Source organism: Prionailurus viverrinus, chromosome B4 (genome assembly GCF_022837055.1).
Source record: "Prionailurus viverrinus isolate Anna chromosome B4, UM_Priviv_1.0, whole genome shotgun sequence".
Lineage (NCBI taxonomy): Eukaryota > Metazoa > Chordata > Mammalia > Carnivora > Felidae > Prionailurus > Prionailurus viverrinus.
In genome coordinates this window covers 40,268,920-40,341,008 of record NC_062567.1, presented here as the reverse complement: position 1 = coordinate 40,341,008, position 72,089 = coordinate 40,268,920, and the positions used below count along the sequence as shown (strand labels likewise).

The following is a 72,089-nucleotide window of genomic DNA, read 5'->3' as shown; positions in this document are numbered from 1 at the left end:
AAAGGACTCTGAATAGCTAAAATGGCTTTGAAAAGAAGAATCAATTTGGAAGATTTGACTTCTTAACTTCAAAAATATTACAAAACTACTACAGTAATCAAAACAGTGTGATACTGGCATGAAGACAGACAAATAGATCGATGGAAGAGAATAGAGAGCCAAAAATCAAATCCTCATGAATGATCTTCAACAACAATGCCAAGACCACTGAAGAGGGAAAAGATAGTCCCTTCAACACATGATGTTAAGAGCTCGATATCCACATGCAAAAGAATGGGGTCAGACCCTCATCAAAAATTAACACAAAAATGGATTTAAGAAAAAATGTAGGACCTACAACTATAAAATTCCCAGAAGAAAACAGAGGGGGGAAGCTTTATGATATTGAACATGCCAATGATAATTGCACTACATCGAATTTAAGAACTTTTGTACATCAAAGACATGATCAACAGAGTGACAACACCTATGGAATGGCAAAAATATTTGCAAATCCTGTATTTGATTAGGGGTTAATATCTATTATATATAAAGAAATTCTACAGCTCAACAATAAGATATCCAATAACAAGCTTTGTTAAATGAGCAAAGAGCTTGAATAGACATTTCTCCAAAGATGATATACAAATGACGAATAAACACACCAAAAAATGGCAGCGTCACTGGCCATCAGAGAAATGCAAATCAAAATCACAGTGATATATTATCTCACACTCATGAGGCTTGCTACTATCAAAAACAAACACACAAACAACCAAAACGAGGATATGGAGAAACTGGAACCCTGTCCACTATTGGTGTCATTGTAAAATAGTGCAGCTGCTACGAAGATCATAGTGGTTCCTCAAACAATTAAAAATAGACCTACCATATGATCCAGCCATCTCACTTTTGGGTTTATATCCAAAACTATGGAAAGGAAGGTCTCAAAGGGATATTCGCACATTCGTGTTCATAGCAGCGCCGTTCACAATAGCCAGAAGGTAGAAGCAACCTAAATGTCCATCAACGAGGGAATGGATAAATGAAATTCTATACAACGGGATATCACTCAGCCTTAAAAAAGAAGGAAATCCTGCCACATGTTACAACCCAAATGAACCTTGAGGACATTGTGCTAAATTAAACAGGGCGATCACAAAAAGCAAATGCAGTGTGATTTCACTTATAGCATTCACTTACAGCATTATTACTGCATTTTATCACCTGTAAGACATCATTGATATAAACTGTCTAAAGTAATCCACAGAAACATAAGGTTGGGTGGTAGTCATCAGAAGCTGGGGGAAGAGGCAAAAAAGACAGTTTGGTGGGTATAGAGTTTCAGATTTGCAAGATTAAAAAGTTCTGGAAATCTGTTTCACAACAACGTGACTATTCTTAATGCTATTAAACTGGAGGTTTAAAAATGGTTGAGATACATAACATATAGAGAAATTGTATCCCTATGCTGTACATCTGAAACTAACGTAACATTGTGTGTCAAATACACTCAAATAAAAAAAAAATAAGTACTATAAAAATGGTTAAAATGGTAAAAAAAATCCATATCTGCAGGTTTATATATTTTATTATTTATAATATTTATAGACTAGAACTATTTGGAGTGGCAGCTCATGTGTTATTTTCTATTTTCCCCATGCCTACATATTTTATAATGAGTGTGCATTCTTTTCATAATCAGAGATATATTTGAAAAAATGGAATAAATTAAAAGTTACTTTCTTCTCAACTCTCTTCTTAAAAAATAGTGACCATTTATTTGTGCTTTCACTGTCACCAATAGAATTTATGATGTTTATTGAATGAATTAGCGAATTTATCATCAACTAATGATGATGATGATGAATAATGCTTTCAACAATCTATTTAGCATCAACTTGAGAATTAAATTTAATATGGTTCTTTAATAAATATACAGTTATTAAATTCCTATGATGTACCAGACTATGTAATTTTCCAGTAACTTAATATTGTTATTTCTTGAAACCATCTTTTAATGAAATCAGAGAAAAAGAAAAAGGGCTGGTAACATTAAAAAGCAAGCCACCTCATGAAATCCTATAATAAGCCAAGATAATACACACCAGCTGTGGAGTTTTCTGGTAGTTTGGTTTTACAAAAGAGCCTAAATATATAGTGAAGTGAAGAGATTTAACATCCTTCAAAAAGTGTAACTAAAAGAGCGAAAAACCTTCTGAAAAATTACCCCAGCCTCTGCCAGAGAAAACTGGTGGGAGAACAACTGTCTCTTCACTTAGAAAATATTGCATTCTGGGGCACCTGGGTGGCTCAGTGAGTTAAGCGTCCAACTTCAGCTCAGGTCATGGTCTCACAGTTCATGAGTTCAAGCTCCGCGTTGGGCTTTGTGCTGACGGCTCAGAGCCTGGTGCTTGTTTTGGATTCTGTGTCTCCCTCTCTCTCTGCACCTCCTCTGCTCACTCTCTCTCTCCTTCAAAAATAAATAAACATACAAAAAAAATGTTGCATTCTTACCAACTGTAAGAATATTCGTGGTAAGTTATGCATTGTTCTGAAGAAATTAAGAAGCCTATGTAAGGACCTGGTTCATGCAAATATGAGCCAGAGGAGAAAAGCAGAGAAAAACCAAAATTTTGTCTCAAAAGGTCCTATGTCACATGAAGAGACATTTCATAGAGTAGATTTTGTCTTAAACATGAAATCTTAATAATTATTATTCCTTTGAAATAAAGCCTCAATGGAATATATTGTTTACCTAACATTTAAATGAATTATAGTAAAAACTTTCTTAACTACACCTCACTTAAAAGATTCACCAGATCACTGGAATCTACTCCTGAAATCATAGCACTATGTGCTAACTTGGATGTAAATTTAAAAAAATGAATTAAAAAAAAATCACCATATAAAATAATATTATCCATTTCAAAAAAATGAAATCAGTGAAATATTGAATGCTTGTAATTAATAATCATCCTTATTATCCCCACATACTTTTATTCCTAATAGTTGAGTTCTGTGCTTCCTCGGAATTTTTGTAGTCCTTGCCAAATCTGTTATGCAGTTGCATTATTATAATTATAAATTTTAGTAATAGGTTACATGATCTGATAAATACAAATGTGAAAAAAGAAAAGAGTTCCAATTTTTATATAAATGCCTACATAATAAAGGAGAAAGATACCAAATAATCTAGCTGTATTACTTCCAGAAGCTAGAAAATAAAGAACAAACTAACCCTAAAATTAGCAGAAGGAAGAATATCATAAAGATTAGAGCAGAAATAAATGAAATAGGCAAAAGAAAAACAATTTCAAAAATCAAAGAAATTATGAGTTTTTAGAAAAGATCAACAAAATTGACACGCCCTTAGCTGAACTACTTAAGAAAAAGAAAAGAGGACCCACATATCAGTAAGAGAAGATATTACAACTATTCTCACAGAAATAAACGATCACAAGAAACTATTATAAACAATTTTATTTTATTTTATTTTTAATTTTTTTAATGTTTATCTATTTTTGAGACAGAGAGAGACAGAGCATGAACGGGGGAGGGGCAGAGAGAGAGGGAGACACAGAATCCGAAGCAGGCTCCGGGCTCTGAGCGGTCAGCACAGAGCCCGACGCGGGGCTCGAACTCACGGACCGTGAGATCATGACCCGAGCCGAAGTCGGACGCTCAACCGACCGAGCCACCCAGGCGCCCCTATTATAAACAATTTTAAACCAACAAATTGGAAAACGTAGGAAAAAAAACCAGAAATTCTTAGAAACCTACAAATTACTCAACACCCAAAAAATGAATAATTCAAATAAAAAAATGGGCAGAAGATATGAATAGACATTTTTCCAAAGAAGACAACCTAAATGTCACCAACAAATGAACTGATAAAGAAAAGCTGATATACATAAACAATGCACTGTTGAGCTATATAAAAGCAGCAAATCCTGCCTTTTCTGAGGACATGAATAAACCTTGAAAGTATTGTGCTAAGTGAAGTGTCGGATAGAGAAAGGCAAACACTGTATAATCTCACTTGTACGTAGAATCTAAAAAAAATCCAAACTCGTAGGAACAGAGAGAATCATTGTCGCCGGAGGCTAGGCGTGGGGGAAACGGGGAGATGTTGGTCAAAGGGAACAAACCTCCAGTTACAGGAGGAACAAGTTGTGCAGATTTAATGTACCGCGTGTGGAGACACTTAACAATATTGTATGGCCCATTGGAAAGTTACCAGGAGAATAAATCTTAAATACTCTCACCACACACACACACACACACACACACACTGGCAATTGTGTGAGGTGATGGAGGTGTTAACAACCACTATGGTGTTAATCGTTTCACTATATATATAGCAAATCATCATGCTATATGCCTTAAACTCACACAATGTTATAGGTTAATTACATCTTGGTAAAGCTAGGGAAAAAAAAGAAAAAGAAAATTGTGGAATAATTATTCCAAAACGTTAAAATATGTTAGCAATCCATACCATACTTTTTAACGACATGGAAAAGCTGCGTCATGATGTCTAACCAATCAATAGAGTTTTGGGCCTCCGGGGTCCGATTTAATAGCCCCAATCGGTCCTACAAGACTGTGCCATTGCTACCCCTTCAGACACCCGTAGCAAGCCAGGCTGTTACCTAGGCTTCTGGCCGCAAATTGGAAGTTCCAATGGCCCCTTCATTGGGTTACATTAATTTTGCTAGAGTAGCTCACAGAATTCAAAGATACGTTTTACCTACTAGATTATCAGTATATAATAAAAGGACATAACTCAGGAACAGCCAAATGGAAAAGATGCATAGGGGCAAGTGATGAGGAAAGAGGCATGGAGCTTCCATGCCCTCTCTGCGTGCACTGTTCTCTTGGCCCCTCCACATGTTCAGAAGCTCTCCAAACTCAGTCCTCTTGGGGTTTTATGGAGGCTTCATTACACAGTCATGATTGATTAAACCATTGGCCGTTGGTGATCGATTCGATCTGCAGCCCCTTTTCCCTCCCTATCACATGGTTAGTTCTCCCGGCAACCAGCCCCCATCCTTAGGGAAGGTATTATGCTAAGTGAAATAAGTCAGTCAGAGAAGGACACATATCATATGTTTTCACTCATTTGTGGATCTTGAGAAACTCAACAGAAGTCCATGGGGGAAGGGAAGGGGAAAAAAAAAGTTGCAGAGAGGGAGGGAGGCAAACCACAAGAGACTCTTAGATACACAGAACAAACTGAGGGTGGATGGAGGGGTGGGAGAGACAGGAAAATGGGTGATGGGCACTGAGGAGGGCACTTGTTGGGATGAGCACTGGGTAGTGTATGTAAGCCAATTTGACCATAAAGTGTCCTAAAAATAAAAATAAAAGTCATCTCATAAGCATAATAAGAAATACATTTGTTCCTCTCAACCCTTAGAAAATTCCAAGGGTTTGGGGAGCTGTGAGTCAGGAACCATGGACAAAGAACAAATATAAATGGGAAATATATATATATATTTGGTCATTAAGATGATTATAAGATATATATTTCTTATAAATCGCAATACTGCAGTTACCAAAAGCTGAAAACTACAATTTTATACACGCACATTTATTAAAGGAATACCATTTTTCACACCCTTTGCTTTGTAAATAGCATGATTTAGTTCCAAATTATACTGAAATACACACTATTTCAAAGTAAGTCAAAGGGGACTACATATTTATAATTTGCCATGAAAGTCTGCCATGAATTATAAGAACAATGACATTGAAAACTTAGCAGCTTTCAGTCATATCTTACAAATATATTCCATTGTTTATTTCTTACAAATTGCTATAGTACTACTAGAAATTGTGGGTTAAACCACGCACAATTCAACCAGTGGCTAACTAATAACCTTTGGGCACGACAAAAAACACACACACACACACACAAGAAAGAAATTAGAACATCTAAAGCTCTCAGAACATTACTCAGCTTGGGTGGCTCAGTCGGTTAAGTGTTTGACGGTTGGTTTTAGCTCAGCTTAATGATCTCACAGCTCATGAGTTCAAGCCCCACATCAGGCTCTGTGCTAACCGTGGGGAGCCCGCTTGGGATTCTCTTTCTGCCTCTCCCCTGCTCACACTTTCCCGGTCTCAAAAATAAATAAATTAACATTAAAAAAAGAACACAAGTATTGTGATTAACATCTAAGTAATTAAATAAAGCTCGATAATCAATTGCATGTTTTCCTATTCTTAAAATCTGATTCCAAGGTTTTCTCCTAGACCAACTATAACTCTCTAAAATGAAGGTTCTGCCACGAAAAAGCTCCACAGTGAACATGAGAGCCACGGAGAACAAAGTGGATTCATATGGCAAAGTGATGAAATAATCCTGTGTGTTTCAGGATGCACACTCACACACACACACACACACACACACACACAGATGCACACATACACACATTTTTTCATTCACCAAAGGAAAATTCATCCTGCAGCGTTATCTCCTACCTTGCTTCGTTATTCAAAAGTAAACTGCATACAGCAAAAGATAAAAATAGAAAATACAAATGCTTAAATTAGGACAACAATATAGCAGAATATTTTTACAACTTGGGGTGCAAAAGGACTTCCTAATCAGAAAATAAAACCCCTACACAAAGTTAATATACAAGCAGCAGTCTTGGTACAAGTGACAATGATGTAGTACATCACTAGTAATAATAAACTTAAAATAATGTACCCTTTTGGGGTGCCTGGGTGGCTCAGTCAGTTGAGCGACCGACTTCAGCTCAGGTCATGATCTCACGGTTTGTGAGTTCGAGCCCCACGTCGGGCTCTGTGCTGACAGCTCAGATTCTGCTTCAGATTCTGTGTCTCCCTCTCTCTGTTCCTCCCCCGCTTGCACTCTCTCTCTCTCAAAAATAAATAAAGATTAAAAATAATAATAATAATAATAATAATTTTAAATAATAATGTACCCTTCCCTATCAGACTGGGAAAATTTGAAAAGATGTGAAAAAGTGGTCTTAAGCATTTCTGGTAGAAGGTAACTGTCAGGGTCATTTTGGAAAGGTGATGTGACAGTACCCTACAAAGTTTTAAAAGTGTATATGCTTTGCCCTAGCAAACTCACTACAGATTCATCATACAAAAATACTTCCTCATGCCCAAAAGTATGTATATGTAAGAACAGCCACTGAATTCTATTATTTGTAATAAGTTGCGTTATTCAGGCACTGATTCCTCTGTATCACAATCTAGTAAAATAGATATTTGTGGATATCAGTACTCTTTAGAAACATAAAGGAGCACCTGGATTTTAATTTAAAAGATAAAACACAAAGGGCACCTGGGTGGCTCAGTTGGTGAAGCCTCTGACTTTGGCTCAGGTGATGATCTCACAGTTTGTGAGTTCAAGCCCCACGTTGGGCTCTGCTCTGGCAGATCAGAGCCTGGAGCTTCCTTTAGATTCTGTCTCCCTCTCTCTCTGCCCCTCCCCTGCTCATACTCTCTCTCTCAAAAAACAAAACAAAACAAAACAAACCTAAAAAACAAATTAGACAAGGTTAATGTGATAGCACAAAGAGAAACACTGATCTTTGAGAACATCTCTGTAGATACATATTATCATAACTTCAAGTTTTCTTCAAGATACTCGTACAAAGATAGGGGCGCCTGGGTGGCGCAGTCGGTTAAGCGTCCGACTTCAGCGGGGTCACGATCTCGCGGTCCGTGAGTTCGAGCCCCGCGTCAGGCTCTGGGCTGATGGCTCAGAGCCTGGAGCCTGTTTCCGATTCTGTGTCTCCCTCTCTCTCTGCCCCTCCCCCGTTCATGCTCTGTCTCTCTCTGTCCCAAAAATAAATAAACGTTGAAAAAAAAATTAAAAAAAAAAAAGATACTCGTACAAAGATAAAGCAAATGCACACTCTGATAGAGTGAACATAGTATGTCATTAATTAAGCTTTCTGACTTTGAAGGTAGTTAACAAGTAACCAGCTGAAGTGTCCTGCATTTTGCTCTCAGAAACTACACTACTCTAAATGTTCTCTTCACTGAGGCAAAATAAAAGAAGTGTAACAATTGTTACTGTTGGAGAAGATACATTCAGTCCCTGGCAAGCTCTGTACGAATACAATGGAGACATTTCTTTTCTATTTATTCGTGTTAAGGGTCATATACTGTACCTCCTAATCCTAGTTCTTCTCAATTCCCAAGTAATCCTCCTTTGTTCTTTTTTTTTTTTTTTTAATATTTGTTTATTTTTGAGAGAGAGAGAGAGAGAGAGTGAGAGAACGATCAGGGGAGGGCCAGAGAGAGACAGACAGAAAATCCCAAGCAGGCTCCCCACTGTCAGCACAGAGCTTGACGCGGGGCTCGAACTCATGAACCCTGAGATCAAGACCTGAGCCGAAATCAAGAGTAGGACACTCAACCCACGGAGCCACCCAGGGGCCCAATCCTCCCTTGTTCTTGCCAGAATGAGTTTTCCTGCACTTTGCTCCCTTCCTTTCTTTTCTGTGCTGCCTTTCTTCTTTCTTTTACTTTCTTGCCTAGCTTATCCCTTTACCCCAGCTTTTTAGCAGTAAATATTTACTAACTCTCTCGAAAATGTATAGCATTTGCTCTCTTTTCTGTCAAGGACTTGTTCCCGAGGTACCCGGACTTGCGGTATTTGGATGCTCTTCTACACCAAAGCCCAGAGCCCTTCTTCGGTCAAGATCCAAAAGACAGCTATTCATTTCCACTGGTTCAGTGAGGTTTACAGGTTAGAAAAAAACTGGGTTCCACCTTGCGTCGTGGGCAAAACTACCCCCACGAAGCGGACAGCACCCATATCACCGTCCCCGTATTTACCGACGAGAAAGCTGAGACTCGGGGAGTCCAGCGAGTTACCCAGGACGGCCCAACCGGGTCAGAACTAGGAGGCAGGGTCCTGACCACGGATCCAGTAACTTTTTCCCCTCCGGCCCGTCTTTCCTCTCCCTAAGGAAAGAAAGCGTCCGACTTCGGCTCAGGTCATGAGCTCCTGGTCCCTGAGTTCGAGCCCCGCGTGGGGCTCTGTGCTGATGGCTCAAAGCCTGGAGCCTGTTTCGGATTCTGTGTCTCCCTCTCTCTCTGCCCCTCCCCTGTTCATGCTCTGCCTCTCCCTGTCTCAAAAATAAATAAACGTTAAAAAAAATTTTTTTTTTTTTTTAAAGAAAGAAAGCTCCGTCTTGGGGGAAGGGAGCATTGTAGAGAAAATGTGCCTCTTTATCTGGGAGTGTAGTAAAGTGGCTCCATTTCTCCCCAGGAAAATTCCTCCATCCACTCGCTTACATCTATCTCACGCATCCTCAGCCGCCTCTCCGGGGGTTAGCACTCCTCACCCCGCAATATCCAACCTCTCCCCTTTCGTTTGACTCTCCCACTCAGCGTGTAGAGAGGCAACATTTCACATAAGCTTGTACAAGGCTCTTGGCTCGTCAAACTCCCTCCCGCCCCACCTGTCTACCCACGACTTCCCTCTCATGCCCTTCCCTTCAGACAAACTCAGTGACGCTGGCCCCTTGTTTTCTCTCACTCCACAAGCTCCCATCAGGCTTCTGACCAACCCAGACTCTGAAACTGCTGGGTCCCGGTGTCCTCCTTGTCCCCAGATCGAGAAAAAACCATCATGTGGTCTGTTAGTTGCCTTTCCTTGAGTTTGTTTATTTTAGGAGAGAGAGCATGTGCAGGTGAGAGGCAGAGAGAGAGAGAGAGAGAGAGGGAAAGAGAGAGCCTCCCAAGCAAGCTCTGCACTCTCAGAGCAGAGCCCCTGATTCGGGCCCAGTCTCACCAACTGCGAGATCATGACCTGAACCAAAGTCAAGAGGAGGATGTTTAACCAACTGAGTCACCCAGGTGTCCCAGTTGTTTCTAGCTCCTTAAAAATGACTTAAGTTTTGGGGCGCCTGGGTGGCTCAAGTCGGTTAAGCGTCTGACTTCAGCTCAGGTCATGATCTCTTGGTCTTGTGAGTTCAAACCTCATATCGGGCTCTGGGCTGACAGCTCGGAGCCTGGAGCCTGCTTCGGATCCTATGTCTCCCTCTCTCTCTGCCCCTCCCCTGCTCCTGCTCTCTCTCTCTCTGTCTTTCAAAAATGATTAAATGCTAAAAAAAAAAAAAAAATTATTTTAAGAACTTAACTTCTGTTATATTTTGAATCAACACATGATAAAACCATGCAAACTTTTGAAATTATTTTTTTTTCTAATTCTGTATGCTATTCACAGATGGCTTGGCATCAAGCCCCAATAACTCAAACTGGTAAAAGTCTTCTCTTGGTTATTCTCTTCTTATAACTGTCCTCAGTGGGCTGCCTGGGTGCCTCAGTTGGTCGAGCATCTGACTCTTGGTCTCAGTTCAAGTCTTGATCTCAGGGTCGTTGAGTTCAAGCCCCAAGTTGAGCTCCGTGCTGGGCGTGAAGCCTGCTCGTTACAAAATTGTCCTCAGAGATCCCACACTCTCCTGTGTTTCTCTCTCCGTCTTAGCCCTTCTTGTCCCATTGGGGGCCCCTGCCCATCACCTAGACACTGGTGTCCCACGGGGCTCTGTCCCGGACTCTTTTCTTCAGCATACCCTACCTGGGTACTATCCCTTTCGAAGGCATCAGCTTTCCCCATTTGCTGCTAAATCTATAATCTGTATAAGTAGGCCAGATCTCAGTAAGCTGGCACTGTTCTGATTTCGACTTTAACCGACACTGACCAATGTTGTCCATTTTCACCAGGCAGTTCACAACGGAACGCTCATCACATTCTCAAGATGAAAGGACACCCAACAGTTAAGAACAGAGATGATCGATCAAGACAGAGATCGTGACTGAAAAAATGATCTAGTTAGGATACAACTTGTGCCGCTCGAGCAAAGAGATCTCAAGATGCAGCGACTTAAATAAGGGAACGCATTTTTCAGTAACACGGAAGTCTAGGCTAGAGTGACCTTCGGATGATTCAGGAATGCTTCTTGCTCTGCCTTCTTTGACACATGGTTTCCGTCTTACGGTCGACAATAGAAGTTCTGAGCGTAGTCATTGTGTCCACATTCCAGCCCGTGGTAAGGAACAAAGGGGGAGCACAGAACCCCACCCTTACTTCTGAAGTCGTAAAAAGCCTCACACATCATGTTCCCCAACACCCCAATCGCCAGAACTTAGTCACAGGCCACACTCAGCTGCGAGGGAGGAGGTGAGAAATGGAAGTTTTTAGCTAGGCAGTTTTTGTCCTCAGCTAAAACCCAGTTGTGTTATTAAAAATAGAATTGGAGAAGGGGTTAATAAAATACAACCAACCGTTTCTGCTGCACGTGAAACAGATGTTTCTGAAGTTAACTATTTTCACTTAGTCTTTTCACTACCTCTATTTCCTATTTTATTATATTCCGTTTCATTGTTTTAAAACTTGCTCATAATTCACCCATCATATTATGACCACTGTAGATGAGGACCCATACTTTGAAAAACATGGTTCTAAGCCTACCGTGTCAAATATGGTACCCAGTAGCCACATGGGCTATTGAGCGCTCAAAATGTGATTAGCCTGAAGTGTTATGTGTTGTTAGCGTACCAGATTTCAAAGACTTGTTACCAGAAAAAGAACATGAAGCATCTTTAGCGATATTTATATTGATTAAATGTTGAAATGATAGGGGCGCCTGGGTGGCTCAGTCGGTTAAGCGTCCGACTTCGGCTCAGGTCATGATCTCGCGGTCCGAGTTCGAGCCCCACGTCGGGCTCTGGGCTGACCGCTCAGAGCCTGGAGCCTGTTGCAGATTCTGTGTCTCCCTCTCTCTCTGCCCCTCCCCCGTTCGTGCTCTGTCTCTCCCTGTCTCAAAAATAAATAAACGTTAAAAAAAAAATGTTGAAATGATAGTACATTGGATATAATGAGTTAAATAAAATATATATTACCAAAATTAATTCAATCTGCTGATTTTTGTATCTTAACGTGGCTACTAGAAAATGCAAAATTACATAGGAGGCTCACAGTCTACATGTCTATGAAACCATACTGTCCTAAACCCTAGATGCAAATGTGAAACTCCCTCTGAATATTAATACTTGAATATTCCACAAGTACTTTCTAAAACTAGACTCTTTCTCTTCCCAGCCCTTAGCCCTCCTGTTTTCTTTGTGTTCCCACTCAGTGCATCCTCAGCTAAAGGCATTCAATCAGTTAAAGGCAACACAATCCACTCAGCGACCTACCCGGAAAACTGAAAGGCATATTTTCCTTTATCTACCACATTCATGTATTCACTGTGTGCTGTCACGTTACCTCTTAAATGTGATATAAATCTATCAGTCATTTTCTAATCTCATCGTGAATGCCCTAGTTCAAAATACCATCATCTGTCACCTAGATAATTGTATCAGTTCCCAAATGGCCTCTCTGCCTCCTGGGTTGTCTCCTTCCAGTCAGTCCTTCAAAGTGACCTTTCTGAGAAACAAAGTTGGAGAAGTCACTTCACACCTGATCACTCCCCTAAACACCTTAATAGTGCCAACAAGCTCCTTTTTTATTTGAAGCCAGCTTGCTTCACTTTTCTGAATGCATGGGCCTCTTCTCTGTACCAACTGCTTTCCTTCTCACTAAATGTGTCATGATTATTCTTACCTCCTGAGCCTTTGTATACAGCATTCCTTATGTGCTTGGAATGCATTTTTTTTTAATCGCCTTCTCCCCTCTGGCTAAACACTACTCATATTTCAGAGCTTCATTAAAATTTTGCTTTCCCATTAGAATTCTTTTCCAAAGCCCAAGACTGGATTATGTGTTCCTCTTCTGCGCTCCCAGAGCATCCTGAACTTCGATAAGAATGTTTGGCCACTAAGAGGATGAGATCGTGCCATTTGAGACAGCACGAATGGACCTTGAGGGTATTATGCTAAGTGAAATAAGTCAGAGTGAGAAAGACAAATACCATATGATTTCACTCATAAGTGGAAACTTAAAAAAAATGAATAAAAAGCAAAAAGAAGAATTGGACCTATAACTACAGACAATAAACTATATTCCCCTCACCCACTGGTAAGCAACTGGGTGAAGGGGAGTGGGAGACACAGGCTTCCAGTTATGGGGTGAATACGTCACGGGAATAAAAGGCACAGCAGAGGAAGATAGTCAATGTATCTGTATAGCAATGTATAGGGACAGATAGTTGCTGCACTTGTAGTGGACATTGCACAATGTGGAATGTATAAACTTGTCACTGTGTGGTATGCCTGAGACAAATGTAACAGTGTGTGTCAACTGTATTCAAATAGATACATAAATAACATTGCATTAAAACGCACGTACAAAAGACGTTTCTAACAGTGCGAGATGCTCGAAAGAATCATTGGAGCACTATGTCGGTGAACACGTTGCTCACCAGTGTGTGCAGTGTGGTACACACTCCTGGAAGAAACAGGCACAAAAATTGTGGGTGACAGTGGTATCTGAGTGAATGAAGCCACACCGTCAATTTTAGTGAAACGCTATATTTAATTAACGCTTTGCACTACATGTTACACGCTGTATATACGAACGTGTTCAAAAAAGGTGACTCTGGCAATGCGGGCTCCATGAATGACTCCGTTTGCTGCTATTTCCAAATAAGAAGGCAGAAAATATTAAGGAAAAAAAATATCACAGTTAAAGAAGACAATAACCGACATAAAAATATGCTAGCGGAAGAGTAGATTAGGAGATGCAAAAACAACAACAACAACAACAACAACAAAAACACAGCAGTGATCTGGAAGACAGGATAATAGAAAGCACCCAAGCTGAAGAGCAAAAAAGGCAAAGAATTTTTAAAAGGAGGATACGTTAAGGAATCTTTTGGACAGAATCAAGCAAATAAATATTCATGTTATAGGGGCCAAAAAATAATAATAATAATGTTTGGCTACTGTATTTTTATTGCTTGTTTATTTGTCTGCTTTCATACCCACAGAACATAAGACCTTTTAGTGCATACCTGTTTCTACATATTTGACCATTCCATCTCCATAATTTGCATGATACTGAGCCCTACTTGGCTCTATAAATACTTATAAAACAACCAGATAGCTGGATGGATGGATGGATGGATGGATGGATGGATGGATGTATAGTTTGAATAGATAGATAGTTGAATACATGATGGATGGATGGATGGATAGATGGATGGATGGATGGATGGATGGATGTATAGTTTGAATAGATAGTTGAATACATGATGGATGGATGGATGGATGGATGGATGAAATAGTTTATATGATTAAAGACTGTTGGGGCGCCTGGGTGGCGCAGTCGGTTGAGCGTCCGACTTCAGCCAGGTCACGATCTCGCGGTCCGTGAGTTCGAGCCCCGCGTCAGGCTCTGGGCTGATGGCTCGGAGCCTGGAGCCTGTTTCCGATTCTGTGTCTCCCTCTCTCTCTGCCCCTCCCTCGTTCATGCTCTGTCTCTCTCTGTCCCAAAAATAAATAAACGTTGAAAAAAAAAAAATTTAAAAAAAAGACTGTTGAAGAGTAGTATATTTAGAAGGCAGTAACAAAACTTGTGTGTACAGTAAATGATAAAGACTATTGTGATTTTTGCCCTGTAGGTCAAAGCTTTCTTCTTGAGGTCCTGCCATTTCTCTTTTCAGCTTCTCACTGTCTCAATACAGGAAAATATTTTCTATTTTCATTCCCCCAGGATCTGGCTCCGCATCCGCCATCCAGTAATATCCCTAAGATCAAAGACCTATTAGCTCAATCCAATATCATTTCCAGAGACAACTACTGAATGCTGAAACTGCTTCAACATGTGAGCAGGCATATCTAATGGAGGACTTGCAGGCACGCTGACCTGCAGTGAAATAGCTATTTTGAGCCTGTCCAGTGTTGCTTAAATTGTAGCTTCCCTTGCCAACTATTCAGGCAAGAGACGTGAGGAAAGCCACAAAAGGAGCTGTGGGGAAGTGGAACGAAGAAGTAAGAGAGAGAAGGGGTTGCAAACCCGATTAGCTGCTTTACAGTAAAAGGCAGAGAAAGCGAGCATGAAGGGGAATGTGGATTTTATCCCTCCAGGAATTCTCTTTAGCCCACAAGGAATTAACCTTGACTGTAATTAGGCCCCTGAGAGCAATGACCCTTCCACAGAAGTTCAGAGACCTCTACTTTGTTTAGACACCCTGTGTGGGTGGAACTTCCTGTTTGCACAGAGAGCAGCATAAAGCCTAGTTGCTCTGAGGAATGTCTGGGACCAGACCAGTTGCAGGGGAGCGGGGTGCAGTACAGTCTGGTCTCCTGGGGGCCCTTCTCCCTGCAGCATGGGGAAGAACAAACTCCTTCATCCAAATCTTATTCTCCTCCTTCTGATCTTCCTGCCTGCAGATGCCTCAGTCCCTGGAAAACTGTGAGTTTCACATAGAACATAAAGAGTCCTTTCCCTAAAAGAGAATCCTCTCTGATTCTCCTTTGTATGATTCATTTGTCTTTCCCATGAAACTGTCACCTTCTTACCCTTAAAGTCTCTTCCCATGATAAGATTTCATAAATCTGGTTTATTCATTCTTTACTTATTCTTAACTAATCTTCTCCAACTCTCCAAATCTCTGAATTTCTAAATTTGCTAGGCATATGCAAAGACTTTCTAAGGGGCTTTGGGAAGTAAGTGATCCTTTCAAAGGAATCGATTTCCAGATCCTCACATTCAGATTGCTTGCTCTCGACCGTGCTATTTATCCTTTATTACTTCGCCTTCCTTCATTGTCCATCTTCCACTTTATAAAAGAAAGAGAGAAAGAAAGAAAGAAAGAAAGAAAGAAAGAAAGAAAAAGGCAAACCTCTCCTTCAATCGTATTCTACCATGGAGCACTGTCCTGGGGTATAAAAATCTGTAGGATGCCAAATCATAAAAACGATTTGAACTATTGATATTGGTGTGGAGAAAGCAAAGCATTCTAACGATGAGGGAGAAAATTCTTTGGCAGATTATGTGATGATGGATGCTTTGTGTCAACAAAGTTGAGGGGGATCCAAACGAAATACCAGCTGACAGGTGATTAGAAGCGATTCTTGATAGTAGATACTTGGTGAATGTTGGTATATAATGCAGAAGGAGTTGCAAAAGCCGGTAACAACGATATACTTGTTTTATCTGTGTTTTATTTACTTTCAGGTAAACAGTTTTTCGTGGCACTCATGTCTATACAGACTAAAAATAGCAACACAATTAATGTTAGGCCTCTTTCAATTCTCGCTATTAAGGAATAGCCATTCGTGGAAACACAAAAACAGCTCATTGTTCTCATTAAATATGTGCTTCGAAAATATTTTGATTTGCTATAGTATGTGTGAATCGTGACTTGTAATACATTCATATTGTTCTGATCAGTTGTATTCTCGTAAGGCTTCTAAAAATAATTCAATCCAGAAGAAAATGCTTAGCGTTTACAACTTTATGGTCGCATAAAGAGTTAAAGTTAAATTAAGCACCCATCCATAGTATCATATGTATGAGCATATGTATATATATATACATATAGAGTTAATAAAGAAGCCAGAGTTATCCATGAACATATTTTGAAGCATTAAAGTCTTAGGATAAACTTCTATGTAGTCAGGGGCATGGTAATTCAAGTTTAAGGAGGAAAAAAGAAAGAAAGATGTTAAATTTCTGATCATCACAGAAAGGACATTTTGACATATTTTTTAAATAGGTCATATTGGGTATGTTGTCGCTATAATATTTAAGAACCCATCAAAAACTTATAAAAGACTGATGTAAGTTTTAACTTTAAAAATGTCATTGGAAATAGTATCTTTTGCTATTACTTAAACTTGTGGCAAAAATATACATGTTTACTTGAAAATATGTAAGGAATGTGTAGTGTCTAAAAATTATTTTAGGAGTTCTGTGAGCAGAAATGTTTGAAAACTACACAGCCAAAAAAACTATGTATGAGGGTATTGTCAAAGTCTGTTCTGCTCATGAGTTACCTCGGCCCCAAATTCAATCACTAGAAGGCCATTTGTGGGCGGAACCACTGTCTAGCCAAGAACTGAAGGGCAAATATTGAAAATGCAAATAGCCAGAGTTAGGTAACAAGAAGATAACATTAGTTGCTCACCACAACTGAGACTTTAAACTAATGACTTTCTTTGAGCGTCAGATTCCATATCTACAAAGTGGAAGCAAGTATTTTCCATACGATTTTCACAGGGTTGTTGGCTATATATATCCAGGGAAAGCACTGCCCGTTGATTGGTTTTTGTAATGTCTCCCCTGAGACCTTGCTTGCTTTTTACAACAGTCCCAGTGTAAAATAGATTTACGACACGGTAAGTGTAATCCGCCTATTTCTGATGTGAATTCGGATGCTTGCATACGGTGTTCCTGAAAGTGAGGTGTCTCAGCAAATTTGCTCACACAAGTCAAATGTTCACTGCAATGGCATCGGTGATGGAACAGGGAATAAGTCTCACACGTGCCGTTCCACAGCAGAGATCAATTTCATGTTCACCAATAGGTCTTCTTGTGGTAGAGAACGAACGACAGTAACAATAACTGTGATGGAAAATAGTGCTGGCGATAACACCAGGGTGATTCCCCTCCTACACTCTCCTCTAACTGGACTCCCCCATTCCCAGGCAGTACATGGCCCTGGTCCCCTCCCTGCTCCACACCGAGACCCCTGAGAAGGGTTGCATCCTTCTGAGCTACCTGGATGAGACAGTGACTGTAAGTGCTTCCTTGGAGTCCCTCAGGGGAAACCAGAGCCTCTTCACTGACCTGGTGGCGGAGAAGGATTTATTCCACTGCGTCTCCTTCACTGTGAGTATGCCCATTGGACTTAATACACTTGATTCTACTGGCTAGGGTCATAGGCATCTAGAATTCAGTCAAGATAAAACTTTGAGAGCCTGGAAAAGACTTCAGAAAGAAATCTAAATGTAGTAATTATGCATAGGAATTAAGAAGCAGTGTGTGTGAATTTCCAGCCATGGGAGCCAAATATTTATAGGCATATTAAAAATCAACTTAATGACCAAAGAAAATTTCTGTTAGCCAGGAGGGGAAAAAGCAGTATGCACTGGACAAAGGGAAAATGTGACTCCTTCTTAAAATGTGACTTCTGTAAAATGGAAAATAGAAAAAAATATTAATAAGGCACACTAGACCAATGCATGACGTACGCCCCCAGTGGTGGCCTGACAGGAACGCATCACCCCATACTGAAGAGTGAAAATTGTAGAAATTTCCATAAGCACATATCCAATCTCTTCAGAGTTGCCCACACATAACATGCTTATAGCCTACGGCCAATAAACTATGGTAGTTTTCTTTCCCATAGCCTTAAAATATATTCCTACCATGCCCTTTAAGCACATAACATCAACTTGGTAAAGTTCAGTATATAATTGGATCAGGACTGTATTGTTTGATCTATAAGGAGATGTGAGTCTCACTTATGACCTCTTGTACTGATATATTTTCCTCCATCTTCTGTTCTGTCTCCCCATTTGTAAAATGACAGAAGTAATTCCTGTCCATGGCAACTTGCCCTACTGACAATCAGGGGGGCGCAGTGAAGCAAAGGGGCCAGATGTCCAGGGAGGAGAGGAACATGGGGTGGCAGGGGAAACTTGGGAGACTGAATGGGTTCTTGGGGTCTGTCTTATGTTTCAGGTCCCAAGATCTCCATCCAATGAGGAGGTCATGTTCCTCACTGTCCAAGTGAAAGGACCAACCCAAGAATTCAAGAAGCGGACCACAGTCGTGGTTAAAAATCAAGAGAGTCTGGTCTTCGTCCAGACAGACAAAGCCATCTACAAACCAGGGCAAACAGGTACAAAGAGGCCCTACAGTTAGAACAGCTCCCAAAAGAAAAGATCTTCCTCCCCTGCATATTCCCCAGTCAAATTCCTTGTAGTCCTGGTTCTTTAAAAGTTTGTCTCACCAGCCCATAGGCCTGACTTAAGGTCTCTGGGACTCATGGAAAATATTTCTGTTTCAGTGAAGTTTCGTGTTGTCTCATTGGATGAAAATTTTCACCCCCTGAGTGAGTTGGTGAGTCTCCAAATGTCTATATGGAATCATTCGTATCTGGATAAATAATCTGGAAGCCTGTTTTTGGTGTTGGAGGAGGACCAGGGAGAGGAAGAATCTGGTATCACTGGTGGTGATTTCTGGCAGTACAACAGTGAGAGGTCCTCATTTAAACCAGAACCCCAGCTCAAGAGAGTGCCTAATTCTTTCCATCTTGGTACTGGTACTTAGTCACCTGTCACACAGCTAAACTTATTCCTTATAAAGTTCTCAATTAGGCAAATTAGAAAGAGATATTACGTAATAGAGCCACCTACACCATCAAACAGCTTAAATTCAAATAAACTATCAAAGAGTTAGAATTTTTCTAAACATACCTACCAAAAACCTCCTCTATAAAGGAAGAGTGTAATCAGTCTTTGTTCCTTGAAACTAACACTACTTGATCGCTTCTCAGCCTTTTGGCTAAGATCAAGTGAAACTAACCCTACTTGATATTGATAAGAAATAACTCTTTCAGCTTTAATGCAGGCATCAAACAAAAAAGTCTTCGTTTTTCTCTCCCAAAGCCACCACCCCACCACATCTTCTTGTCTCAAAGGCGATTCTTTTCTTCTAACGCCTTAAACAAAAGATTCTCACGTAATCCCTGCTTCCTCTCTTTGACACTCGCATCCACTACATCTGAAAGTCATGTTAGCTTGAAATATACCCAGACTATTTCTATTTCTTACCACTTGAATTACTACAATCTCATCCCGGCCAATATCACGGCTTTTGTTTTTTTAAGTTTATTTATTTTGAGAGAGAGAGAGAACGAGCAGGGGAGAGGCAGAGAGTAGAAGGGACAGAGGATCCAAAGCAAGCTCTGTGGTGACAGCAAGCAGAGAGCCCAAGGCAGGGCTCAAACTCATGAACCATGAGATCATGACCTGAGCCAAAGCTGGAAGCTCAACCAACTGAGCCGCTCAGGTGCCCCATGGCCAATATCACTTCTAAAAAAGACTATTTCAGTAACCTTGAAGCTGGTCTCCTGGTTTCTACTTTCACATCTCCGTCTAAAATAAACACCTTATCCATCACTGTAGCAGCCTTACTGTCCCCTGTTTTTTCTTCTTGGCATTTCCCTACCTGATATATAAATCAGGTGTGTGAGTGTGTGTGTGTATATAATATGTTTATCATATATATTCTTTATATTTCAGATACATGACTGATATATCATTGATATATATCTTAAATTCATAAATATTAAATATCAAATAAGTATCAATATAAAATTATAAATATATAAATATTAAGAATATATAAAATATGTATCTTGGGGCAGCTGGGTGGCTCAGTCGGTGAAGGTCCGACTTCAGCTCAGGTCATGATCTCACGGTTGGTGGGTTGGAGCCCTGCATCGGGCTCACTGTCGTCAGCACACAACCCGCTTTGGATCCTTTGTCCCCTTTTCTCTGCCCCACCCCACTTGTGCTCTCTCAAAAATAAATAACGCATTTTTTTAAATGACTAAATATTGATAGCAGAGGAGCTATTCCTCTTCTTTATTCTTCGAACTAAGAATTCTTTGGCCATCTCGATATTTGGATCTGAGTATGGTTACTTATAATTTTGTTGGTGTTTGTTTCTTAATCCGTAAAATTTCATAACAAAGGAGTGAGTATTCCTCACTTGATGCTATAAGCATTGAAGTAATGTCAGTAAATACTATTGCTAATGAAAGGCTGTGCACATACCTATATTTTGCTGATAGCTTAATAAGCTCTTAATATTATTTATTAATTGCTTAAAATAGATTAGTTAAAAGTTTTATAAAACTTAACCTGAATTTTTTTCCTGTTTTACTATAGATAGAGGTATTCTGCATAAAGATGTCTTGCTTATAAATCACAATTAAGAATATTTGAAGATAACTCTACATTCCTTTATTTCTCTTTTGTCTTTCAGATTCCACTTGTATTCATTCAGGTAAGCAACAGGAATCATTCCATAATCAGAATTAAAGTAATACATTTAGAGAAAATGTTCATATTTGAGAGGCTGTTACATTCTACCGGAAGCTTGTCATTAAGGGAGAAATGTCTGAGTTCATACAGCACCAGATAGTTTTGAGTCATCTTCCTTCCCTCCTTCACCACCACCCCATTGGTTGTCTTTGCGGATAACATAGGGGTCTCCATAGATTTCTGTTATTGTCTCTAAGGCTCTAGGCTCTTTTGTAAGTTACAATTACTGTATCCATAGGACCCGAAAGGAAACCGTATCGCACAATGGCAGAAACTCAAGTTAGCGAGTGGTCTCACGCAACTGGCCTTTCCCCTCTCATCAGAGCCCATCCAGGGCTCTTACAAGGTGGTGGTACAGAAGGAATCAGGTGGAAGAACGGAGCACCCCTTCGCCGTGGAGGAATTTGGTATGGATGATGGAAAGTCACGGAGCATTTTCTTCATATCCAAACTTCCAGGGCCTGGAATTTGAGGTTATTTAGAGTCCTTTCATTTCCTACATGTGAGGTTGGGCTTCGAGTAGAGTCAGTTATATCTAACCCCAATGAGACTATCAATAATCTGTGAATAGGACTTTGTATAGCTTGGTTATTTTTGTAATAATTTTTAATCTCAAAAAAAAAGTAAAATACCTTTAAGAGAAGGCTTCCATAATTCATTAGGATTACAGTGTTCCGTCACAGTCCTTCAACCAGAATATCCATTTGATGGTAAGGTGGTTGGAAGGAAGAGTACAGCTAACTTTTCAGGACCCTAAGACACTGTTCGGGAACTGTTACAGAGAAACTGAAAATACTAACTCCCCCAAAGTTGAAAAACAACCACTAACTTCCTTTATCTCCGATGAACAGTGCTCCCCAAGTTTGAAGTCCAAGTAACAATGCCAAAGATAATCACTATCTTGGAAGAAGAGGTGAATGTGTCAGTATGTGGCCTGTGAGTTTATCGTTATTATTTTTTTTAATCGTTTGAGAGAATTATTTAAAGGAGATTCACCATGGGGAAGCTGGGTGGCTAGTCAGTTAAGCGTCTGACTCTTGATTTCAGCTCAGGTCATGATCTCGCATTTCCTGAGTTAGAGCCCCACGTCCAGCTCCGTGTTGACATCAGGGAGGATTCTCTCTCTGTTTCTCTCTCTCTCTCAGCCCTTCCCTCGCTCGTGTGTACTCTCTCTCTCTCTCTCTCTCTCAAAATAAGTAAACTTTAAAAAAAAAAAAAGGAGACTCACCATTTGGGATATTTTCACTCATTTCTTTAAGAACAGTGGGAGGACAAATACTTTAAGTACATGGAATCATCCCATCTCTAGAACCTTCCTCGCCTGTTGCTTCTCTATCTTTCCTTCTTATGTTCTTTCATGTCCTTACCAGCGTCGTCATAACTATCACGGGGCAAGCAACTGTTCCTAGAGAACCTATCTATGAGGACTGATTCTGAAAGTGACAAAGCTATACGCACACACACACACACACACGTACACACACGCACACACAAATGGGACAGTGTTGAAGGATAGTGACTTTCCCATTTCCCAGGTAGAGGAAATTCTGTCATCAACAGATCATTTACGTGACCTTGCACACATAGTGGAAAAATAGCTTTGATTCAGAATTTGTAGAGATAGGCATATTACCAAGATCTCAGCTGAGTCATCGGTCTACCCAGGTCATGTCACATTCCTCTCAGCACTGCCATTTTTCCTGATGAGACTGGACATGATATCTCAGTTTGGTCCTTTCCAACCTTGAAAATTCATGTTTCTAAAATCTAATGTTCCCATCCCCAGTCGTCCATCGATAGCACTAGCAGAAAGAGCAAACAGAGTGAAGAAACCAGCCCTGCCCACGACCGCACACGTAATGCACCCACGATTCCGCAGGGTCCCTGCCCCAGCACTGTCTCAGAGTAATCGCCACCAAATTCCTGATCCTATGTAACTGGTGAGCCAATACTCTTGCAAGTAAAGATTCAGAAGATATTTTAGATAGGGAAGGAAACAAATGCCCTTGAAAACACATCAACCATCAATGACATATCTATATGGCACAAACCCAGTTTCATAAAAAGTAAAGAAGTTAAACTCCATATACATACAGAAGGCAACACATCACAAGAGGATAATGGAAGGAGACACCATCATAGTAATAGTTTGTATTCCTAGGTAGAATTGAGGGCATTTTCTCTCTTCTTTGTTTTGTTGGTATTGTTTTTTTCCCCTCTCTCTTAAGAACAGGGGTAGCTTTGGTAATAAGAGATGTATCTTTTAAAAGATGGGATTAAAAATAAAAAAGTAAGGGGCAAAAAAGACATGATCAAAGAAGACTAGTAAATCTCAGCATGTCGCACTAGAGATTTGTTAAAAAGAAGGGTCATTACTTAACATACTTGCTCTCAGCATTGTGAAGGCCCTGCAGAGATTAGAGGGAAGTACAGAGAGGAAATATACTTCAGCTAAAGGGGGAATATAAATAGGTAGAAAATGGGGATGTTCAATGTCTGCTTTGATTCATTTGGCAATGTTCCTATGACAGATACACATACGGGAAGCCTGTCCAAGGACATCTGACTATGAGCATGTGCAGAAAGTACAGTAACCCTTCTAACTGCTATAGTGGAGAGTCACAGGCCATCTGTGAGAAATTCAGTCAACAGGTAGGTGGAAGACTGTCCCTCCTAAGGAACTAACAATAGAGACATTGTTGATAAGCAGTGAGTTACAACATGGTGCTAACCCAGGAAGAGAACACTCTACAAGAGAATGCTGTGTTAGCCACAGTAATTTACATGTCAGTGATTTAGCACAATAAGAATTACTTCTTTCTTATAATTGGCTACTGGGGGTGTGCTTGGTTCACCAAGCACCCAGAATAGTGGAAGTGGAGAGCAGTCTCCAAACCTGGCATTCAAAGCTGCCTTGGACATCTACTTGTATGAAGGAAGAAGGAGAATCATTATACCTGTTAAGCATTTGGGCTGGGAAGGGTATAGGTTTTGCCTTCTTTCCGTGAGCAAGAACTTGTCACATGGCCCCACCTACGTGCCAGAGAGGTAGGAAACACAGTCTTCAGATGGGCAGCCACTTCCTTGCAACAATTGTGTACTATGGAAGGGGGGCCCGGCTTTGTTGAAAAGTTAGGTCCTCCCTACAGTAAGATTACCCACAAATTTTTAAGGCATGCCTATCCCATTAACTCTAGGGAACATCAGATACTAAGAAATATCTGTCTGTAATAAACCAGATGCTATCAGGAAATGTAATCATAACTAATCCCTAGAGAATATTTATTGTGTTCTTGTCGTTAGAAAACCCCTAGGTTACACGGTCCCCCCAAAAAATCCCACCAGATTAACCGACCACTGACCTGTCCAGTATTACGTTTCTGTATTTTGCTTTATCCCCTCCTAGCTAAACAGCCAGGGCTGCTTTTCTCAACAAATAAAAACCAAGATCTTCCAGATGAAGAGACAAGGGTATGAAATGAAGCTTGAGGTGGAGGCCAAGATCCAAGAAGAAGGAACAGGTCTGTGTACCATGTGGGTACGGGGGGAAAAGCAATGAACACTGATTTATTTCCTTTGCCAAATTATGAATTGGAAGGGAAGTAGTAACATAAGAAGTTCAGGGGGGGATTGGAGCACCTGGGTGGCTCCGTCGGCTGAGCGTCTGACTGGGGCTCAGGTCATGATCCCACAGTTCACAAGTTCGAGTCCCAAGTTGGGCTCTGTGCTGACAGCTCAAAGAGCCTGGAGCCTGCTTCGAATTCTGTGTCTCCCTCTGTCTCTGCCCCTCCCTTGTTTGTGCTCTGTCTCTCTTTCTCTCAAAAATAAGTTAAAAACATTAAAAAAAAAAAAAAAGAAGAAGAAGAAGAAGAAGAAGTTCAGGGGGGATCATCCTTCCAAAAAGCAATTTATTTTCTTTCTTTTTTTTTTTTCCAGAGGTAGAATTAACTGGAAAAGGATCCAGTGAAATAACAAGAACCATAACCAAACTCTCATTTGTGAAAGTGGACCCATACTTTAGACAAGGGATCCCCTTCTTTGGGCAGGTGGAGTATTTTCTAATTCACAAATCAAAATACGTAGCGTCATTTAATAAACACAAATCCTGCTAAAACCAGACCTGCTTAATATTATCTATTGATTAATATAGCCAAAGGTATAAAACCACATAAAAATAAATCTTTCCCTCTATGAACTTGTATATGAAATCTATAAAGTCCTTCTAAAGCACCATCAAAATCAGAAGGGTTGTTTCCCCCCACTTTTTGAACAGCCTTGTGCGATGTCACTCAATCTTTTCATCTTTTCACTACCGGTAGATAGTGTCAGGTTTTTAGATTTCCTCACAAGAATCTCAAAATTCCCCGTGGCCACTTACATGATCCTCTGACACTAACTTTATATGGTAGCGAGTGGTAGGTGGCTTTAATTTTTATTTTGAAGTCTAAAGGATTCTACTGTACCTAGTGTTTCTCCATGGATATTACAGTTAACATTACTTTCTTTTACGCTCGCAAGAATTTATTAAAAACCAGTGCGCATAAGGGTAAAATACTGCTCTGTAAGATTTCCAGATTCTAAAAATACAAATTTTCTCACGTGTCTACGAAAAACCTTGTATTGTTATTTTTCTATTGGAAACAGACATGTGCAAATGGGTCTTTCTGATTCCAAAAGTCTGAGATGACAGTTGTATGCCCACCAATGAGTAATTACCGTGTATCATATTCTTAATGGACATGTTATTGAGGTTTCAGGTGTGGAGACTGTAAAAGACAGAGGGACTAGACCCCATTAAGAAGTGGTGAAGTCTGTTTTAGAATGTCTCGATTATGTTCTGACAGCAAACAATTTCAGAAACTTTAGTCACTTCCTAAAATGCACAGTCTATTTATTTTTAATTTCTCAGAAGTATATTGTGCTTGTATTTTTGTATTTCCTTCCTGCCAAATAACTACCCCATTAGTCATAAGACTCTCTCATCAATTCGAGAGAATCTAACCTTGACTTTGCCCGCGCAGCCAATGTTTCATTGGCGAACTCGGATCTTATTCATTAATTACATACGTTGATCCCAGTCTTTGAACAGTGCTTCCTGCAACCAAAAATGGCTTCTACTGAAAAAAAAATCATCCTCTTTGAAATCTTAACTGGACTACTCATCTACCGAGTTCCATATTAGCAGTAATTTCACTTTAAGCCCTTACTGAATACTATATGATTCGCCTCAATTTTGCAGTTTGCACATGGGGAGTGCCTCCTGCTATCTGCCTACCTTCCAAAAGTTGGAAAATCTAGACTGAGAAGCAGATATATAAAAAGCAACTAGAAAAGTACACGGGATAATGTATTAGCAACTTCTAACTTGTGCATTTATTATACTTCAGAACACTAACCCATGAAAAGCTAACGGTCAGCCACCAAATAAGCGCCTGGGGCTCAATTAAGTTTGGCTAAGGGGTTAAAAATTGTCATTACGATCTGACTCTTGTGTTCTTTGACTCTCCAAGGTTCTATATAACCCACAGCACTTCTAAAATATCCAGAGAATACACTTTTCAGGTCATCCCTATCTTCATTTCCATGATTCTCCATCCCTTTACACTGCTTTACTGTTTGTCTCAGGACTGATGACTACTAAACACGTATATATCATTTATGCATTTATTTAACATCTATCTCTTTTACTAGATGGTGAGCTCTATCTAGATGGCGGAGCTTTGCTTTGTTCACTGCGATAGCCTCAATGCCCGGAACCATATCCAACATATAGGATGTACTCAATAAATATTTGTGATAGAATGAATGTTTGGTGACTGCTGGGTATTAACCATATAACTGATCCACAGATTTTAATCTTCAGGTGCAACTAGTGGATGGGAAAGGTGTCCCCATGCCAAATGAACTCATCTTCATCACAGCAAATGAAGCTAACTATAAATCCAATGCGACCACTGATGAGCATGGCCTGGTACAGTTCTCTATCGACCCCACCAGCGTGATGGGCACCTCTCTCACTGTCAGGGTAAGTTGGAAGAGAAGTCACCAATGACATGAAATAGCCTTGGAAATAAGGTTGCAACCTAGAAGTGATGACATTTCTAAGAGGTGTTTAGTCCTATGGAAATGAAAAAAAAAAGAAATTATAAGTCAATTTTTCAGGTCAACTTTGAAAACATTATTAAAAAGGAGGCAGTATAGTGTTGTGGTTAAAAGCGTGGGTTCCGTTTGTGCGCTGTTGAGAATGCAAAATGGTGTGGCCACTGTGGAAAACAGCACGGCAGTTCCTCCAAAACTTAAAAATAGAACTACCATATGATCCAGTAATCTCATTCTGGATGTATATTCAAAATAATTGAAAGCAGGGTCTCAAAGAGGTATTTGCACACTCATGTTGATAATAACACTACTCACATTAACCAAGAAGGGGAAGCAACTCAAATATCCACCAACAGATGAACGGAAAAACAAAAGGTAGTCTATACATACAGTGGAATGGTATCAGGTTTAAAAAGAAAGGAAATCTGTCACATGCTACAATGTGAATGAACCCTGAAGACATTATGCTACGTGAAATGGCCCATTACCAAACACACACACACACACACACACACACACACACACTGTATGATTCCACTTACATTAGGTACCTGAAATAGTCAAGTCATAGAAACAGAAAGAATAGTGGTTGCCAGGGGCTGCAGAGGAGAAATGAGGAATTGTTGTTTATTGGCTTTGGTTGGACAAAGATGAAAAAACTCTGGAGATCTATTGCACACTACTTAATACCAGCAATCTGTTCACTTACAAATAACTAAGATGGTCATTTTTGGTAGGTGTTTTTCCCACCATTAAGAAGAAAATGTTTACAGAAAGAAGAAAGGAAAAAAGGAAAGGGAAGGGAAGGGAAGGAAAGGAAAGGAAAGGAAAGAAAAGAAAAGAAAAGAAAAGAAAAGAAAAGAAAGAGTAGGTTCCAGAATCAGATAAATTATATTAAAATCCTGGCCTAACTCTATATTAAGAGAAAATAACGAAAAACTTCTATATTTTATTTTCTTATCTGTAAAGCGGGTACAATATTAGTACCTAATTCCTGGGGTTGTTGTGAGAATTAAATAAGATAATACATTTTTTAAATTATTTTTTCTTTTCAACTTTGTACTTAAATTCTAGTTAGTTAACATACAGTGCAGTATTGGTTTCAGGAGTACAATTCAGTGATTCATCACTTCCGTATAACACCCTAGGCTCATCACAACTAGCGCCCTCCTTAATGTCCGTCACCCATTTAGCCCATCCCCCATCCACCTCTCTCCATCACCCCACAGTTTGTTCTCTATCATTAAGAGTCTCTTGGGGCGCCTGGGTGGCGCGGTCGGTTAAGCGTCCGACTTCAGCCAGGTCAGGATCTCGCGGTCCGTGAGTTCGAGCCCCGCGTCAGGCTCTGGGCTGATGGCTCAGAGCCTGGAGCCTGTTTCCGATTCTGTGTCTCCCTCTCTCTCTTCCTCTCCCCCATTCATGCTCTGTCTCTCTCTGTCCCAAAAATAAATAAACGTGGAAAAAAAATTTAAAAAAAAAAAAAGAGTCTCTTATGGTTTGTTTCCCTCTCTCTTTTCTTTTCCTTCCCATATATTTGTTTTGTTTCCTAAATTCCACATATGAGTGAAATCACATGGTATTTTTCTTTCTCTATCTGACTTATTTCACTTGGCATAATACACTCTCACTCCATCCACGTTGCTGCAAATGGCAAGATTTCATTCTTTTCGATGGCTGACTAATATTCCATTGTATTTATATACCACATCTTCTTTATCCATTCATCAGTGGATGGACATTTGGGCTCTTTCCATAATTTGGCTAGTGTTGATAATGCTGCTATAAATCTATAGCATTTAAATATATTGGGGTGCATGTGCCCCATCAAATAAGATACTACATTTTGAAACTAATAAGAATTTAAATAAAAACTTGAAACAAAAAAAAGAGGGGGGGGGGGAGAAACAAGAGGAAAAACCCGGTAACCTAAGTTGAGTCGTCCTGAAATGAAGACAGAGACTGCCAGAAAATGAGAGTAGAGAACATGAGGCTGAGGGTTTTGAGAAAATGTTTGTTACATATAAATTACAGAAAAAGAAAAGGCTGTATTCAGCCAAGCTCTATAGACGAAGAAATAGCAAAAATAACAGAAAATGCTATTGCACAGATTATGATTTACTTCCACTCACAAGGAACCCAGAGTCCAGTAGTATGGAGAAATGGGAGGTAACGAAAACACTGTTGTAACTTTTTTTTTTTTAATTTTTTTTTTTTCAACGCGTATTTATTTTTGGGACAGAGAGAGACAGAGCATGAACGGGGGAGGGGCAGAGAGAGAGGGAGACACAGTATCAGAAACAGGCTCCAGGCTCTGAGCCATCAGCCCAGAGCCCGACGCGGGGCTCGAACTCACGGACCGCGAGATCGTGACCTGGCTGAAGTCGGACGCTTAACCGACTGCGCCACCCAGGCGCCCCAACACTGTTTTAACTTTTGACGCAAAGCCGGCTGGGTACACGTAGCACATGGGAATTTGCAGAATCCACAGAGCTACATTACTGTTCTCCGGGGTAAAGAAGTGAGTTTTGCATTAACATGTTAAGGAAGATAAGGTAGATCTAGAGGTCAGAATCAGAAAGGTGATTGACATTCAAGGAAGAATGTAGATCTTGTTGCATTGAGCAGTGAAGTTAATGAAACAACTATGAAATTTAAAAAGTAAGCCTAGGGGCGCCTGGGTGGCTTAGTCGGTTGGGCGGCCGACTTCGACTCAAGTCATGATCTCGCGGTCTGTAAGTTCGAGCCCCACATCGGGCTCTGTGCTGACAGCTCGGAGCCTGGAGCCTGTTTCAGATTCTGTGTCGCCCTCTCTCTGACCCTCCCCCGTACATGCTCCGTCTCTCTCTGTCTCAAAAATAAATAAATGTTAAAAAATAAATAAATAAAAAATAAAAAGGAAGCCTAGAGACTTTAAGAAAAAAAAAAAAAAACATGAGAAACAAAAATTTAATAAAGGTTTTTTTTTCTTTTATGAAAGAAAGTGCAATCAACCCAAATGGCTTTTCAAATACTAGGCCCCTAAATAGGCAAAGGAGGACATTATTTTGTATGTAATATATTCATGTTTATAGTATTAGACACAGAATCCTCAAGCTACTTTTAGGAATATCTCAATTTAAAAGTAATGTCCTTTAGGGAGCACCTAGGTGGCTCCATCGGGTAAGCGTCTGACTTCAGCTCAGGTCACGATCTCACCATTTATGAGTTCGAGCCCCACATCGGGCTCTGTGCTGACAGCTCAGAGCCTGGAGCCTGCTTCGGATTTTGTGTCCCCCTCTTTCTCTGTCCCTCCCCCACTCATAGTCTGTCTCTCTCACTCTCAAAAATAAATAAACATTAAAAAAATTTTATAAGTAATGTCCTTTAGTTATCAGGGTTTGGGGATTAAATGTGATGTTTAACTTCTTTTTTAAAAGTTAATGTGTTATTTTGAAATGAAAATGGAAAAAATATATACTTATGAAAAAGATAATACATATTAAAGCACTTAGTAAGCCCCCTTTAACTTGAATATGAATATTATTACTGTAAAAGCCCATTTTAACATCACTAGCATTTAAGCTTTTGGGGTGGTTTTATTTTTAGAGGGAGGGGGAGAGAGAAAGAGAGAGTGAGAGCAAGGAGGGAAGAGGCAGAGAGAGGGAGAGATAGAGAATCCCAAGCAGGTCTCCCCCGTGAGCGGAGAGCCCAATGCAGGGCTCAAACCCACAAACCATGAGATCATGACCTGAGTCGAAACCAAGAGCTGGTCGCTTAACTGACTGAGTCCCCCAGGCGCCCCATTAACATGACTAGTAGCATTCCTTTCAAGTGTATACACCCTATAAATTATTGTTCTTGCTTTATTTTCCCACTGCTATTCTAATTTTCTCCAGATTTTTGTTATACCCATATAATTCACTTTATATTAGCAGAGTTCTCTATGCATCAATGGAAATGTAAATATACACATAGAGATATATGGACACTCAAGTAAACATTACATAATAATGATGACAAATAAATGGGATATTTGATTGAACCCACTTTACATGGATGGCATTAAAGCCCGTATCTCCTAATTAGCTAAAAATTGAGTGTTTGCCCATTTATTCAATCAAGAAGTGTCTTGAACGTTTTCCATGCGCCAGGCAATGTGCTCATCCTGAAAATAAAAATATTATTTTTAAATAACTCCTCTGGTAATTATTTATATGTTATCACTGGAGCGTATATTGAAATATAAATAAAGTGTTTTGCTGACACAAGGATTCATTCATGCCACTTGGGAGGTGAGGATGAGGATAGGGGAAGCCTGAAAAGAATATGGAAAGTCTTCTGCATGGAGAAGAGTTAAATGACAACCCCAAAAGGGCTTATGAACCTTGAGAGTCCAGAGGCACAAAAAGCATTAAAAACAATCAGCCTGGGTGGTTCAGTTGGGTAAGAGTCTGACTCTTGATTTCGGCTCAAAGCATGGTCTCAAAGGTTGGTGGGTTCGAGCCCCACTTCAGGCTCTGTGCTGGCAGCTCAGAGCCCGCTTGGGATTCTCTCCTTCCCTCTCCCTCTGCCCCTCCCCTGCTCTTGCCACACAAGCTCTCTCGCTCTCCAAATAAATAAGTAAACATTCGGAAAGCAAAATAAAATAATCAGCCACAGACAGCCCAGGAGTGATAGATAGACTTCAGCTAACTGACCAACTCAACTCTGGAACCCAACGCTATTGACAGGAAGTGTTCTCAGACCCTTAAGGTTGAAACATGACATATTCATAATACCTGGTGGAAATCCATCGTAAATAAGTCTCCGAAGTGTAGTTCTTCAGTTTCTGGAGACTATTTGGTCTCCTCAGTGGGCTTTTAGAATTCCAGCGTCTCTGTCTGCGTAGGTAAAGTGGCCCCCAAAAAAGTGTCGCGCAAACGAAACACAGCAAAAGATGCCTCTGTGTATGCCCTCCAGAAATTTAAATACCAACCCAGGGAGCCTCTGCGGTGCAAAGGCCTGCAATAGAGATAAACACTCTCTCACTTTTTACTGTGGAGTAAAAGATTTCTAGGTGCTAGTTAAGGTAGGACGATGAACCAAGGCAGTTTTGTGAGAACTTTGATTCCCTCTGACATATGATCTATGAAATTAATACTGTGGTTTTTTTTTTTTTAATTCACTAGGTCAAATACAAGGATCAGAGTCCCTGTTATGGCTATCAATGGCTGTCAGCAGAAAACGAAGAAGCTTATCACACTGCGAACCTTGTATTCTCCCTAAGCAAGAGTTTTGTCCACCTAGAGCCCGTGCCTCATGAACTGCCCTGTGGCCAAACTCAGACAGTCCAAGCACATTATATCCTGAATGGACACGCCCTGGAGACGCTGAAGGAGCTCGTGTTCTATTATCTGGTGAGAAGGAAGGCCAGTTGGTTGACTCCCCATAGGCAAGAGCCCTCTGAGGGGCAAAGAACCAGGAAACCGCGTAGATGTCACTACTTTGACTTATTATCCATGTTCCTTTTGAAAGTTTGGCTTCTCTTTGGGCTAATTATTGCCCGCTCGGGCTCAAGAAAGCAAGAATGACGCATGAAGGGCAAGACGTGGGGTGTAAGATTTTTGTCAGGCAAACCAAGTTCCTTTTCCTTGCCTTTTCTGCAGATAATGGCAAAGGGAGGCATTGTCCGAACTGGGACCTATGTGCTGGCTGTGAAGCAGGGAGATAGTGAGTATTTCCATAATTCCACATTTCTGCCCCACTCCGACACAGTCAGCCTTCCGCTGCAGAAATACCAGAAATAGTTTCAAAAAAGAGAGAGGATTTCCATCTAACTCCAATAAATGAGAAGCTGAGAGGGGAAAGAAATAACGGGGTGCTGTTTTTTTCACCCTTTACCGAATATTTCTTTTCTTTTCCTTCAGCACTGTATTCTGTCCAGATCATTTAAAGTGTTGATGTTGTTGTCTTAGAATCTCTGCGTATTCCACGTTTCCAAACCATAGACATTCATGGAGCTTCTTCTCAAATGGCATTTTAAAATTGTTTTAAGGGGGCGCCTGGGTGGCGCAGTCGGTTAGGCGTCCGACTTCAGCCAGGTCATGAGCTCGCGGTCCGTGAGTTCGAGCCCCGCGTCGGGCTCTGGGCTGATGGCTCGGAGCCTGGAGCCTATTTCCGATTCTGTGTCTCCCTCTCTCTCTGCCCCTCCCCCGTTCATGCTCTGTCTCTCTCCGTCCCCAAAATAAATAAAAAACGTTGAAAAAAAAAATCAAAAAAAAATTGTTTTAGGAAATGGAGAGAAAGGTAAAATTTTGGAATGTTTTCCATATGCTCCGTCTTTTGCTGAGTCATTTATATCTTTCTATCATATTCCCTTTTGAAGATAGTTCTGATTTATGAAAGGTTAAATTGGGTACTTCCACCATGGAATGGGACTCTCGCCATGAATAAATACGGACCGATATAAACCTCCGAAGTTTTCAGCTCTTCTAAGGAAGTCTCAGGGACCACTTACAACAAAACTTACCAGTGAACCACTCTTTTGTTGTTTCTTCATAACTTCTGGTTCTATCTCCCTTCTCTAGTGTGAAGTCTAGATCAAATAGTAGCCAAGTGGATGTCTCCATGCCCTCAGATAAAATCAGAACTCTGTGTAGACGAGCTAAAGCTGAAAATTAGCCTGGAACCATTGTAGGATAAGAGAAGAGAGCACTTTGATAAGGTTCTTCCTAAAGCTAGAGTTCTCAGAGGTACAGAATTCTTAGAGGTAAACATTCTCTGTTTACTACTAAGCCTACTAGGTCTGCTGGTTGCTACCCGTTATACCAACCAATAGAAACAGCCGTTAACCAGACCAGGCTCCTAAAACTGGCTTCGTGGGACAGAAAACTTTCATTTCAGCGCTGGGGAGACGTCTAACCCATACTCACAATTCCTCATTCTTTCTGCGCTCCAGTGAAAGGCCACTTTTCGGTGTCAGTCCCTGTGGACACAGACATTGCTCCCATCGCCCGATTGCTCATCTACGCCATTTTACCTGACGGGGAAGTGGTTGGGGATTCTGCAAAATATACGATTGAAAACTGTCTGTCCAACAAGGTGGGTTTTTTTTTTTTTTTTCAGTTGCTATTATTATCAATTATTTTCTGCATGTGAACCACTGGGGCCAAAGGGGTTAAAATGAACCCTCCAGAGATTTTCAGCAAGGGAATGGCAGAGACACACGAGGAATCCATGCCACTTGCCTCCTAGTTTAAAATTCTCGTGCACTGTCGCTTACTATATGATACAGTTCAGAGTATCTTGCTCCCGTCTATGAGAAACATTGGAAACACGAGTTTTTAAGATTACTAGGGAGCCAAAAGAAAAATATGAGAGCATCTAGAACCGTGTGCACTCACCCACACTTAACAAACACCTTACCTTGTAACAAAGGTAAAAAATGGAATCTCAAATTTAATCATTTATGAGAATTAGATGTCATTACAATGGTTCAACTGATTCTTGGGAGTCAGAGTGAAGCGTAGGGGACAAAAAGCCTCAAGGCTCCCATGGTGCCGACCACCGCCAAGTCAAATAAAGTCAGTACGTCCTGAATGCGTGGAACACTCAGGAAATGCTTGTGAACGATCAATTAAATCAGGACATTTGTTTTTCTGACCATTCTCCCCAATTTCATAGGTGGACTTGAGCTTCCGTCCAGCACAAAGTCTCCCGGCCTCACACGTCCACCTGCGAGTCTCAGCTTCTCCTCAGTCCCTCTGCGCCCTCCGTGCCGTGGACCAAAGTGTGCTGCTCATGAGGCCCGAGGCTGAGCTGTCAGCGGCCTCGGTGAGTTCCCGGCAGCCCTGGGGGGTCAGGAAGGGCCGTGCGAGGGGCTCAGGGTGAGGAGAAAGGCCTCTCTGAGTAAGATAGAATCTATCAAAATTCTATTTACCTAGGAGTTAGTAGCTTTGATCTCTTTCATGGGCACTTTTTTGGGTGAGAAATATATTACATTTCAACACATAGATATGTATTTGTTTACCTAATTTATATACGTATACAAACATAAACACGCATATGTACATGTGTGTTTGTTTATATACGTGTATGTCAATAAAATTATGCACCATTCAAAGCCCCTGAAATCCTAGAGCTCTCTAAACTGGTAATAGGTATTTTCAAACTAGTTGTAATGTTTGAAAAAGCCTAACAAAAGTGGTACATTTAGGTGCACGACAACTGATATGAAATATCAAATTTCTGTTTTTGTTAAGAATTGTATCAAACACTATAGGTTCCAAGATGAACCCAATTTCTGAAGGAAGATATACATTGTCTCTGATGAATAAAGATTTGGAGAAATGGAGGCACCTGGGTGGCTCAGTTGGTTAAGCATCTGACTTCAGCTCAGGCCATGGTCTCACCGCTCATGAGTTCGAGCCCCCCAACGCCAGTGTGGAGCCTGCTTGGGATTCTTGGTTTCTCCTCTCTCTCTCTCTCTCTGCTCCTTCCCTGTTTGTGTTTTCTCTCTCTCAGAATATATAAACTTTAAACAAAATTTTTTTTGGAGAAATGAATTACTATATGATAAATGACATTAATAAATTAAATCCTTTAAAATGTCAATAGAAGAAATAGCACAAGTGTATGCTGGAGTAGAACAATGAGAAACAAGTCACCACTTGCTAATAGTCATTTGCTTGTGTCTTCAAATTTTCAATATGAAGCCAATTGAAATAACCTCTTCCGGAAGTTTCTTTTTTACTATCAAAATTTTACAAAGAGAAATTTATATTTTTTACTAAGAAAAAAAGTTATAAGAAACGATTTTTAGTTTTTTAGTCCTTCCAAATGGAATTTAATTGAAAATAATAGAATTCTTCTTTTTTTTTTTTTTTTTTAAATTTTTTTTTTTTTCAACGTTTATTTATTTTTGGGACAGAAGGAGACAAAGCATGAACGGGGGAGGGGCAGAGAGAGAGGGAGACACAGAATCGGAAACAGGCTCCAGGCTCTGAGCCATCAGCCCAGAGCCCGACGCGGGGCTCGAACTCACGGACCGCGAGATCGTGACCTGGCTGAAGTCGGACGCTTAACCGACTGTGCCACCCAGGCGCCCCAATAATAGAATTCTTCTAAAGGAAGTATTGCGTACATTTCAGTAGAGGGAGCAAGGGCATATATGGAAAAATACAATGTTTTATGTTTATAGAATAATTTCCTCCTTCTTGGGGTCTTTTTATTTTTTTTAATTTACTTTAAGGGGGGAAGGGGCAGAGAGACAGGGAGAGAGAATCCCAAGTAGTCTCCATGCTGTTAGCGCCAAGCCAGACATGGGGCTCAATCCCACAAACCATGAGACCATGACCTGAGCCAAAATCAACAGTCAGTCGCTTAACTGAAGAGCCACCTAGGCGCCCCATCTCAGGATCTTTTTAAATTATAGCAACACTGGTGGATAGATAAGGCAGAATATCCTACTAATTTTTAATAAAAAAGTAGAAGCTTTCAGGTATTTAGGAGTAGACCTGGGTTAGAACACTAGTCCCGTCCTCTCGAGCCTTGATAGTATTTTACTAATGAAACACTTTGTCTCCAGTAACATAAGCCATTCATTCAATAGGTATTTAGTTAGTACCTGCTGTGTTGTAGGTGTACCTACTGTTTGTTGGAATGCGGGGATCTATTAGTGAACTCCTTGAACAACAAGAAGCCATGCTCTCGTGGAACTTCTGCTTCCATAGATGAGATAGACAAGAACATATAATATGCTTTCAAGAAAAAAACGAGGGGGGAGATGGAGAATATGCCTAAGAAAATATTATCCTATCCTATATAGAGGATATTTACTTATTCGTATGCCCGTTCAGAACATGTGTTCGTTAATGTTGTTATACACTGAGTCAGTTGCTAACCACAAGGAGAGACATAACTATCATTTCCTTCTATCAGGTGATGTTTTATACCATGTCCCAAATATAGCAGGCATAGATTTATCCCGATAAAGTTTTATTCCATTCTAGTATGGAGTCTAGTGTTTGCCTCTGAACTGTGTAACGAGCTATCGTGATCCTTGTGTACTTCGATGGGGATGTTTGGGGGTATTTTTCCCTAAAATTCTTAAAACAGCTTCATCTCTGTAAATTATTTAAGCAACAGTGGCACTCAAAGAAGACTGGCTGTAATTATGCTTTTCTTTTCTCTTCGCATGTAAGAAGAATAAGCCACAAATAAGTTTGTCCTTTTGTCCTTTGCATTCATACAGGTTTATAACCTGCTACCAGTGAAGGACCTCACTGGTTTCCCTGCGAGTTTGAATCAACAGGAGGAAGATGATGAAGACTGTGTCAATAGCCGTAATGTCTTTGTCAATGGAATCATGTATTCGCCTGTATCAAACACAAATGAAAAAGATATGTATAGCTTCCTACAGGTAAATTCCTTGTATTTTAGATTCTAAAGATGTTTTGAAGATTTTGAATTCTAAAGATTCATGGAATATTATATATGCAAAAAATACATATTTGTTTTAATACCTTCATATCACAGTTGAGGGTAACGGGACACAGAGAGGTCAAGTGACTTCTCCAAGATTATGAATAGTGGCAGATCTGATCATAGCAAAGGGCCAGAGCTAGAACTTTTTGGACTAGTAATCAAGTTTTTTTTTTAATTTTTCCCGAAATTAATTGCCTTGTGTTATTTATAAACGTCACATATATAAAATATTTCTGTTAAAAGAGTTTTACCAACAGAATAAAATTACTTCCGTGAGTATACCAATATCCTTTCTACAGATGTGAGCATTAAAAGTTCAATATTGGGGCACTTGGGTGGCTCAGTCGGTTAAGCATCTAACTCTTGGTCTCAGCTCAGGTCTTGATCTAAGGGTCATGAGTTCAGGCCCTGCTTGAAGTTGGGCTCTACTTAAATTTAAAAAAAAAGAAAAGAAAAAAAAAGTTTAGTATTAAGCTAATTGGAATGTTTGTGAAATTCAATGAAGTATGTGCCTATATATTTCATATTTATGTACTAATTCGGTGATAATTTCCTTCATAGGATATGGGCTTAAAGGTATTCACCAACACAAGGATTCATAAACCCAAAGTATGCTCACCACCTGAACCCTATGCAATGCAGTCATCTCAAAGACTATTCGCTTCTCCAGGTAAAAAAGTAAAAATAAAAGCTAATATACTGAATCAAACAAAAGATGTTTTAAAAATAGAAAATGTGATAAAATGAACAAAAAAGAACTTGTGATTCAGATATATTAAGGTTCTTGCTCAAGATCACATAGCAATACAAACCCAAACATCGATTGTGTCAAGCCCCCACATATGCAATGCTGGAGAGGATACAAGGCAGAATGTAAGAAGTTTCATAAGAGAGGTACAGGAACTGTGTGTCAACTATACTCCCATTTAAAGAGAGAGAGAGACAGAGGTACAGATATACAGAATAAAAGAAAGGATTAATTCTGATTGAGCAATCAGGAAACTCATTCATGAAGGATCCGCTTCTAGGGGTGCCTGGGTGGCTCAGTCAATTGAGTGTCACTCTTTTTTTTTTTAATGTTTTTTTAAATTTATTTATTTTTGAAGGAGAGAGAGAGAGCATGAGCAGGGGAGGGGCAGAGAGAGAGGGGGAGACACAGAATCCGAAGCAGGCTCCAGGCTCTATACCATCAGCACAGAGCCCGATGGGGCTCGAACCCACGAACTGCAAGATCATGACCTGAGCCAAAGTTGGACCTCAACCAACTGAGCCACTCAGGCGCCGTGAGCATCTTGATTTGGGCTCAGGTCAGGATCTCACAGTTCATGGGATCAAGCTCTGCATCGGGCTCTGTGCTGACAGCATGGAGCCTACTTGGGATTCTCTCCCTTCCTCTCTGCCTCTCCCCTACTTGCTCTTTCTCTCTCAAAATAAATAAGATAAACTTTAAAAAGACGAAGAAGAAGAAGAAGAAGAAGAATCCACCTCTAGTAAATGGAGATGTGTGAGGTTGAAAGGAAAGATATAATTTCTAGTCACAGGATCAGCATAAATAGAAACAGAAATGTTCACAAGTTGGGACTACATTCGCACCAGTTAGGTAAGGAAGCTCTAACTTCCCCAAAATATCGGTCAATATTCATGTTGAAATCACATTTATTTGTCAGTGATAAGGGCTACTTTACTGGTGAATCAGACACTAAGTAACCATTTATTTATAGTTTGATATTGTCAAATCCTGGTGGAATATTAGTTGAATACACACTAAAGAATTTGTCAAAAAATCAAGGAAAATATTCAATGAAAATTCATTAGTTATATGGAATTTAAATAAATATTATTATATGTTTTTATTATTTATAAGCTAAAGTCTATAATCCTTTAAAGTAGAATTTATAGTAGGGGCACCTGGGTGGCTCAGTCAGTTAAGCAACTGACTTCAGCTCAGGTCATGATTTCATGGTTCATGGGTTCGAGCCCCACGTCGTCTCTGTGCTGACAGCTCAGAGCCTGGAGCCTGTTTCAGATTCTGTCTACCTCTCTCTCTGCCCCTCCCCCTCCTCTCTCTCTCTCTCTCTCTCTCTCTCTCTCTCTCAAAAGTAAACACTTAAAAAATAATAAAATAATTTTTTTTAAAAAGTGGAATTTATAGCAAACTTATGTACAGGCACAAATGTTTTTTCAGAGAACTGGTTGTTAAATATTTACCAGCACACCATTAACAGAAAGTAAACAGGCAAGAGAACCCCACTGACCTTCTGACACATGTGGAAAGAAAGAACTCGTTTTTAATGTTTATTTTTATTTTTGAGAGAGACAGACAGACAGACCACGAACGGGGAAGGGGCAGAGAAAGAGGGAGACCCAGAATCCAAAGCAGGCTCCAGGCTCTGAGCTGTCAGCCCAGAGCCCAACGCGGGGCTCGAACTCACAGACCGCGAGATCACGACCTGAGCCGAAGTCGGACGCTTCACTGACTGAGCCACCCTCACGCCCTAAAAACGTTTTTATCCTTGATCCTTCACTCCTGTAAACTTTCTCAGAACCACTGTCATAATGTTTGGGGACAGTGGTTCTTTGACCCCACGGAGGAACATACCAAATGGAAACTGACTCCCGCCCTTCTTCCAATCCACGTTACATCACTCTCCTTTCGAGACAATGTGCCCTAAGCACAGAGGACTCTTTTCTGCTACAAAGGCAATCGAGGCTCTTTCTGCCTCTAGATCTCCATGTCCTGTATTTGTGATTCTCTTACCCCCACTCACTTTGGACTTACTCTAGTCCAAACTTAAGCTCTAGAATTCGGCTTACATATCACTTCCTCAAAGAAGTATTCCCTTAACACCAAAGCATCCTCTCCTGGTTCCTGTCTGTTCCATCAGCCTGTTTATTTCTTTTGTGACATGTATTACAAGCTCTCATAAGCTTAATCTTTGTATTTGTTATTTCTGTCTCCTCCCTCGTCCACCATAGCCATATCGCAATTGCAAAGAAGCCAGGAACTTACAGAAATGGCACATGTTTCAGAGGCGTTCACCGAGACTGTGAGAAAGTATTTCCCTGAGACGTGGATCTGGGACTTGGTGGCCGTAGAGTAAGTAACTTTCTTTATATATAAAAGGTAAGAATATAGACTCCTCACGATTTTCCGGGTTTGGCTAATTTTTCAATATCCAAGTATTTCTTTCAGACACGTTATTTTCAGGAGAGGCTGAACATAAGTACTTCTGCTATGAAGTCTCACTCTTCTAATTATATCAGAGCTGAGAAATTTTGCACATATTTAATTCTAAGACTTCCAGAAAATGGGAATAAGGACCAGGTACTGCGTAGACTAACACCTATAAGAGATCTTTCACCGGCCAACAGTCTTGGGTTAAGCACAGAATCAGTCAGACCAACGAGACGCAGTCGTAGTAGAATTAAAAACTGTAAGCCTGCCTTCGCTGGAACAGTATTTTCAAGAGTAAAATTTAAGAGCAATCTCAAATTACAGATTCAATTTGTAACAACATTGTCTATAATAGACAATGCTATAGTTATATGTCTAGAGAAGATTCTGACATAGACTAGAATTGCAAACAGAATTGGAAGGAAAGGACTTCTAATATTTTCCCATTTCAAGCCTTGATTATCCTCTCCTTTATTGATATTTCTACTGAGTGCATTCAGGTCACGACAATAGAATTATTTATAGGAGTTCTCTTCCTGGAAAGAATTTATTTCACTGTTTACTTTCTGTTCTTCACATTTCTATCCTCCCCAGCGCATCAGGTGTGGCTGAAGTGGGAGTAACAGTCCCTGACACCATCACGGAATGGAAGGCAGGGGCCCTCTGTCTGTCCAATGACACTGGGCTTGGTCTCTCGCTTCCCGCCTCCCTCCGCGCCTTCCAGCCCTTCTTTGTGGAGCTCACAATGCCCTACTCTGTGATCCGCGGAGAGACCTTCACGCTCAAGGCCACTGTCCTAAACTACCTTTCCAATTGCATCCGGGTAAGGACCTTTCTTTCCTCAATTGAACGCAAGGTGACGGTCCAATAAATTGAAAACTGTACTCTTTGAAATACTGACATACTCCTTTGTGCCAGATGAGCTTACCAGAGGAGGAATCCTCTCAGAGATATTCATATGTTATAGACGCCATGGTTGCTGGTATTTCCAAACACGTGCAACTTAAAACAAGCTTCTGAGCCTTACCACAACCCCATAAGTTTAGGAAGCTTGTGCAGTATGAAGACTTCTGACAAGGTGGACAAAAATCAGTACGCTTCATTCTCACGTCTTAGATCCCTTAAGGTTTCGACTTCTACCTTCCACGTATTTAATTTTCACATAGCATCATAGACCAATAGACATATCAAACCTCACTTTGAAAGTTATTTGTGAGCATCTGACCTCCCCTGAAACCACAAGCATTTATAAATCTTGCAACACTCTGCTGGGAGAGCTGAAGGAATGGTCAAGATCCCAGGCCAGAGAGGTAGAGTTTCCACAGGCAACATGCCATCATGACTTTTGCACCTCCTGTCCCACCCCACGAATGAGCAGATTATTGAAAAATACTAAGGTTTCCATGTCAGATCATGGAAAGGTAGTTGGTCTGCACTTAGATCATCTCTACTATTAGGCAACCTAAACCAATCCCCAACATGCTTTATTTCAAACCATTATGCTTTTGGTCTCCTTCTCCTTCTGATCTGTCTCTTGGATTTACGTGTGGTTTCAGGTTAATGTGCAGCTAGACGAATCTCCTGCATTCCTAGTCCAGGAGAAGAAACAAGAGTCTCACTGCATCTGTGGGAATGGCCGGCAAACTTTGTCCTGGGCAGTAACACCAAAGGCATTAGGTGAGGGACACTCTCCTAGAGACAATTCTCTACTCAAGGATTGTATATGTCAGCAGGATCCTTACGTCTAATGTTCTTTCCCTGAGGCAAAAACACACCCCCTCCAATGGTAGGATTTTTGCCTGTGTCTTTTACTCTAGAAGGCTATCCCCACTTCCTTTACTTCCACCTCCACCTTGGATTCTCAGTATCATTAGCCTCTGTGTTTCCATTCCTGCTCCTGTGTTTTTATAAAACAAAAAGAGGTTACAAAACATTGAACACTTATGAAACTTGAGGTTTGGAGGCATGGAGAAAGAAGGCGATGGTGCTCATCTGTACTGCCCCTTTTTTAGGAAGTGTGAACTTCACCGTGAGCGCAGAGGCACTGGAGTCTCAAGAGCCATGTGGGACCGAGGTGACTGTGGTCCCTGAATATGGAAAGAAAGACACAATCATCAAGTCTCTGCTGGTTGAAGTAAGTAAGCCAATCCATTTGAGAGGTCACAACGAGTCAATAAAAACAATGGTGAATCCAGTTGAGATTCCAAGTTTTAGTTAAGAAGGGTTAAATAATACATAATCACAGAAGCGTTCACAATATTCTCTCCTCTTCTCTTTCTCCATCTCTCTCTCTCTCTCTGTCTCAATATTTATATCATTTTTCCCTCACTTCCTCCTCATCTATCAACCTGTCTCCTTCATATTGCTTATACTTACAGAATTTATTTATGTAATACATTTGGAAGTCAGTTCTACTACCAACGTACATGTCCATTCTTACCTCTACCTTTTCTTTCTTTCCACCTAAAGCCTGAAGGACTACAGAAGGAAGCAACATTCAACTCCTTGCTCTGTCCACCAGGTAAGAGTCACTCATCATAATTAAGATAGCATTGACCAAAGTTTGTGTAACATTTAAAGTTTGAAGAATTTTGTATATTATTATAAAGCCCAGGAGACAGGTTATATATATCATATATATATATATGATATATATTATATAGATATATATATCATATATTATATGATATTATATCATATAATATATATTATATATATGATATCTATTTATATATATGATATATATTATATGATATATATTATATGATTCATATCATATAATATATGATATATATGATATATATTTATATATAACATATATAACATATATATGATATATATATGTATATGACATTATATATTATTCCTACACTTCCCTACAAGGTAAGTAAGACCCAGAGAACCATCAACCCATTTGAGAAGACACTAAAGAAACTCACAATAGAAGATACGACTTTATCTCGGTGAAGAATTTTCTAGTCTAAACAAAAACACTTACAGAAATTTAGTACACTAAGAAATTTATCGACACAATGTGTTCTCACCTCAAACAACATGGAGTCAACACCATACATGTGTTTCTTGACTTTCTCTGTCTACCTATGAATTGTTGTTTACTGTGTTTATTATACTGTCAAGACTTCAAATATATAAAATGTGTTCTAAAAACGTAATTGCCTGGTTATCTAGCCTTATTTCTACATTTAAGTGAATTTACCACCAAATCCTTTTATCATGGCTTGCCTTCCATTCCTGAGTTCTTTACTTTGATTTATTTCTTATGTGTCTAAAGCTGATCATCAAGCTGTTTTATTAAAATTAATTTTTATTGGGGGCACCTGGGCGGCTCGGTCTGTTAAGCATCTGACTTTGGCTCAGGTCATGATCTCACGGTTCATGGGTTCGAGCCCCATGTTGGGCTCTGTGCTGACAGCTCAGAGCCTGGAGCCGGCCTCAGATTCTGTGTCTCCCTCTCTCTCTGCCCCTCCCCCACTCACACTCTGTCTCTCTCCCCAAAATAAACAGCAAAAAAAATTTCTTAATTAATTTTTATTGTCTGTGTAATACAAAAATACATTCTCCTTTAGAAAACACAACTTCATATTAAAGGCAATATTTTTAATACTTTAATTATCATCCATATATGTTTAAAAATAATATTCATAGATGAATTTATTTATATATGTGATTTATGTAAATGGTATTAAGTTTCATCCTGTAACTTGGATAAGTAACATTTCATGACTTCTTACTCAGCAATCTAGCTTAAAAATCTAACCATGTTAAATTATAGAACCAGGTAATCCCTTTTAGTCCCATTCCTAAAAGGTAATTCCCTTTGATGTAGTTTTAGTAAAGTTCCCTCTATCGATATATCACAGTTCTGATTGGTATTTTAGCTATTCCCCATTTTCTTAACTATTTGCCAGAAGAATAAATATAAATAAATAAATACCTCCTTATGTATAGATGCAAGGTTTTTTTTTTTTAATTTTTTTAATGTTTATTTATTTTTGAGAAAGAGAGAGAGAGACAGAGCATGAGCTGGAAAGGGGCAGAGAGAGAGAGGGAGACACAGAATCAGAGGCAGGGTCCAGGCTCTGAGCTGTCCGCACAGAGCCTGATGCGGGCTGGAACTCACGAACCGTGAGATCGTGGCCTGAGCCAAAGTCGGACACTTAACTGACTGAGCCACCCAGGTGCCCCGCAAGTATTTTTTTTAAGTGTTTATTTATTTTGAAAGAGACATAGAGAGCGAGCGGGTTAGGGACAGAGAGAGAGAGAGGGAGACAGAGAATTCCAGGCAGGCTCTGAGTCAGACGCTTCACCAACTGAGCCACCCAGGCGCCCCCAGATGCAAGTATATTTATTTGTAAAATGTGAAATTCCTAATTAAGAGGTGATATGTATATTCTCCAGTTTTAATAGAACTTTAAAAACCCTTTTGCTAATACCTAAATGTTAATATTCTCACCAAGTTTATATTTCCCTCTGTGATCACCAGCATCTTTTACCATGAAAGTTTTCAATTTTGGTGAAAATTTTAGATGAAAAAATATAATGTTTTATTTGACGTTTATTTATTTTTGAGACATAGACAGAGCATGCACGGGGGAGGGTCAGAGAGAGAGGGAGACACAGAATCCGAAACAGGCTCCAAGCTGTCAGCACAGAGCCGGACGCGGGGCTCGAACTCACGGACCGCGAGATCATGACCTGAGCCGAAGTCGGTCGCCCAAGCGACTGAGCCACCCAGGCGCCCCGAAAAAAAATAATGTTTTAATCTAAATCTCTACAATCACAAGTGACGATGAGCTCGTTTTTACACACTTATGAATGCCTTCATATCCTGTGACCTTTCAGGTCGCAGTGATTTTTTTTTTTTTTTTCTGATTCATCTGTATCTCACTGATTCTTTATTGAATAAGTTGCTTTTTTTTTTTTTTTTTTGGCTTGGTAATTTGTCTTTTACCTTTTTATGGCATCTGTTGTGTGGTTTTTTTTTTAACGTTTATTTAATTATTTTGAGAGAGAGGGGAAGGGGCAGAGAGAGAGAGAGAGAGAATCCACTCAGGCTCCTCTCTGGTATCTGTTTTCTTACAAAAGTTTCTTGGGGGGAAGGTAAGAGAGTTTTTTTTTTTTTTTAACATACAAATAATACAGGGCCCCCGGGTGGCTCAGGTGGTTAAGCATCCAACTCTTTTTTTTTTTTTTTTTTAACGTTATTTATTTTTGAGACAGAGAGAGACAGAGCATGAACGGGGGAGGGTCAGAGAGAGGGAGACACAGAATCCAAAACAGGCTCCAGGCTCCGAGCTGTCAGCACAGAGCCCGACGCCGGGCTCGAATCCACAGACCGCGAGATGGTGACCTGAGCCGAAGTCGGCCGCTCAACCGACTGAGCCACCCAGGTGCCCCAGCATCCAACTCTTGATATCGGGTCAGGTCATGATCTCAGGCTTCATGAGTTCGAGCCCCATGTTGCCTGCTTAGGATTCTCTCTCTCTGCCTCTCCATGCTTGCATGCAAGTGTGCACATGCACTTTCTCTCTATCTCTCAAGAATGCATAAAAAACATTAAAAAAAATTTTTAACATATAAATAATATATAATTATATGTTATATATTATATATTATATAATTATATATTACATATTATATAATTATATATTATATAATTATATATTATATATTACATATTATATAATTGTATATTATATATATAATTGTGTATCTAAAATTAAAATTTAGATACACAACTGTATATAAATGTAATTAACAACATACATAATTAATGTATACAACTTGATGAGTTTGGAAATAAGTATACACCTGTAAGACTGTCACCACAATCTATACTATAAACCTATCCATCACCTCCAGAAGTTTCCTGCCGCTCACTTATTAGCATATTTTTCGTGTGATAGGATCACTTAGTATGAGATCGATCCTATTAGCAAATAAGCATTTAAGTGTTCAGTATGGTATTGTTAATAGCAGGCATTGTTCTATACAATAGATCTCTACAGTGTAATCTTCCTGCATAACTGAAAATGTGTACCCTTTGACCAAAGTTTCAATGTTAATTTCACGAGGAAGGGGGACGCAGCATGAAGATAAATGCTACATTTCTCTTTCATCGTCATGAAATGTACCAATCCTAAAATGGCAGTAAATGTATGCCTAGCAGCAGCAATTATTTTATGTTCAGTGAGTCAGATACTGTTCACCTTCCCCCCCAGTCCCATGTCTCGGGCCCCCATAAAAATACGATCTTCCTATCTGTGAAATTTGAGGGCAGTAAGGACATTGTTGTTGGAATTTGGAAATCCCAGAGATTTTTCCTTTGCTTATGTATACATTAGGGGGGTTTTTCATACAACTGTCGAGTAAGGAGGTTAGGAATAGACGCTAAACTGATCATCTTGTGGTAACCATCTCATGCTAGCCACGGGATGGTCACGACGGAGTCACAACATCATGGGCACTTGTCAATTGGTAGCCTTGTTTGGAATGCACTCTAAATACATGGGGGAAAAGAGGGATGGGGAAGAAGAATTTCTAGAAATCTCAGAATCCCATTTGTACACATTTAAGATTATATATATATATATATATATACACATATATATATGTATGTATTTTTTTTAAGGGAAATACTGAAAGAGGGACAACTTTTCAGAAGTTTAAGTATAAGGCATAGTCTGGCTTCTGTGTTTTGGAGCTCTACAGGAGCATTATTTTCATTATGGCTTGTGTGTTTCTCTAGATACCGGAGTGTCTGAACAATTATCTCTGAAGCTGCCACAGAACGTGGTAGAAGAATCTGCCCGAGCCTCCATCTCGGTATTGGGTGAGCTCCGTCCCTGTGAATCATTCTACTATATGGGCAGTTTTTGCTGTATTTCTTTTCCATAAATACTCCCTCAAAATAACAACTCTAATTTCAACTTCAGTCTTCCCTCTGTCTTTGGGCTTGTTCATTGCTCCCAATCATGCTCCTGTCCCTGGACAACTCACCCTTGCCCCAAATCTTCATTTTTCAACCTTCCTAAAATTATTCCTTTCTTCTTAAGGATTCGGATAGATTATAATCTAGAAGACTTATGATGTCCCATCTCTCCCATTCCCTAGGAGACATCTTGGGCTCTGCCATGCAAAATATACAAAATCTCCTCCAAATGCCCTATGGCTGTGGAGAACAGAATATGGTCCTCTTTGCTCCTAACATCTATGTTCTGAATTATCTAAATAAGACACAACAGCTGACTCCAGAGGTCAAGTCCAAGGCCATTGGCTACCTCAATACCGGTGAGTGATTAAACAAGTAAGTGAAAACTTCACAGAGTCATTTTAACAAGACACTGGATTTCCCAATAGGCTTGAATTACTTATCGGTTCTATGGTATGTTGGCTTCTCATAGTATCATAGTTACTTTGGTACGCATGCTGTGACCGCTAATTTTATGGTAACTATCCAGGGTCCAACTTCCCATTAATGTTTAGAACTCAGACCCTTCTAACATATGACAGCAAAATTTAAGAAGTATCACCAAAGGGACGCCAGATGGTCAGAATCTCGCAGTTCGTGGGTTCAAGCCCCACATCAGGCTCTCTGCTGTCAGTGCAGAGCCCGCCTGGGATCCTCTGTCCCTCTCTCTCTCTCTCTCTCTCTGTCCCACGCCCACTTGTGTGCTCTCTCTCTCAAAAATAAATAAATGCGTTTTTTAAATTTTCTTAAAAGAAAGAACTATCAGCAGAGACCGAGGCATTTTGGTAATTTTTCCGGCCGAAACACATGCCATCTGTCATACTGTTTCATTAACCTTCTATTCCAGGTTACCAGAGACAGCTGACCTATAAGCACCGTGATGGCTCCTATAGCACCTTTGGGGAGAAATATGGCAGGAATGAGGGCAATACCTGGTAAGGAATAGACAGTTTTTCGAGCTCCTATTTCCGTACCAGCTCTCTTACATGTATTATCACAAGTATATTCACAGTAACCTTATCACATATGTATTATTAAACCTGTAGTTGGTTATGCTCAGTACCTATACCAAGACCAGCGAGGTAACCACCAGAAAGGTTGACATTCAAATACATGGATATTAGATCTGTCCCCAACATTCATCCTGTTAATAACACCAAGCATATTCTTTCTAAAATAGCTATTCTGGGGGGGTTCGGGGGGTGCTTGTGTGGCTCAGTCAGTTAAGCACCCGACTCTTGATTTTGGCTCGGGTCATGATCTCATGGTTTGTGAATCTGTGCCCCGAATCAGGCTCTGCGCTGACAGCTCAGAGCCAGCTTGGGATTCCGTCTCCGTGCCTCTCTCTCTGTCCCTCCCTGACTCGTGCGTGCTCTCTCTCTCTCTGTCTCTCTCTCTCTTTCTCAAAATAAATAAATAAACTTCTAAAAAATAAAGTAAAATTTTAAAATAATAATAATAAAATAAAATAGATGTCTTTGGGGGGGCACCTGGGTGGCTGAATCAGTAGAGCATGCAATAGTTGACTTCACGTTAAGTTCAGCCCCATGTTGGGTGTAGAGATTACTTAAAATTAAAATCGGTTAAAAATAGTAATGAAATTGGGGCGCCTGGGTGGCTGTCAGTTAAGCATCCGACTTCTGCTCAGTCATGATCTCACAGTCCATGAGCTCGAGCCCCACGTCAGGCTCTGTGCTGACAGCTGGGAGTCTGGAGCCTGCTTCGGATTCTGTGTCTCCGTCTCTCTCTCTCTCTGCCCCTCCCCCACTCACGCTCTGTCTCTCTCTCCTTCAAAAAATTAATAAACATTTAAAATTAAAAAAAAAATAACAATATGATAACTATTTTTAAATGGCTATTTTTTTCTAAAATCGCTCCCATAACCATGAGTTTTTAAATAATATGGCCAGTGAACGTATCACATAACTTTTAGATAAACCACGTTAACTTCCACTTGTGGTAGCTTTTTAGATCATACTCATCTTGACTGAGAATAAATTCACTCATAGGGAGAACGAAATGAGGGGGACCCAGTGACACGAAACATTGTTTTAAAATCCCTAAGGCAAAGCAAAGCAGTTAGAAGTTACCACAATTTTCCATAGAAGATTCTGCCATCTACAGAAGGAAGTCTCTAAAGAGAAGAAAGATGGAAAACCTTACTCAAATAAGTAAAGATAAGTAACATTAGGAGAACATTAGAACGTTACTCGCTGTAGCAAAGAGAAAATGAGTCAGCAACGAAATTACCAGATTTAGCAGATTAGTCAAGCAGTCTAAAGGAGATGGGAGTTCTAAATACACGTGAATACCGGTCAGGTGACTCACATCAATGTGAATGGTGTCCGATGAAGCCTGTCACCGTGACACAGTTATAAAACTATTGTCACAACATAAACATCACCATCGCCTCCCTCCTGCTCAGGCTTACCGCCTTTGTACTGAAGACTTTTGCCCAGGCTCGAGCCTACATCTTCATTGATGAAGCACACATCACCCAAGCCCTCACCTGGCTCTCCCAAAAGCAGAAGGACAATGGCTGTTTCAGGAGCTCTGGGTCTCTGCTCAACAATGCCATTAAGGTGAGGTGTTCGTGGAGTTAGCTTTTATCTGTCCATTCTGATGTCTACAAGGATAATATAGGAATTCCTTAGGAAAGACAAATAATAGATAGATTGATTGATTGATAGATTGATAGATAGATCCCAGATAGTGCCAAGAAACAGGGGATGGAACATAGGTTGCTTGTGCTAATTTGCCCCCTGGGGATGCAGACGAGTAAGGATACATTCCATGACACCCAGGAGCTGATTAAGAGCATTCTCAGAAGTTCAATTAATCAAGTCTCTCTCTCTACCCCCCCCCCCCCCACACTTACAGGGTGGAGTGGAAGACGAAGTGACCCTTTCTGCCTACATCACCATTGCCCTTCTGGAGATTCCTCTCCCCGCCACTGTAGGTACCACCTCATTCCCCTGCTGAGGCATAGTTTGGACACAAACTGCTGTCCTGCTGTCAGAAATATCACCTTACTAAAAGCCAGGTGTCAGCTTTCCTTCTATGCCATGCCAATGCTTCTCGGATCAATAGGAAATGTGGTCCATCTGTTAAGAAAGATATACACTATCCCAGGGATGCCCCCTAAGCTATTTCTCCCCTCAGACCTCCCACTCTAGCCATATGTACATACAAAATGAGTTCTAAAAATATGGACTGTGCTCCTGCCTTACGAATGTAATAATAACATTGCATTATTAGTATTAAAATAGTATTAATAATAGTATTAATAATAGTATAAATAGCATTATATATATAATAGTATTAATAATAGTATTAAAATACTATTCTCTCTCTCCATAAAAATGACAACAGATGGGGGCGCCTGGGTGGCTCAGTAGGTTAAGCGCCTCACTCTTGATTTCAGCTCAGGTCATGATCTCGCGGTTCACGACATCGAGCCCCAAGTCGGGCTCTGCACCGACAGCATGGAGCCTGCTTGGGATTCTCTGTGTCTCCCTCTCTCTCTGCCCCTCTCTCACCCTCCCGAGTGCTCTCAAAATAAATAAACGTTAAAAAAAAAAAAAGAAAGAAGGAAGGAAGGAAAAGAACGAGAACAGACGGACACATGCATTTGGAAAATGATCCGCGTTTACCTGGGAAAGCCAGTGTCCCTGTTCACATAGCTCGGTTCCCTCCTTGTTTTCCCCCCTCAGCACACTGTTGTGCGCAATGCCCTGTTCTGCTTGGAGTCAGCCTGGAATTCAGCAAAGGAAGGACCCCATGAGAAGCACGTCTACACCAAGGCACTGTTGGCCTATGCTTTTGCCCTGGTAGGCAACCAGGACAGGACCAAGGAGATACTCCACTTACTTAATGAGGAAGCTGTGAAGGAAGGTGAGCAAACATCCTGCCTTCTCTGTATCAAGAACCATACCTCAGCCCCCCCCCCCCCACCTACCTCCTGTGATCACTTTCCCCTCTCTTCTTTTGTCTCTATCACCATAAAATCTGGAACTTCTTAAGCAAGTCACACACCAAAAGATAAGAGGCAGGTGCGCTGTAGTCGTGAGAAGCTCAGCCTCTGGAGACTGGCTCCAGAACAGTTTAACAGTGTGACCTTGGGCAAGTCGCTTAACTCGTCTATGTTTCAGTTCCTTCAGCAGTAAGATGGGGGTAATAATAGTATTTACTCTGCCCCCTCCCCCGCTCAGGTCGAAAAAATAGAAAATAAAATGCAAATGGTAATATTTTATCCAATAAAATATATTCTACCTTTCTGCCTTAACAGTGCCGTTAATTGTTTATTCTTAAAATGTATCGGGAAGGTTTCAGATATACAAAAAGGCATAAAGGATAATCAGCAAACCACTTTACACTTCCCTCCCAGCTTAAGAAATACAAAATTACCAATGCAGGAAAAATTCTGTGTGCCCCTCTCACCCCCAAAGGTGACCATTACCCTGAATTTGTCATTACCATTTCTCTGGATAGCTTTATTTTTACTCCACCTATATTCCTAAACAATATTCAGAATTTTGATGTGTTCTTCATCCTTTAATCAACAGTATCACACTTTTGAGTATTTCTGCATCTTGTTTTCTTGTCTGTCTGTCTGCCTTTTGTTTTTTAAGTTCCACATTGTGCTAACAGGAGATCCCTACTGAGGGCCTAGAGCTCTAATTCATTATTTTCGCCGCCGCATAATATAGCGCAAAATATAGGTAACTCATAACTTATATTAAAGAGTCTCTCGTCATAGGTGTTGTTTCTTATTTGTTGCTATTGCAAACCGTGCTGCAGGGAATACTCACTTATGTGTCTGTCTCCTTGTGCGTGGGTGTGAGTTCCTGGAGGTTCTACTTCGAGAAGTGAATCGCTGATTCGTAGGCGAAACACATCTTCCCCTTTGCTGGATGTTCCCAAATTGCGATTTACTCCGCAGCGTAATTTACTTCCCGCAGCAGTTTAAATCGGTTCCCATTAGGTCACACCCTGGTCAGCCTTTGGTTACCTTAAGGATTACCGTTATTTCGTACTGTTGTTAGGGTACTGTTCGCACCCTAATGAGTGCGAACTCCGTTATCTCATGTCATCTGCGATCCTCACAAGAAATCTCAATAGGAAAATTTATAGAAAATTTCACAAAGCCCAGATAAGGTCTGGATAACATCAGAAACAAGCAACCCCCACACTCAGGGAGCGAACTTGCTCTGCAATTTCTCCCCAACGACCCAACCATAGCCACCGTTTGTCAACTTCGTTGGCTGTGGGCCTACGACTCAGCCACATTTTCCGCCTTAGGCTGGCTGAAACAAACCACGTTCAGGTTTACGCAGAAGGAAAAGCATCTAGATAAGGTCCAAAGGAATATAATTGGAAGGCACCCTTCACTTAAGCTCTGGCTTAAATTAGATATGAATATGTGGTTACTCACAAATCTCTTTTTCTCATCTCCAGACAATTCCGTCCACTGGGAGCGACCTCAGAAACCCAAGGCACCAGTGGGGCATCTTTATCAGCCCCAGGCTCCCTCAGCTGAGGTGGAGATGACGTCCTATGTGCTCCTCGCTCACCTCATGGCCCAGCCCAGCCCGACCTCCGAGGACCTGACTTTGGCCACGGGCATTGTGAGCTGGATCCTAAAGCAACAGAATGCCCACGGGGGCTTCTCGTCCACCCAGGTCTGTGTCTGCCAGAAACTTTTGCTTCGCCTTCAGGGAACAAAAGTTCTGAACAAGATATAAACACATGCAAGAGGGGAAAATGAGGATGCGGATAACTCGAAATGAGGAAAATATGACGAGTATTCAGGGAGAGCGAGAAATAAGGAAAACTCAAAGTCAAAGTGTTATCATCACAGTCCCCTCCTGCCAATAAAAACTCTACCTCCCTAAAGAAGTGAGACCCTATGTGCAATGGCCACAGCAGAATGGCTTTTAAAAACCTACCTTCAGGAATCTTCTGGAAGTTCTAAGAGTCCCTTTCAAACAACAGTTGGAAACAGTTTCAAACAGTTTGAACAGTTTCAAACAGTTCTCAGGAGCGCCACTCAAAACCCAAAAAAGCTCTCCTTGCAAATCTCTGCATTCAAAGGTCCCCTTTAACCGGCTTATTTTGAAGCTGACACATTTTATGCTTCCACTATTCACCCTTTGCTATACAAATATTTGAAGCTGACACATTTTATGCTTCCACTATTCACCCTTTGCTATACAAATATTTGTTCACCAGCAGCATGAAGAACTTGCTTTATGATTGCCAACATCGTAAGACTATCTAAAAAAAAATCCGTCGATAGGTACACAGCAGGAAGTGTTATTTTCGGAGAATTTAGGCTTATTTTTCCATATGAATGGGGAAAACACGGAATACTTTTATGACAACAGTTACTCTTTCTTAAATCTATTGTTTAAAGAATGTCATTCAGGTTCAATGCTGAGAAGATTTGAGAATTGAGAAGATGGCATGCAAGGGTGGGAGGAATCCAGACTTGTGGTAAAAAAAAAAAAAAAAAAGGGAGAGCCAAAAAATGCCGATAAATCAAGAAGATAATTATAATTAAGCATGCCCCTGATCACGGCTGCAAAGGACCTTGGGTTTTCTCAGGGCACTGAACTCAGCAACAGAGCCGAGTTTAATTTGGGGTGAGACGCAGACTGATCTTTGGTTGAGCGATGGCAGACATAACCACAATTATCAAGTAAGACATCTTAGACAAATAGCTAATGCCAATGAATGATTCCCGTTCACATATACTTTCCACAGCCCATATCCCACAAACATTCATCCATAGGAAAAGATCAATTTTCTGAGAAATAAAAGAAGCCTCTAAAGCACCCAGTCCGAGGCAGATATGTGGATGTCATGGTTCTGTTATCTATCTAAGGATTCTAATCAATCTGGAAATTAGAACTCCATTATTTAAGTAGTGAGGGAAGGCAGAAAGAGGATGTCAAGGCCCATCTTGTCAACATGCCTTTGGGCCCTCAAAAAGCTACTGAGCCTACACGGGTTCTCTCACTCGTCTTTTCTAGGACACAGTGGTGGCTCTCCATGCCTTGTCCAAGTATGGGGAAGCCACTTTCACCGGAACTGGGAAGCCTGCACAGGTGACCATCCAATACTCAGGGACGGTTTTCGAAAAATTCCAAGTGGACAGCAACAACCGCCTGTTACTACAACGGACTTCATTGCCAAAGGTGCCTGGAGAATACACCATGACAGTGACAGGAGAAGGATGTGTCTACCTCCAGGTGAGACTCTTGGGGCACATGGGGTCAGAGGGCCCACCGGAACAGTCCTCACTACAAAATTCCTAACTCAATGGGGCGCCTGGGTGGCTCAGTGGGGTTGAGCTTCCGACTTCGGCTCAGGTCACGATCTCACGGTCTACGAGTTCGAGCCTCGCGTCGGGCTCTGTGCTGACAGCTCGGAGCCCGGAGCCTGCTTCAGATTCTGTGTCTCCCTCTCTCTCTGCCCCTCCCCCATCATGCTCTGTCTCTCTCTCTCTCTCTCTCTCTCTCTCTCTCTCAAATAAATAAAACGTTAAAAAAAAATTTTTTTTTAATTCCTAACTCAGCAAATGATAGGGCAACCCAGAGAACGAGTTGAGGAAGCTTGGAGGAGTTCTGGTGACCAGAGGGAACACAGATTTTTGTCTTTGATGTTCCACAGACATCCTTGAAATACAATATTGTGCCAGAAAAGGAAGAGTCCCCGTTTGCTTTGGATGTACAGACTGTGCCCCAAACCTGTGATGGACCCAAAGCCCACACCAGCTTCCAGATCTCACTGAATGTCAGGTAAGACCTGTGACTGGGCCGTCTAATTCTGGGTATAAGAACCAGTCTTCTAGGGGCACCTGGGTGGCTCAGTCGGTTAGGCAGCCGACTTCGGCTCAGGTCATGATCTCGCGATCCGTGAGTTCGAGCCCCCCGTCGGGCTCTGTGCTGACCACTCAGAGCCTGGAGCCTGTTTCGGATTCTGTGTCTCCCTCTCTCTGACCCTCCCCCGTTCATCCTCTGTCTCTCTCGGTCTAAAAATAAATAAACGTTAAAAAAAAAAGAACCAGTCTTCTTACCGGAACTCCCATTAAGCTGAGTGGGGTGGCAATAAATGTTTGCACTACATTTGTTGTAAAAAGCAACGCGTCCTCATGCCGATTCAGAATCGCTTCATGATGGGGTATATGCGTTGTGCCTCCCCTGCCTCCAGGATCTGTGATTGTGAAACCTCATTATTGAAAAGTTAGGTCCCCTCAATAAGAACTAAAAAAAGAGAACATTCACCCTTGCCTCTGACCCGAATTCCTGATTTAATTCTAAATGTAAGTGAATTCATCCTGTTGTAATGAAATTCTGTATCGTTCTTGCTCTCTCCGATTGCCAAAATGTCTGAATAGAAGGACATAGTGAGTCTGTAGTTAGAATTCCTACCGACAATAAGTAAACCTCAGATTACACACAAAATAATCGATTTGCATACATGCACAGCAACATTCAAATAGCTCCAGGGCTTACCAAAAAACGTTTCTGCCCACAGGAATGTTCTACCCTGGCTGGGGATACCGTTCAGGACAAAAGTTAAAAGTATACGTAACAAATAACACGCAGAGGTTAGCGGTCGCAGGCCCAGCTATGCGTCACTCACAGAGAGCTTCCTTAAACTCCAGAACCTCGAGTCCGCACACGTAAAATCCTGATTCATCAGGTCTAGGGTAAAGCCCGGTCTCTGTGGCTTTAACAAGCTCCCTATCACTTGGGTGGGATATTTAGGAAGGCTTTCATGTACTATTGAGGGCTGTGATGGATGGCTTACTGTGGACATGGGGGAAAAGGATATTTAATAACACGGAAAGCCCTAATTTCCTTTCTCCCCCAAATCTTCAGTTACACTGGGAGCCGTCCCACCACCAACATGGTGATTACTGATGTGAAGATGCTATCTGGCTTCATTCCCCTGAAACCAACAGTGAAAATGGTAGGTCTATTATACGTCCAGGAGGCTCTAGTTTATTTGATGTTTTATGTATCTCCAGGCTAAGAAAATCTTAAAATATTTTAAGTCAACTTCTACCAAAGGCTAGTACTTTCTCCAAATCAGAAATACAATTTAGCCTGCTTGTATATGGGTTTTTTGACGTGTGGTGTTTTTTTTTTTTTTTCTTTTTTCCTCATGGAACTCTGTTTTCATGCGTCTCAAAATTCTGTGAACAGGTTTTTGATCACGTGGTTCCCATTCAAAAGTATTTATTTTAAAAAGCTAATAACTTAAAACACCCACACACACAAACGAATGGTCCACAAAACATTCTCCCTTCCTTCTGAAGGTTTTACGAGGCATTATTATCATTAACCAGTCTTACTTTTAAACTCAAGTGGCCAACGGAGACAAACAGTGCTGAGACCATCCTTCCACCACTGATTAAGACTAGGGTGGCAGGTATTAGGGATAATACTCATTTAGTCCCCTGAGCCTTCCGGGCAGACATGGTGACCTTGCCAGATGCAGCAGACTTTTCATCCACTGCTTTGATGACCCCCGGAGGGACTGTGTGTCTCATTTCGCAAACAGCTCTCTTCTAGAAGCCACAACGTACTAGAAGAATATCAGCAGATTCCTGGAGCTTAGACTCTTAAGATAAAGCTTATGCACCAGTGGAAAAAAATCTATGAAAAATAACCGACAGGCACAAACTAGAAGTATTACAGAAGTTCAGAGGAAAATGAGATTGCTATAAATTAGAGCAGGCAAAAAATTAAAAAAAAAAACAAACAGTTAAAAAAGGAAACCTCTTTCATGAAGGAATAGAATGTAACTTGAACATTGAAATACGGAAAATTCTCAAGTTTAGGACATTTATTTCACATTTCTGCAGATATATCAACTTTACACATAGGCATGTGCCATACTACTATTAAATGCTGCCTTTCATTTTTACTTTAAAAACATTATCATCGGGGCGCCTGGGTGGCTCAGTCGGTTAAGCGTCCGACTTCAGCTCAGGTCACGATCTCGCTGTCCGTGAGTTCGAGCCCCGCGTCGGGCTCTGGGCTGATGGCTCAGAGCCTGGAGCCTGTTTCCGATTCTGTGTCTCCCTCTCTCTCTGCCCCTCCCCCGTTCATGCTCTGTCTCTCTCTGTCCCCAAAATAAATAAACGTTAAAAAAATTTAAAAAAAATAAAAATAAAAACATTATCATCTTTACTTACAAAAATGATTCGAAGCAGCTTTACCCTCAGGCTTAATTTGGTAGTCCAAATTCTCCTTTTCTCTGGTTTCCCCAGAGGCTTCATCTGTTTATTAACATTTGTGGTGTATTACTTTTCTCCAGCTTGAAAGATCTAACCACGTGAGCCGAACAGAAGTCAGCAACAACCATGTTTTGATTTATCTGGATAAGGTGAGAGCCCTGCCACTCTAGTTGTGAAAACAATATAGATAATACTTCTTCTAAAATTTTTTTTAATGTTTATTTATTTTTGAAGGAGAGAGAGACAGAGTGTGAGTGGGGGAGGGGCAGAGAGAGAGGGAGATACAGAATCGGAAACAGGCTCCGGGCTCCGAGCTGTCAGCACAGAGCCCGACGCGGGGCCCGAACTCCAGACCGCGAGATCATGACCTGAGCCAAAGTCGGATACTCGACCGACTGAGCCACCCAGGCGCCCCATATTGTCATTCATTTAAAGCGAATAACTGAGCCGAAGTCGGACGCTTAACTGACTGAGCCACCCAGGCACCCCGATAATCCTCCTTCTAAAGGAGTTATAATAATCCTATTCTAAAGGAAGTGAATGAAGACATTTTGGAGACATCACCTCATGGCAAAACTTTGAGCATTCTAGGGGTGCCTGGGTGGGCTAAGTGTCCAGCTCTTGATTTTGAGTCAGGTCATGATCTCACAGTCCATGAGTTCGAGCGCCGTGTCAGGTTCTGTGCTGAGCAGAGGGATTCACTCTCTCTGCCCCTCCCCTGCTTGTGCTGTCTCTCTCAAAATAATTAAACATTTTTTTTAAATGAGCGTTCTAATACTAATTCCAGTAAACATTCTCCTCTCCTTTATTCACATTTCATGTGAGACAATGGGAAGAAATGGCTTATTATAATATTGGGATATGAATATTTCTAGGCTTCATAAGCAAGAAATTCTCAATACAATGTGTTTTTTATGTCCATAATCTATTTTGAAAATATTGAATAATGTAAGGAAGAAACCCAGTGGTAAACCCAATGGTTTCTTCTTTACATAATTATATCAACATCAATTTTTTTTTTTTTAATTTTTTTTTTCAACGTTTATTTATTTTTGGGACAGAGAGAGACACAGCATGAACGGGGGAGGGGCAGAGAGAGAGGGAGACACAGAATCGGAAACAGGCTCCAGGCTCTGAGCCATCAGCCCAGAGCCCGATGCAGGGCTCGAACCCACGGACCGCGAGATCGTGACCTGGCTGAAGTCGGACGCTTAACCGACTGCGCCACCCAGGCGCCCCTCAACATCAATTCTTATGTTGATGCTGCTATATCAATTATATATTATATCTCAAATATATCAATTATATAATGGACACCTCAATTACTATATCAACAGCACATCGACAATATAAAAGGGGAAAATACTGTCCATCTCAGCAAGGATGTACCAAAAAATGATAAGATCAGTCCACCCATAAACTAATCTCACTTTATAGGTGTGTAATCTAACATAATTTATGCATTCATATATTAGTGGATGTTATAGTTTATAAGTTGTATGAAATTTTAACAAGGCTGTAATGATCAATTTTTTATATTCCTTTTTGAGTTGACACAGTATTTCTACAAGATAGGGAAGTGAAACTATACCAAATCTCTGGATATGTAAAAATGGACATGGCCATTCAATCAATAAAATCATATATCATTCACCCCTTATAAACAGAGCCCATGGACTAGCATTTATTTATAGGACTATATGAATTGATCGGATTATTGAAGGCAAATTTTGGAATTTTTCATTCACTCTGGGAACTTTCTGCAATTTAAGGACGCTGTTAGTTGATTAAAAAAAAAAAAAAAAAAAAAAGGTTCTTTTCCCCCAAGAAAGTAGATGAATAAACTCCTTCGAAGAAGACAGAAGAAAACTTTTACTTCCCTTTTGCTTTCTAGGTGACCAATGAGACACTGAGCTTGTCCTTCATGGTTCTGCAAGATATCCCAGTGAGAGATCTGAAGCCAGCCATAGTGAAAGTCTACGATTACTATGAGACAGGTAAGTGTGAACAACTTCCACATAGAAATTAATTTTTTTTTTTAACTTTTAGAGAGAGCAAGAAAACCAGGGAGAGGGGCAGAGGGAGAGAAAGGGGGAGAACCCAAGCAGACTCCACGCTCAGTGCAGAGCCCGAGGCGGGGCTCGATCCCACGACCGTGAGATCGTGACCTGAGCCAATATCAAGAGTTGGTCACTCAAGTGACTGAGCCACCCATGCGCCCCTAGAAATTCAATTTCCGATCACAGAAATTTCGATTTGAGAACTGTATTGGGGCCCCTTATAACACTAACTCTTCTTATTTACTTCATTTTGTCTCCATCAAGTCTGATTCTTCTCTGTCTTCTATACGTACGTTGTAGAAACTCCCAGTTGTATAAATATGTCAATTACTAATACAAACCACCTGTAGGACATTTAGCTCCCTTTTCTTCAGATAAGTCAACGATAAGACACCATGAGATTTAAAGAAGTATAACATGTGAACTGTCCTTCAGAAGCGTAGGGTAAAGAGAAACACAACACACTGTATTTGAAGAGTTGGCAACAGAAGACCGCAAGCAACGCATCAAATGGATGATGCGGAAGTTTCTGACCCAAGTCTTCCCATAAGGAAAGATTTTCTAAGGGACCTGTCTCCCCCAGGTGTTTGCTATCCCTCTCACTTCACCTAATGGTTTTTGTTTTCATTCAGATGAGTTTGCAATTGCTGAGTACAGTGCCCCTTGCAGCAAAGGTAAGCAATGCACACGCTTTCCAAATGCAGTCACACCCCCTTTGGCTTGTCCCTCCCATCACATGAAATTCTGGCTAAATGGTTTTCATAGATACCCTCTTGCTCATAGTTCAACTTATTACTGAAAACTTCATTTGTTGGGAAAAGGTCACTGATGGCCAAACTTTAAAGAGTCCATAGGGTTACTTTTTGAATAATTATAAGTAATAAATCTCACTTCCCACTATATTAATCAGGTTTACTTAGGCACCGTGCTACCCAGATCTAAAAGACAGAATATTCATTGCTCAGGAGACCCATGTCCCTCTTGATTTTCTCTTCTTTCCACTCTCACAGATCATGGAAATGCTTGAAGACCACTTCAGTGAAAACTGCTTTGCTGGAATATCTGTTCCACAGACTCAGGTCTCTGTGGAAGAAAAGAATTTTTGTATGTCTGAAGATTTGAGGAATAAACCTTTTTTTCTGGCCAATCTTTATCACTGGTTCCTCATTCATTCAATAAACATTTATAACCTTTCCATATAATTCCCAGTAGGATCTTAAGATTAAACATTGATAGCAATCAAGGGTTGAGGGACTTCAGAAAATTAAAAATGTTACCGGGTATTGGTCTGAGTAGGTTTCACTTGGGGCTTCAGGAGAAGGATTATGTACTAGGAGAGTGGGAAGGGTGTTTGGTTACAGGAATACCCTAAGAAAAAGCCAGAGTGCATTTTAGGAGAGAATAAGACTGTCTCGACTAGAAAAGACTTCCCACGTTAAAGGGAAATAATGAAATACAATGTTGGATAAGTTACACTGGGAGGCAGTATAACTAGTTAGAACTTCACCTGAACTGGGATCACGTGGCCTCAGAACCAAATCTGCCATTGATTGATACAAGTGGTCAGTTTCAATAAAGGATGTCAGATTGAAAAAAGTTGAAGGGGTGACACATCAGAAACGAGTCCTTCTAAAATAAAAAATCTATAGAACTCAGCAGCCCAAATAGGAGTGTTGTATTGGAGCATTTTTCCCCCCAGAACTTTGAGCCAGGATCAAAGCGTAGGTGTAAACTCAAGAAGCAATTCAGAGGCAGAAATCAGCATCCCCACAATATCCAATCTCTACATTGTCTTTGTGGGAAGTATTGAAATCATTTATTGTGTGGCTAGTGGAGCAGAAACTTCAAGAGCTTGTAGAGATCTCTAGAATAATCCTAGGAGTCCTCATCTTCATTTGGGTTGGTTTGACAGAAGCTTGGATGGTATCAGCTAAGAGCTTTAAAGGACTTTGAAGTTCAAGCATTCTGAGCTCTAACTCTGGACTGGGCAAAAGTAAAAGAAAAAAGCTATCACTGAACTCCATACATTCCAGCCTCCCCCTCTCGACCCTACATGAATTCCAAACCACTTGCAAAGCTGCAATATCACTGCGGAGGCCCCTCACCGAAAACCTCACAGGGCTGAGGGAGCACAAAATGTATTCAGCACAAATTCGATACCCAGGACCAATCTAAATTCCTTCCAAAAACACAGGGAAGACATGATTATCCTAACGGTGAAGTGGCCAGGGTTTCCCTCTTTGGAGAATCACCTCCCTTCCATATTTTATATAATTTTCAGCGTGGAATGGTGGGAAAAGCATGTGTTTCCAAAGATGTGGAAAGCGGGATGGTCTCAACATCCAACTCTGGCATTTAGCACCTATGTAATCTTACCCAGCACTTACTGCCTCTCACAACTCAGTTTTCTGATCTGTATAAAAGGAGAATATTATCAGCCTCCACAAGCGTGTGTGAGGATGAAAAGCCAAAGGTCCTCCACATAACGGACCTCACTGGGCACCGCGGTGCCGACCGGAACCAGCAGTCACTTCCGGTTCATCTGCGAAACGGGCCGAGAAACAGCGACTACCTCACGAGACAGCTGCGAGCAGTGTGCTTAATCTCGTTCTCGACACACAAAAACGTTCAAAACCTAAATGGTAGCTCTTTATTGAAACGATCTTTTAAAGGCTGTCAATAATCCCATGACTTCTTCAAGGGAAATCTATGCAAAACTGGAGACGCTCAAGGTCGTTTCTGAGTAAGGGTAACAATACACCCGGAGAGCAGTTAACCACAAGAAAGCAAAGCTGAGAGGTGCCTGGGTAGCAGCTCAGTCAGTTAAGCGACCAACTCTTGATTTCGGATCAGGTCATGATCTCATGGCGGTGAGATGGAGCCCCATGTTAAGCTCTGCACTGAGTGTGGAGTCTGCTTAAGATTCTCTCTCTCCCTCTCCCTCTGCCCTGCCCGTCCTCTACTCACGCCCTCTCTCAAAAAAAAAAAAAAAAAAAAAAGCAAATCTGAAATTACTTGCTTTACAAATTACAATTAGGAATCCAATCGTTTTCTCCAATTTCCTGAGTAGTGTTGACAGAAAGCTGAGACTTTAAAAATATATTGGAAAATGCAGGTAATTGGGTTAATGCCCTTACATTTGTTCTGCCAACAGGGCAGGGGGAGGAGGGCAATAGGTCTGAGGCTTGGGGGCTGTGGGCCAACTCCTCCCAGGATCCCCTGGGCCTTGCGCTGTAGGACTCTGACACCCAGCCAGCACTGAGCAGCTGATGGGTCGGGATCCGAAATGATCCCGTTCCAAACTCTAATTGTGCAGGTTCCCTCCTATAAAAGGTTCACAGCCTCCCTCCCATCCTCATGGCCTTCAACCTCGCCTAGGCTGCCTTCACCTCCCTTAAGAGCTGCTGTGCCCTCCAGAGCATTCGTGTCTCCAAACCACTCACCAAATTGCAGCCAAAGTCTTCTTCAGAAAATTCACATATTTTTAAGTGTGTTTATTTTGAGAGAGAGAGAGCCCAAGCAGGGGAGAGGCAGAGAGAGGGAGAGAGAATCCCAAACAGGCTCCACCCTGACAGCACAGGGCTCGAGGTGGGGCTCAAATTCACGAATGGTGAGATCATGACCTGAGCTGAAACCAAGAGTCAGACGCTCACCCAACTGAGCCACCCAGGCGCCCGGAAAATTCACATTTGGTTGTAACTCTTCTTTGTCTAAAGCCCTTTGGCGGCTTCCCATTACATTAGTCCAATGGTTCTTTCTGGCTTGTCAGGTCCCGCATGTTCCCCCTACCTTTTCAGGTTCCTCTGTCCCATCAGCTCCTGAGATGTACAGGACACTGTGCTAGGTACTCAGGGTGCACAGGGGAAGAAATCGGAGGAAGTCCTGCTACAGCCCAGCAGGAGAGACAGATGTCTACCTGGTGACATAATTACCTAATTAAAATATAACAGGGGGCACCTGGGTGGCCCAGTCAGTTGAGCATCTGACTTCAGCTCAGGTCTCGATCTCACGGTTCACGAGTTGGAACCCCACATTGGGCTCTGTGCTGATAGTGCTCTCGCGTTCTCTCTCTCAAAAATAAGCACTAAAAAATTAAACCTCAAAACAAATCAATAAAATGGCAGTGAATGACACCCAAGGAAGCCAGGGTGCTGGAGACTTCCTGGGGAGGACGAGCCAGGTGGCTCACAGAGACTTTAACTCTCCACTCCTCCCCCAAATACTTCAGCACTGAGTACGATATGTACGTGCATCCATGCAATGGCCGAGGAAAAGCAATGCTGTTTCTTTAAGAATTTAAAACTATGGTTAAAAATGAAAATATATTTTTAGGGGCGCCTGGGTGGCGCAGTGGGTTAAGCGTCCGACTTCAGCCAGGTCACGATCTCGCGGTCCGTGAGTTCGAGCCCCGCGTCAGGCTCTGGGCTGATGGCTCAGAGCCTGGAGCCTGTTTCTGATTCTGTGTCTCCCTCTCTCTCTGCCCCTCCCCCGTTCATGCTCTGTCTCTCTCTGTCCCAAAAATAAATAAACGTTGAAAAAAAAAATTAAAAAAAAAAAAAAAAGAAAATATATTTAAAAATTTTTTTTCAACGTTTATTTATTTTTGGGACAGAGAGAGACAGAGCATGAACGGGGGAGGGGCAGAGAGAGAGGGAGACACAGAATCAGAAACAGGCTCCAGGCTCTGAGCCATCAGCCCAGAGCCTGACGCGGGGCTCGAACTCACGGACCGCGAGATCGTGACCTGGCTGAAGTCGGACGCTTAACCCACTGCGCCACCCAGGCGCCCCGAAAATATATTTTTTAAATGACAAAGCAATTTATAGGCAGATTCACCGAAACCCCTATCGAGGTTTCAATCGTGTTTTGTGCAAAAATGGAAAACCCATCCTAAAATTCATATGGGATTTCAAGGGACCCTAAAGTCAAAACACTCTTTAAAAAGAACATATTTAGGAGTGCCTGGGTGGCTCAGTCGGTTAAGCGTCCGACTTCTGGGGCGCCTGGGTGGCGCAGTCGGTTAAGCGTCCGACTTCAGCCAGGTCACGATCTCGCGGTCCGTGAGTTCGAGCCCCGCATCAGGCTCTGGGCTGATGGCTCAGAGCCTGGAGCCTGTTTCCGATTCTGTGTGTCCCTCTCTCTGCCCCTCCCCTGTTCATGCTCTGTCTCTCTCTGTCCCAAAAATAAATAAACGTTGAAAAAAAAAAAAAAAAAAAAAAAGAACCTGGAGCCTGTTTCAGATTCTGTGTCTCCCTGTCTCTCTGACCCTCCCCCGTTCATGCTCTGTCTCTCTCTGTCTCAAAAATAAACGTTAAAAAAATTTTTTAAAAGAAAATCCAAGGGGCGCCTGGGTGGCGCAGTCGGTTAAGCGTCCGACTTCAGCCAGGTCACGATCTCGCAGTCCGTGAGTTCGAGCCCCGTGTCGGGCTCTGGGCTGATGGCTCAAAGCCTGGAGCCTGTTTCCGATTCTGTGTCTCCCTCTCTCTCTGCCCCTCCCCCGTTCATGCTCTGTCTCTCTCTGTCCCAAAAATAAATAAACGTTGAAAAAAAAATTTTTTTTTAAATAAAAAAAAAAAAAAAAGAAAATCCAATGGCTCCCAGGCGAAAAGAAAAAAATAATTCACAATTTGGCCCATCGTCAAAAGACAAATAAGCTAAATGTATTTTATAAAAGTGAGTTACATTAATTAAGCAAAAATACATTCAAGAAGCTCTGGGGAATATAAATAAGATAGGTATCTTACCTAAAGGAATCTATAGTCTAGTTGTGAAGGTCATTTGCACATAAGAAAAAGATAATCATTAACCTAAAATGTGTACGTTTCAAGGCAGTAGTAGATACCAGAGATTCTAAAATCGAGTTATCCTCTTTTGTAAAATTTATTTAAAAATTGATATTGCCAGGTTCCCCCCTCAGAGATTTAATTCGGTATTTCTGGAGCTGTGCCCAGGCATCTATATTTTCATGAGTTCTGCAGCTGATTCTGTTATATAGTCAGTTTTCAGAACCACTCATGCCGTCTATAAAAATACATTGACTATATATTTCTAAGGATGGAAATATCACTGAGGACAAGGCAGCAGTTAGGAAAGCTACATAGAGAAAGCTACTTAAAAAGCTACTTGACAAAAGGCTTGTGGTGGACCTTAAAGGAGAGCAGGATTCAACACATCGGGAGGCCTGGTTCTTCTCTTTCTTGGGTCTACAGCTAGACAGGAAGCCACGCGGCCTCCAACAAGGCGATCGCCGCTGTAAAATGGTGTGTGATTTCATTCCCCTGAAACCAACAGTGAATATGGTAAATGGATGGTAGGTGTTTGAATTTTCTGTCTCCCTAGCATAAGGCTATTCCAACCACATTCTCACCATGTCAACGTGCACCAGGGCAACATTGGGCCTAATCTAAGGAAACTGAATCTATCTGGGACCAAGCGTATCGTTAGCGTTGTGTTAGGTTCCAATACAAGAATTGTAAGAAAGATGTTGGGATCAATTGAGCCTACATTCTAGTTAAGAATACTAAAAGAAAAAAAAAATTTTTTTAAAAACAATAACTGAAGCTATCGAGTAACATATAAGGGCAAGATATAATTAAGCACCAAAATTGTTGGTATAGTTTTTAAATACCGCAAGAATTCAGAGAAAGCTGAGATCAATGTTAGACTAGAGAAAGATACCTTCATAGATAATCTCAAATGAATCGCTATCCAACTTGAGGATACTTCTCCCTTTATCCTTTGGTTAAAGGATACCTTTATTTATTTTTTTTTTATTTTTTTTTTAACGTTTATTTATTTTTGAGACAGAGAGAGACAGAGAATGAACAGGGGAGGGGCAGAGAGAGAGGGAGACACAGAATCCAAAACAGGCTCCAGGCTCTGAGCGGTCAGCACAGAGCCGGACGCGGGGCTCGAACTCACGGACCGTGAGATCGTGACCTGAGCCAAAGTCGGGCACTTAACCGACCAAGCCACCCAGGCGCCCCTAAAGGATACCTTTAAACAAAAGCCAGGGATACCTATTTCTTAGTCATAGGAATATTTACCTTTGTGTCTAAGTACCAGCATTCACAATTTCCTGTATATGTTCCCATTCTACTGGACAAATATCATCACACTCATTTAAAGACATTTAATCTCAGCTTTTTTAATAGACTTCAGTCCCACGGGCTACGTGTCTCTTAGCACTGAAGGGCTTCGGTTAACATTGGGGATTTCTCTCATTTTCCTCATCTTAAACGATCTAGCCATGTTGGCAGGAGAAAGCGAGGAACAACAATGTGTTGATTTATGTGGAACAGGTAAGGGCCCTGCAGCCTTGCTTAGCACATCCAAGTGGAAAGTCCTTTTCGGTGGGTCTCTTCACCTGGGAAGTACATGATATGGGAAGAGCAATCAGAAGGAAAGCCTTTTGAGAAAGCACGTCTTCTCTGTTCCATAAGATAATGTTGTGAATTCTCTTTCCCCACTGCAGGCTTCCCTGGAACTTGGGAGTGTCAGGAGCAAGGGGGCTTGGGGAGGCCAGTGGGCATGGATTTGTTCATACTAGTATGGCAATATGAGCATTTCCATTTACTTCAGGGAAACACTCTTTTCCGCAAACAGGCCTGATCATTTAGAAGCCTTGTCGAAAGTTACGACGAAGGATAGGAAGTGTTGGGGCACCTGGGTGGCCCAGTCGGTTAAGCGTCTGAGTTCGGCATTAATGATCTCATGGTTCATGAGTTCGAGCCCCACATTGGGTTCTCTGCTGTCAGAGCAGAGCTCACTTCAGATCTTCGGTATCTGTCTCTTTCTGCTCCTCCCCCACTCATGCTGGCTCACACTCTCTCTCGGTCTCTCTCGCAAAAATAAACATAAAAAAAAAGGATAGGAAGCATTCCCAAGAGTTGATCAGTGATACCAATCTCATTTAACATGCACGGATACAAAAAATTAGATGATAGATACATGGTTAGTTGATTGGTTGATTGATAGATAGATAAATGGTAGATAAAGATGATCAGTCTAGATGTATTAATCATAGTCCATTTTATAAAGTAATGTTATTTATTTCATTAGCAACACAAGAACACCACTCTGATTTCATACATGTATGTTTACGCTTTGAAAAATGTTTTTCAGATATTTGAAAACATTAACGTGGGGGCCGCTGGGTGGCTCATTCGGTTAAACATCTGACTTCGGCTCAGGTCATGATCTCACAGTCGTGAGTTCAAGACCCATATCACACTCCTCACCGACAGTGCAGAACCTGCTTGGATTCTCTCTCTCCCTCTCCTCTCTCTCTCAAAATAAATAAATACGCTTTAGAAAAAGAAAATATTAATATGGATAGAGTCTGCCAGTAAAAAGAATTTATCTCTCCCTATGAGCAGAGCCATGTATTAGACATTACGAGGAAATAGTAATTGTTTTAATGGGTTAAAAAAAAAACTGGTATACTTTTTATTCAACAAAAACCCCATTCTCTAGTTGCTCAGGTTCCTACTGGAAAATCCATATCACCATTCATGCACGTGAGCTGTTAGAAAGCACAATTGGCTTGAGATCGAATGCTATCAGCCAACTAAGAACTCTTCCTTGGGGCGCCTGGGTGGCGCAGTCGGTGAAGCGTCCGACTTCAGCTCAGATCACGATCTCACGGTCTGTGAGTTCGAGCCCCGCGTCGGGCTCTGTGCTGACAGCTCAGAGCCTGGGGCCTGCTTCGGATTCTGTGTCTTCCTCTCTCTCTGACCCTCCTCTGCTTGCGCTCTGTCTGTCTGTCCGTCCACCTCTATGTCAAAAATAAACAAACATTAGAAAAAAAATTTTTTAATAAAAAAAATCCTTTGTTCCTCAAAGGATGAATACTGAATCACACTAAAGAAAGAGAAACGAGGCCTCTCCGGTTCTGGATTATTCTTGCTTTCCTTTTTCAGGTTACCGATCAGACCTTGAGCTTTTCCTTCATACTTCAACAAGCCATCCCCGTAAGAGACCTGAAACCTGCTGTCGTGAAAGTCTACGATTATGACGAGGCAGGTGAGTAAAGAGGACTAAGAACCCTAAATAAATGCAATCCATAACAAAGAAATTAGATTGTGATGGACAATGGTACATAGGTCCTGCTTTCAACTTATTCTGTCACCCATAACTTATTCCTGCCACCTCGCCTTACAAAACCACCACAAATACAACCCACAACATAAGCCGACCCATCATGCAAAATTTTGCAAGGTACTAAGAGTTTTACAATGAAGGGTTTACAGGCGAAGAGACATATAAATCTCCTTCACATGATAACGTAACAATGCAAAGCCTATATAAAAGCCTAGAGACTTACACAAATAATTATAGTAGGAAATCGGAGATGGGGAGAGAACTATAGCCTGAGCGGTCACGGAAAAGCAAACAAAGAAAGTAAAATTTGAGTTGAAAAACGAAGTGTGTGGATCATGCTGATTAGCGGAGACTTCCCGAGTATTTCAGACCAGGAGGAAAGTATAAGAAAATACCATGAAGGAAAAAAGAAGCCAATATCGAAAGAAAACCCAAAGCATGCAAAACTACAACTACCCCCCCTGTACTTTTCTTGAATCACTCTAGTAGAAACAGGCTTTTATTTTTTTCCCCCAGAAAATGGGATTATGTCCCTGTTATCAAGAATGGAAATTCCTGGACCATTTTTGTCTATTGCCCCCGATAGCTATTTCCACAATGATGCAGTTCCCGATTCAGTCAAGTCTGCAGTCCTAACACCTTCAAAACCTCCCCATGACACCCTATCCCACTGAAGCTCCCTTTCTCGTGCCTTTCTCCTGTTGTGTCTTTCAGAGGAGGCAGTTTTTGTTGAATGCAGCGTCCCCTGCAACACAGGGAAGCAGTTCACATTCCACGTCTCCAGGCTTCATTTTGCTCTCAAAGCCAGTCCTCCTTAAATACAAAAAACTTTTTTTTTTTTTTTTGGCTGATCTCAGATTCTTCAAACTAAATGATAACACAGAAATATACACCTTAGGAGAGGAGCACAAGCTCTCTGGAAAACTCCTCTAATTCCTTCACCAGCAGAGCAGATGTTTATTACAGGGTGCGTATCTGATGAATCTCATTCTTAGCCGTAGCCAGGTTTGTTTCCTTTACTAAGCCCTATTGTTCATAACCAACTAGAATTATACTCAAGGGGCACCTGGGCGGCTCAGTCAGTTAAGCAACCAGCTCTTGATCTTGGCTCAGGTCACGATTTCATGGTTTGTGGATTCGAGCCCGAAGTAGGACTCCGCACCTTGGAGCCTGCTTAGGATCCTCTCTCTCTCTCTCTCTCTCTCTCTCACTCTCTCTCTCTCTTCCTCTCTCTGCCCCTTCCATGCACTCTCTCTCAAAATAAATAAACTTATAAAAAAATTAAAAAGAATTATATTCAAGAAGAGGCACTAACGCTTCTTTAAATGTTCACAGAATTCGCCGGTGAAGCCATCTGGTCCTGGATCGTTGTTTTTTGGAGAGTTTTTAAATTACTGATTCAGTTTCATTGCTTGTAACTGGTCTAATAAGATTTTGTGTTTCTTCATGATTCAGTCTTGAAAGATTGCACATTGCTAGGAATTGATCCATAGCATCGAATTCCTGCTGGAATTCCATGGAAATCAAATTCCAGGGAAAAGATCCATATCTTTTAGCTTTTCCAATTCATTGGCATATAGTTGCTTGTAATAGTCTCTCATAATCCTTTGTATTTCTGTGGTGTCAGCTGTAACTTCTCTTTCATTTCTGATTTTATTTCCTTGGGCCCTCTCTCTTTTTTTTCTTGATAAGTCTTGCTAGTGGCTTAGGAATTTTGTTTATCTTTTCAAAGAACCAGCTTTTAGTTTCATTGATCTTTTCTATTTTTTTTTTTTATTCTCTATTTAATTTCTTTCTATGTGATCTTACTATTTCCTTCCTTCGACTAACTCTGGGCTTTGTTTGTTCTTCTTTTACCAGTTCCTTCAGGTGTAAAGGTAGATTGCTTATTTGGAATTTTTCCTGTTTCTTGAGGTAGGCCTTTATAGCTATTAACTTCCCTCTTAGAACTATTTTTGTTGTGTCTCATAGATTCTGGAAAGTTGTGTTTCCATTTTCATTTGCCTCAAGGTATACCCTCATATCAAAATCAGACAAAGACACTGAAAGAAGGGAAGAAAGAAAGAAAGAAAGAAAGAGGAAAGAAAGAAAGAAAGAAGGAAAGAAAAAAGAAAGAAAGAAAGAAAGAAAGAAAGAAAGAAAGAAAGAAAGAAAGAAAATTACAGGCCAATATCCCTAATGAATATAAATGCAAAAATCCTCAACAAAATATTAGCATACCAGATTTTATAATACATTAAAAGGATCATCTACCATGGTCAGGTGGGATTTACTCCAGATATACATGGATGGTTGAATATGCACAAATCAATCAGTGAACAAAACAAAGGATAAAAATTGTATGATCATCTCAAAAGATGCAGAAAAAAAAATTTTGGCAAAATTCAGCATCCATTTATTATAACAACTTTCAGCAAAGCAGGTGTAAACAGAACATATCCCTACATAACAAAGGCCGTAGGTGACGAACCCACAGCTAACATCATACTAAATAGTGAAAAGTTGAAAGCTTTTCCTCTAAGATCAGGAGCAAGACAAGTATGCCCACTCTTGCCACTTTTGTTATACATAGTACTGTAAGCTCTGGCCCTAGTCAGACAAGAAGAAGAAATAAAAGGCATCCGAAGTAGTAAGGAAGAAGTAAAAGTGTCAATATTTGCAGATGACATGATACTACATATAAAAACCCTAAAGATTCCATGGGAAAAAAAGCCTATGAGAACTAATAAATAAATTCAGTAAAGTTGAAAGACACAAGGTTAACACACAGAAATTGGTTGCCTTTCTATACACTAATACCAAGCTATCAGAAAGAGAAATTAAGAAAAACAATCCCACTTACAGCTACGTCTGGGTGGCGCAGTCGGTTAAGCGTCCGACTTCAGCTCAGGTCACGATCTCGCGGTCCGTGAGTTCGAGCCCCGCGTCAGGCTCTGCGCTGATGGCTCAGAGCATGGAGCCTGTTTCTGATTCTGTGTC

The 72,089-nt window shown here is 40.9% G+C and overlaps 1 protein-coding gene across 2 annotated transcripts; it reads left to right on the top strand.

Moving 5' to 3' along the window:
• Positions 1 to 15,131: 15,131 nt before the first annotated feature.
• LOC125170878 (alpha-2-macroglobulin-like) lies at positions 15,132 to 61,161 on the top strand. Of its 2 annotated transcripts, XM_047867774.1 has the most exons (36): positions 15,135 to 15,340; positions 17,578 to 17,761; positions 18,617 to 18,776; positions 18,945 to 18,997; positions 20,930 to 20,950; positions 21,227 to 21,395; positions 21,840 to 21,924; positions 23,520 to 23,640; positions 24,395 to 24,509; positions 24,925 to 25,034; positions 26,852 to 27,013; positions 32,235 to 32,462; positions 32,712 to 32,775; positions 34,004 to 34,146; positions 34,729 to 34,878; positions 37,298 to 37,465; positions 38,092 to 38,200; positions 40,507 to 40,627; positions 41,300 to 41,528; positions 42,262 to 42,382; positions 42,718 to 42,839; positions 43,175 to 43,226; positions 47,475 to 47,558; positions 47,840 to 48,016; positions 48,544 to 48,631; positions 50,122 to 50,278; positions 50,577 to 50,651; positions 51,410 to 51,590; positions 53,154 to 53,377; positions 54,731 to 54,949; positions 55,371 to 55,498; positions 56,585 to 56,675; positions 58,029 to 58,097; positions 59,843 to 59,945; positions 60,641 to 60,682; positions 61,019 to 61,161. In XM_047867774.1, the coding sequence occupies exons 1-36, from the start codon at positions 15,255 to 15,257 to the stop codon at positions 61,033 to 61,035; spliced, it is 4,428 nt and encodes a 1,475-aa protein (XP_047723730.1). In that variant the 5' UTR covers positions 15,135 to 15,254; the 3' UTR covers positions 61,036 to 61,161. The 2 variants fall into 2 exon arrangements, with proteins under 2 accessions (XP_047723731.1, XP_047723730.1); XM_047867775.1 differs by lacking the exon at positions 58,029 to 58,097 and having other exon boundaries at positions 15,132 to 15,340.
• The last annotated feature ends 10,928 nt before the right edge of the window (positions 61,162 to 72,089 follow it).

Bases quoted from the DNA above. Each gene is read 5' to 3' on its own strand.
- LOC125170878 (XM_047867774.1), top strand. From the start codon at position 15,255: ATGGGGAAGAACAAACTCCTTCATCCAAATCTTATTCTCCTCCTTCTG. The intron at 21,396-21,839 runs GTATGGATGATG...TCCGATGAACAG, and splicing joins CTTCGCCGTGGAGGAATTTG to TGCTCCCCAAGTTTGAAGTC. The intron at 50,279-50,576 runs GTGAGGTGTTCG...CCACACTTACAG, and splicing joins TGCTCAACAATGCCATTAAG to GGTGGAGTGGAAGACGAAGT.